We start from the raw sequence: 56,607 nt of genomic DNA, 5'->3' as shown, positions 1-56,607 counted from the left end.
CGCGTAATTTCAATTCCGACCGTTTCTTGATGTGGGCCTTCACCAGGAAACGCCCACTGGTGCCTGCCATTGGTCAGTAGTGATGGGCATTCCGGCTCTTTTCAGTGAGCCGGCTCGTTCGGCTCAGCTCACCAAAAAGAGCCAGAACGTCTAGCTCCCAAACGGCACTTTAAAAAAATATATATGTTTTGTATTTTTTCAAGTCAAACAGTTTGCGATAGTCAAACTATCATTGGCGTTAAAACAATTCTAATCAAATTATTAAATGAATCATACCCTACCTTAACCACAATGTATTTAAAAATGCATTGGTTTGTTATGAAAAATAATGCTAGTAAACATTTGCCTTTAAAGTATAACTTTTTTAATGTATATAAACAAAGTGCATATAAATCTAACCATTCAAAACGAATACAATCTGAACAGCATAATAATAGAATACTGCACCATATCGAAGAAAAATAAATAATGTGCAAAACTGCAGCATCCCACTTAAAACATTGAACTGGTCCCTTGTTTCTCTTTATTGCCACGTTAAAACCAGCAGCACACAGCAATGCTGACCATATTTTTCTTTCTTTTATAAGAGATTTGCATTCAGAAATGCAAGCTGCCTCACTTTCGAGGGGCTGATGCGGTCTCTTCTCTCAGTAATTATTTGTCCCGTTTTAGAGAAGACCCTCTCAGAGGGAACGGATGTGGCCACTATGCAGAGTCTCCCTGTCATGACTTTACAGATCTTTGGAGGGGCTCCTCCAAATAGGATCGGACCTCCATTATGGCATCTGCTGAGGGATTCCTTCGTGCTGCATCCCCAGTTGCTCTCTCGTCAAACAGCATCCAAACAGCAGACGTTTGTGGCTCTACTGCTGGTGCTTCCGCTCCATCTGATCCCTCTTCTTCCTGTTGCCCTGGTGCCTGAGCCAGCTGACTGCTGGGGCTGTCCCTCCGTGCTGCTGAGGTTATTCTTTGAAGAGCCTCATCAATTTTTGCACTTTGTTTTATACACACACACAATTAAAAAGTTATACTTTAAATGCAAATGTTTAATAGCATTCTTTTTCATAAACAAACCAATGCATTTTTAAATACATTGTGGTTAAGGTAGAGTATGATTTCATTTAATCATTTAATTATAATTGTTTTAACACCAGTCATAGTCAAACTATCGCAAACTGTTTGACTTGAAAAAAATACAAAACATATTTTTTTTAAAGAGCCGTTTGGGAGCCAAAAGTGCCAGCTCTTTTTGGTGAGCTGTGCTGAACGAGACGGCTCACTAAAAATAGCCGGAATGCCCATCACTAGACTGTGACTGTGAGTGAGTTGGCTCAGCCCTCCCTCACGCATCTTTGGTTCATTGGTTGACACTGCGTGTCTGATCTACAGGAACAACAGGTAAGGCTGTTAGTCTGAGCAGACAGTCAGCTTGAGCATTTAGGCCTATATTATTACATTTTTTTGGTTCTTTGAATTAGTTCATTCTATTCATATCTTATTTTTAAAATATTTTATAGTTTCGGCTCTTCTGTTATGCGAGCCGGCTCCCAATGTTCACCTACAAAACTGGCACTTAGAGCTGATTCGTTCACGAATGACCCATCATTAAAGGTCAGTTCCTGCACAGTCCCATGCAGTTGATATTGAGGAGACTACTTGATTTACGATGTTTAAAAAGCACTCGTTTTAAAGGAATGCTTTAGATATCATACTTTGCATGAATGTCTGTGGATGGGGGTTATTGATGCGCTCATACAGTGCTCTCTGAAAGTAATATAATTACTTAACTTAGAGTGCATTAGGAAAGCATTCAGATCGCCTCCACATTCTGTAATGGTACAACCACAGGATGTTGGCGGAACCTTAATTGGGGAGGATGGGTTCGTGGTAATGGCTGGACTGGAAATTGTGGAATGGCATCAAATACATCAAACAAATGGTTTCCATGTGTTTGAAGACATTCCATTTGCTCCGTTCCAGGAATTATTATGAGCCGTTCTCCCCTCAGCAGCCTCCACTGGTTGCAGCATTATTCTAAAATCGATTAAATCATTTGTTTTCATCAAAGAAAAAACAGGTTTTTATTTTTTGTAAATAACAATTTTGGCCATTAGATGGCATCAGTGTATGTGAAAAGTTTTAGACATTCCAATAAACCATTGCATTTCTGTTCAAAATGTTGAATCAAGACTGCCCAAATGTGCCTAATTTGTTTATTAATAACTTTATGTTCAAAACTGTGCACCCTTCTCAAACAATAGCATTCACTGTAATAGCTACTGTAAATTGGACAGTGCAGTTAGATTAACAATAATTTAAGCTTTCTGCCAATATCACATTTGTCTATGTCCTGGGATATTTTCTTGTTACTTACAACCTAATGCTAATCACATTAGCCTACACTAGCTCAACCATCCCATGGACGGGACTCCGATACCGAAGTAGTTTTAACTAGTCAGTGGCCACACCCCCGTGAGCCCAGACATCACATTAGGCGTCATGGACCGCCCTTTTCTCTTTAGTGTATAAAACCCACTCCTGACAAAATTCACATTAGACTAGAAAACATGCAGCTGACGCATCATGTGAAATGGTTTAAACTACAACTTTACCAAAGGACAAGTCAGAGAACGCCGGGACAGAGTCCCCATGTTGGAATGGCTACAATTCTATAAGCCACGGAGACCATACAGCTGTAGTTTTGGCTACACAGCTGGAAATGGTTAAACTCAGACTATCGAGCACTACAGCAGAAAGAGCAAATTCTAGACGACACAAATTACTAGTCTGCAGCGAGAAATTATGTAAACCTAGTACGAGAATACCTGACAACCACCGAAGCACCTATTCTATGAGAACATTTCCTAATGGTAGCCTAATGGTAGCCATTCTAACCACCTACGACCACGAAAGACATTGTGACTTCTGGGAAAGTTAAACAGAGACTGATGAACTCTACAGGATGATCAAGTGTTTAACAGAGAGACGACATACGGGCGTAAATATATACATTGCAATTATTCTCGAATGAGTGGCCGTTCATGTGCAGAGGATTAGCATTTCAATGATTAAAATTATCCACTGTGTGTAGTGAATTCATTTAGTCTTTCCCGCTCTCTCAGTCCCAACCACTTTCCTTTGTCTACCAAGCCGTCATATTGGCTTAGCCCATTAGGGACTTTTCTATCATTGTTAGTAGCCAATATCTACTGTTTGTTTATTATGTAATTCTGTGTGATTATTTAGTTAGTTAGTAAATAAATAATTAAGCCAATTTGTATATCGCTGATTTATGATTTTAACTAGGGTTTGTGCAGATATCCAAGGGTTTGCGACGTCAGCAATGAGAACTGATGAGGCAATGAATTATCATTAATGGAAGACCAATTGATAAGATATTAAAATATCTGATGAGTTATAGTCGGGAAATTATAACTAACATTTAAACATTTTCCCGTGGTGCCCCGACTTCCTAGTTAATTCATGTTTGCGTGATTAGTTTAATCACGTAATTATTAAACTTAGAGAAATTATTTGATATAAGTCTATATAAATATATATATAAGTCTATATAAATATATATATATAAATTTCATATTATTTGATATAACTCCATTTCCGGAGACCTTCTCCCCTACCTCACCTCGCTCATCAACTCATCCTTGACCGCTGGCTACGTCCCTTCCGTCTTCAAGAGAGCGAGAGTTGCACCCCTTCTGAAAAAACCTACACTCGATCCCTCCGATGTCAACAACTACAGACCAGTATCCCTTCTTTCTTTTCTCTCCAAAACTCTTGAACGTGCCGTCCTTGGCCAGCTCTCCTGCTATCTCTCTCAGAATGACCTTCTTGATCCTAATCAGTCAGGTTTCAAGACTGGGCATTCAACTGAGACTGCTCTTCTCTGTGTCACGGAGGCTCTCCGCACTGCTAAAGCTAACTCTCTCTCCTCTGCTCTCATCCTTCTAGACCTATCTGCTGCCTTTGATACTGTGAACCATCAGATCCTCCTCTCCACCCTCTCCGAGTTGGGCATCTCCGGCGCGGCCCACGCTTCGATTGCGTCGTACCTGACAGGTCGCTCCTACCAGGTGGCGTGGCGAGAATCTGTCTCCGCACCATGCGCTCTCACCACTGGTGTCCCCCAGGGCTCTGTTCTAGGCCCTCTCCTATTCTCGCTATACACCAAGTCACTTGGCTCTGTCATATCCTCACATGGTCTGTCCTATCATTGCTATGCAGACGACACACAATTAATCTTCTCCTTTCCCCCTTCTGATAACCAGGCGGCGAATCGCATCTCTGCATGTCTGTCAGACATATCAGTGTGGATGACGGATCACCACCTCAAGCTGAACCTCGGCAAGACGGAGCTGCTCTTCCTCCCCGGGAAGGACTGCCCGTTCCATGATCTCGCCATCACGGTTGACAACTCCCTTGTGTCCTCCTCCCAGAGTGCTAAGAACCTTGGTGTGATCCTGGACAACACCCTGTCGTTCTCCACTAACATCAAGGCGGTGACCCGATCCTGTAGGTTCATGCTCTACAACATTCGCAGAGTACGACCCTGCCTCACACAGGAAGCGGCGCAGGTCCTAATCCAGGCACTTGTCATCTCCCGTCTGGATTACTGCAACTCACTGTTGGCTGGGCTCCCTGCCTGTGCCATTAAACCCCTACAACTCATCCAGAACGCCGCAGCCCGTCTGGTGTTCAACCTTCCCAAGTTCTCTCACGTCACCCCGCTCCTCCGCTCTCTCCACTGGCTTCCAGTTGAAGCTCGCATCCGCTACAAGACCATGGTGATTGCCTACGGAGCTGTGAAGGGAACGGCACCTCCATACCTTCAGGCTCTGATCAGGCCCTACACCCAAACAAGGGCACTGCGTTCATCCACCTCTGGCCTGCTGGCCCCCCTACCTCTGAGGAAGCACAGTTCCCGCTCAGCCCAGTCAAAACTGTTCGCTGCTCTGGCACCCCAATGGTGGAACAAGCTCCCTCACGATGCCAGGACAGCGGAGTCAATCACCACCTTCCGAAGACACCTGAAACCCCACCTCTTTAAGGAATACCTAGGATAGGATAAAGTAATCCTTCTAACCCCCCCCCCCCCCTTAAAAGATTTAGATGCACTATTGTAGTGGTTGTTCCACTGGATATCATAAGGTGAATGCACCAATTTGTAAGTCGCTCTGGATAAGAGCGTCTGCTAAATGACTTAAATGTAAATGTAAGTCTTCACATGTAAGGATAGTCCAGACATGACAGACCCCAACATTAGAAAAAGTGAAACATCGCCTTTGTTCACATTTCCATGAAGGCTGTACACCACCAGGGTACAAAGATTGTCCTCCATTTACACACTAGCGCTTGTGAAAGCTGTTCAGGGGGATAAATCTTGTCCTGATCCACCGGAGGCTGCAGCTGGGGCAGGCAAGAGGAGGAGATGCCAATTCTGCCCCCCAAAGGACTGTAAATCAAATACTATGTGCTGCACATGTGAGAAATACATCTACAAAGTCCATGCACACACACTTGCATACTGTCCTGATTTATATACACCATCTTATTTTATTCTTATTTGTTTATACACCTTGTGGGTGGGGGCAATGGTAAAAATTTTTTAGAAGACTAGCATTTTATAGTTGAATTCCTCATTGTACAGTATATAAGAATATATCACTATGTTGCCAAAAAAAGTTCAAGACTTATTGTTTCCCTTCAATAAAATGCATTCAGAACTACATTCTGCACATTTTTGGTACTTTCTTAGGCTATACAAGTGCTATCTCTGGCAAAAAAAACTTCATGTGTACAACATCTAAAGACCTGCATCACGATACTGAGAGCGTTGACGTCTTTAAAAAAAATATATATGTTTTATCCTTTGTTAATGTTTTTGGACACCCTGGATCTCTAGAATGAGACTATTTAGGACCCTAAAGATTAGGGTCTTAAATAATGAAATTCTCCTTTAAGACAATTTAAGTAGGGTGTTTGGTCAGGGTGGATGGGTGGGCTTTTAACACAAATGTCTAGCAACCCAAAAGGTTGTGAGATCAAAAGTCATCATGGATAACATTAGCATTTGAGTAACTTTTTAACTACTCACTACTTTTTAGCTCCTTAGCATGTTAGCCAACACTTCCCCTAATCTTAACCCTTTAATAACCTAACTCATAAACTTAACCCTAACTCCTAGCTTAGCTAACGTTAGCCAGCTAGCTAAAGTTTGTAACATATCATACGTTTTTTTCAAATTCGTAACATTATGCATTTTGCAAATTCATAACACATCTGAATTGTAATTCGTAACATACGAAATGTGTGATTGACAGATTAATACATACCATACAAAACATATACCAGGAGTTTTGCAGATTTACGTAGAGAATAATATGAAATGCTCTGAGACCAGGTTGGATTATTTCAACTTAAAATAAAGAAATGGGTAGGTAAAGTGTCTTATTGAACATGTTGAAAAGTTAAATATTGCTTATGTGGAATTACCGACAGTGTCGAAATCTATTCTTAATTCTGACTACAGATTTCTAAGTTGATAAAAATACATGCACTTAAAAGAAACAGCCACTGATCAATGGCGAGCATCAATATGCATAACTTGACATCAAGAAACACCGATATCAGAAAATTCCCCGAATTGCGGTCTGCAATTACACCATTCTCTCCTTGGCATGTTCTAGACAATGTTGTGTAAAAGCATCGAGGAAGAGGCAAAGCAAGAGGTTTTACTTCGCCCCAAAATCTGTCCACGGAAATAAGGAATTTTTGGAGGTCAATGAGTGTCGAATTTCACCAACAAAACATTTCATTGCTAAATTTGCTACGTGAGGCTTATTTGATCGAATATACGTTTCTTAATGGATAGGTTGTTACGAATGCACTGATATAAGTAGACACTCCGTGGCAGGTTGGTGTCACAGGTGTCGTAGTGGAGAGAAGACCAAAATGCAGCGGGAATGTGGATACTCGTTCTTTTAATGAAAAAAAAAACGCAAAGCATCCACAGGAAAAACAAACAATACTCACGGCCAAACAGTGTGGCAGGCTAAACAAGCAGTGCTCAAACAATTACCCACAAACACACAGACAAACACACCCTACTAATATAGGACTCCCAATCAAAGGCAACACACCTGGCTTCAATTGGGAGTCCACCCCAATTAACTCTACATAGAACAACCCAACCTAGACAGAACATACAAAACACAACTCCCTCTGCCACGCCCTGACCAAAACTTATACACTTACTCCCTCTGCTGGTCAGGACGTGACAGTTGGCAACTTTGAAAAGAAAACAACTTTATATCAGAGTTGTGCCTGTAGTCATAAAGATAGAGGACTCATCATGGATATAACTAATTTTAGCATGGATATTGCCATTGTGGGCTTCCACCATTTTAACACAGTCTACTGGGTGGGGATTCCTATGAGTTGGATTCTGACTAGAGGAAGTACAGCTACAACTGGAAGTGACTTTTTCGTAGCAGGTTAGAATTTACGCAGCAGGTTAGGATAATTAACGTGGTAGGTTAGGAGACCTAGGTTAAGGTTAGGAAAAGGTTAGGGTTAGCTAAAATGCTCTTCTAACCTGCTACGAAGTCACTTATGGTCATAGTTGTACTCCCTCTATGAGTTGGTAGCAATCAGCCAATGAAGAAGAAAATGTACTATTTTAAAATGGAGATGGCCTCAAATGGCGCTGCCTATGCTGTCATAGACAATATAATGGCACAGATACAGAGTCCTCCATCTCTATGGCCTGTTGTTCACACGCGTATCATCTGCCCTCTCATTGGCCAGAATGGTCCCACCTGAACTCGCTTCCTCCCACCTGTCTTCCATCTTTGAGGACATGCATTTCCATTGTTAGAGCAGTCACTTGAATATTTTGTCAATATAATAGACAATCCTTGGTAAAAGTGACTCTGCAACATATCTTTGAGTATATACAGTATATAGACATACTGTAGCTATATAGACAAAACTGACAAAAACAATAACAAACCAATATGGTTATGAATGATTTACAATTTGTGATTCAGAGCCTGACACGGTACTAAATATCTCTCGTCAGCTTTGTTGAAAAAAAAAAACAATTGTCTCTGTTATAACATATCAACCCATGGTGAACAGGCAGACATTTTTTTCTGCTTGTAAATAAGTGTTTTTCACCACATAGAACTTATTGTCAGTTAGCCTACACACACAGAGCTGCATGATGCCATTGTTTTCCACCTCAATCCATGGAAACTGGGTCCTGCACTTTACTTGTCTTCAGTACTGACACAGCAGCCCTATGGGAAAGTATTGTTCAGGATGGTATTGGGTTACTGCAGACTTAGACAGTCTTGGGCTACAGTTCAAAGTTTTTACCCAGTTACAACCAGTCTGAAGAATTCACACAAGTGTTGTGTCTGGACTATCACGGACCAGTACGGAGAAAAAAAAAATGTATGAAATGTATGCATTCACTACTATAAGTCGCTCTGGATAAGAGCGTCTGCTAAATGACTAAAATGTAATTAAATGTGAAGACTATCTTATCAAATCAATTCTCTTTAGTTTAATCGCGTAATTAAATTACACAATCAAGTAACTTCAATTACCTAGGAAGTCAGGGCACCACGGGAATATGTTGTTTATAGAGTTTTAATTCCCGAATATAAAAAAACTCTTCAGATATTGTCTTAACTTAGAGTACAGTCTTGTATTAATGAATTTTATTACCTCATCAGTTCTCATTACTGAACATCGCAAACCCTTGGATATCTGCACGAACCCTAGCCTCCATAATGAATCAGCGATATACAAAATTGGCTTAATTATTTATTTACTAACTACACAAATCACAGAAATACATAAACAATATAGTTATTGGTTACTAACACAACGCATTGAAAAGTCCCTAGTGGGCTAAACCATTCTGTGAGGCTTGGTAGACAATGGAAAGGGGTGGGGACAGAAAGCGCGGGAAAGACAAAATGGATTTACTACCCAGTTGATAATTCTATTAATTGAAATGCTAATCCTACGCCCATGAATGGCCGCTCATTGGAAAATAATTGCAATGTATATATTTACGCCCGTATGTCGTTGTCGCCTTCTGTTGGAATCGCCGGTCCATCTGCTGGAGAGTCAGTTCATCAGAGAGTCTCTGGTTAACGTCCACAGAAGTCACAATGTCTTCCGCGGTTGTAGCCTTCTCAGCGGCTCTGGATAGTGTCTTTTGTAATGGATACGTCAGGCGTACAGATGGCCGTTGCATAGAATAGATGCTTCCGCGGTTGTCGTTATTCTCGTACTAGATTTACGTAATTTACAGCTGTAGACTAGTAATTCTACGTCTAGGATTTGCTCTTATTCTGTAGTGATTGATAGTCTCAGAGATTAACAATTTCCAGCCGTGTAGCCAACACTACACGCTGTCTGGTGTCCTGAGCCTATAGAGTTGTAGTTATTAACCATTTCAACATGTAGCGTCAGCTCCATGTTTTCTAGTCTAATGTAAATTTAGTCAGGAGTGGGTTTTATACACGTCTGAGAAAAGGGCGGTCCGTGACGCCGACGTAATGTCTACGCTCATTTGGGCGTGGCCACTGATTTGGTTAACTTTATATGAAAACCTTCTAAATGAGAAAATATGGGTTAACATCACATCTTTTCACAAATAGTTTCATGTTTAATCACAAACATTTCACAATATTTATATGTAAACTCCATAATTAAGAAGTGTACACAACCAAAGACACAGTAGAGGGTTTCCTGTTCTTCAGGAGATCACCAAATGAAACACACTCGTCATGACTGTCCCTTAAGTGTCCACGGACCACTCCCACATTCTCAAAAATAGAAATATTGTTTAATTATTCAAACTTTTGATGTCCAAGGGTCTCTGTGTTCCACAGTTTACATTCCAAAATCGAACACTACAGAGCATAGAGGCAGCGTATTTTATGACCGTTATAAAAACAGCCGACTTCCCGCTCTCCCCCTCTACGAGAGGGGGCACGCTGTAGAGCAGACCCACTGTAACCTGATCCTTCAGATCGTCACAGGAGAGTTATGACAAGTGTGGTTTTAAATCTGACTGCAATGCCAAGATCTTTATGTAGACCAGGCCACTGGTATTGTTTTGAACCACTGATTGTCACAGGTCCATTTGGCGGTTGGATGCGAAGAAGCCGTGAGGAAAGCCCACTCCAATCAAAGCTCAGACAGTCCCAGCTGTGTCTCTTTGGCCAACCAATCGCCATTGTAGGCATCCTTGCTCCATCCTTATTGACTTTGTGCTTGTCCTTTTAGGAGTAGTAGGAGACTGCTGTGTACTTCCTCGAGACAGAATGTCCTCCATTCTCGGATTTCCTCAGTAGCTACTCTCATGCCCCGTCAGGATGTACAAGTTGCTTAAGGCAGATGGATTGTCCGTGAGAGTACTCTGCAAGATAATGTCCCTGAAGAATAAAAGCATATGTTAATGCAAATTTTTTATTTTGCTTCAGTCATTTGACAAATGTTTTGCTATCAAACTCCCATAGTTAAGAGACATGCCTTGAGGTTCCCAAGACTTTGAATATTCGACTTTCATCCGTGATCTCTTGTGTAACCTATGAAAAATGTAAAACGTCTCAATGTTATTTTACTGTCAATAGGTGAGTTGACAATACAGTCTGACAATACAGAAAAGCTGGACTGGTGTTTTGTTCTGCATTACCTCATCACTATTCAAGCTTCTACCTTTAAGCCCATGCTTCCAGAAGGCCAGAACACTATCCTGCAAACATACTGCAAAGAACAATTTAGTCGCCTCCAATCCAAAGACACAAAGCTAAATGATTATAATGCAGCACTCATCCATTCCCTTACCAAGAGTCTCAATGGAAAAGTCAAAGGTCAACTTTGAGGTCCTCCCTTTGCTTGGATTTCCATTCAGATTCACAATTTTCACAGTGTCTGCAAAGGTCAAATGGGAAAATAGTCACAATTCAATCTTGCTTTTTTTTCTCTTCTTCATTCAAGGGTTCTTACCACTCTAAATAGAACACTAGCACATAGAATGTTCCTGATGAAATTATACTGAAAGCAGAGCATTGAAAGAAAGGAACTCACTCTCCAGAGTGATCAGTACTGTGTCTCTGTCCAGCTGAGTTACCTGCATCACCTTCAGAGATTGACTACCTGTGAAAACGTTACATAAACAATAACATCACAGCTTGCACACTGCTCGTCTGTTTGTCTAGATCAGTGGTCATCAACCTGTCGATCGCGATTCCTAGTCGATCACCAAACATTTTTGTAGAAAAGCCAACGATAAAGGCTTTTGCTGTTGTTGGGTGCACTTGGTTCAGAAGCCCTGTGCACCGGGTAAGCAAAATGGTCCCATTTTGAGCCATCTACAACATCTGAGCGTTCAAGACAACTGGGATCAGACTGGGACATAATTTCTTTTTAACCAGTCATCCAACTCAGAATTCCAATTCTGAACTGAAGATCACCGACGTCACGATTTGACCTCTTTTTTTTCACTCCAGAGTTCCCAATTGTCTTGAAAGCACCATGACCATGAGATGCAGGTACCATCAGTCCAGTAAAATAAAAATAAAAAGTTAATTTGCGAATTATTTCAATTTATGCTCAGCTGTGCCTCGCAAGTGCTACATCAACTGATCTATTTTGTTATCAAAGCTCAAGTTTTTTTTAAATACAATATTGTCTGAGAAGAATATTGGCAGGCCAGGTATATAGCCAATAAGCTGTGATAATGTATTAGGCCTACTACACAAAACTCATTCCTTCCAGTGGAGTTATCCTTTTTAGATAAAACTATACTAATTATATTCACATCACCAAATAATTGATTAAAACATTGTTTTATAATGAAGGTCTACAGTAGCCTCAGCAGAAGTCTGTAGGGTAGCACCATGGTGTAGCCGGAGGACTGCTAGCTTCTGTCCTCCTCTGGGTACATTGACATCAATACAAAACCTAGGAGGCTCATGGTTCTCACCCCCTTCTATAGACTTACACAGTTATTATGACAACTTCCGGAGGACGTCCCCCAACCCATCAGAGCTCTTGCAGCATGAACTGACATGTTGTCCACCTAATCAAAATATTAGATAATTAATCTAGTACTGAATGCAGAAGCTACAGCTAGCTAGCACTGCATACAACGTGGTGAGTAGTTGACTCAAAGAGAGAAATACAATAGTTGAACAGTTTTGAAAAAAGTTATTTCTTCCAAAATTAAGGCGAAGCGAGAGAGAGAGCTAGCTATAGTCGGTTGTATTTTTTTAAAACTTGCACTTTGCTAGAGAATACAGCTAACTAGTTTAGTCTACTCAAACACCCAGCTCAAACGGATAGGGATGCTATGTTAGCTAGAAGTCCACAAGCGAAGAAAAAAGGTAAGAGGAGGAGAAGGCATAGATATTAGCGAGAAGGAATTACATATACAACGAGCAAAGTGATCACGCTGTTTTCATGAGGCTGCTATGAAAGTGAACTGTGTTTGCGTGTGATCAGGAGTGGATTCTGTCCTTGAGCTGTTTGTCTATTAATGTTCTATATTATGTAATGTTTCATGTTGTGTGGACCCCAGGAAGAGTAGCTGCTGCTTCAAGATTGTTTTGGTCATGCGGACTAGGATATGTTCCGTGTAGCCTCTGAGAATAACATCGCCGAATACGGTGACTGAGTTCATCACGAAGTGTATAGGAGATGTTGTACCCACTGTGACTATTAAAACCATGGCAAGGTGACTGGGAATATAGCCTAATATAAAACAGTGTAGTTTTCCCTCCGTAAGGCAATCAAACAGGTAAAACGTCAGTATAGAGACAGTGGAGTCGCAATTCAACGGCTCAGACACGAGACGTATGGGGCAGGGTCTACAGACAATCACGGACTACAAAGGGAAAACCACACAGACGGCGTCCCTAGCCGCGTCCTCAGACCAGCTGGCTGGTGTGTTTACGGACATATTCAATCTCTCCCTAACCCAGTCTGCTGTCCCCACTTGCTTCAAGATGTCCACCATTGATTGTGTACCCAAGAAAGCAAAGGTAACTGAACTAAATGACTAACGCCCTGTAACACTCACCTTCTGTCATCATGAAGTGCTTTGACAGGCTAGTTAAGGATCATATCACCTCTACCTTACCTGACACCCTAGACCAACTTCAATTTGCTTACCGCTCCAATAGATCCACAGACGAAGCCATCGCACTGTACACTGCCCTATCCCATCTGGACAAGAGGAATACCTATGTAAGAATGCTGTTCATTGACTATAGCTTAGCATTCAACACCATAGTACCCTTCAAGCTCATCATTAAGCTCGGGGCCCTGGGTGTGAACTCCACTCTGTGCAACTGGGTCCGGGAATTCCTGACAGGCCGCCCCCAGGTGGTGAAGGTAGGAAACACCTCCACTTCGCTGATCCACAACACTGGGGCCCCACAAGGGTGCGTGCTCAGCCCCCGCCTGTACTCCCTGTTCACCCATGACTGCGTGGCCATGCACGCCTCCAACTCAATCATCAACTTTGCAGACGACAACAGTAGTAGGCCTGATTACCAATAATGACGAGACAGCCTACAGGGAGGAGGTGAGGGCCCTGGGAGTCTGGTGCCAGAAAAATAACCTCTCACTCAATGTCGACAAAACAAAGGAGCTGATTGTGGACTTCAGGAAACAGCAGAGGGAGCACGCCCCTATCCACATTGACGGGACCGCAGTGGAGCAGGTGGAAAGCTTCAAGTTCCTCAGCGTACACATCATTGACAATCTGAAATGGTCCACACAGACAGTGTGGCGAAGAAGGCGCAACAGTGCCTCTTCAACCTCAGGAGAAATTTGGCTTGGCACCTAAAACCCTCACAAACTTCTACAGATGTACAATTAAGAGCATCCTGTTGGGCTGTATCACCGCCTGGTACGGCAACTGCGCCGCAGGGCTCTCCAGAGGGTGGTGCAGTCTGCCCAACGCATTACCGGGGGCACACTGCCTGCCCTCCAGGACACCTACAGCACCAGATGTCACAGGAAGGTCAAAAAGATAATCAAGGACAACAACCACCAGGGCCACTGCCTGTTCACCCCATTATCATCCAGAAGGTGAGGTCAGTACAGGTGCAGCAAAGCTGGGACCAAGATACTGAAAAACAGATTATCTCAAGGCCATCAGACTGCTAAATAGCCATCACTAGGCGACTTCCACCCGGTTACGTAACCCTGCACCTTTGAGGCTTCTGCCCTATATACATAGACATGAAATCACTGGCCACTTTAATATTGGAACACTAGGTCACTTTAATGATGCTTACATATTTTTGCTTTACTCATACTGTATTCTATTCTACTGTATTTTAGTCTATGCCACTCCCACATTGCTCATCCTAATATTTATATACACACACACACACACACACACTCCTTAATTCCATTCTTTTACTTTTAGGTTTTTGTGCATTGTTAGAGACATTGTTGCACTGATGGAGCTAGAAACACAAGCATTTTGGTACACCCGCAATAACATCTGCATGTGACGAATAAAATGTGATTTGATTTCACAACAGCTTATAGGGATTCTAATAAAATACCAATACTATCCATTCCGCCGATTGTTGAAAGAGCGTTTCTTAAAATGGAAGCAAACGGAATGGTGATAAATATCTGAATTTGTCCAATAGAAATTCACATTTGCAACTGTTGCACTAATGATTACCTCCTAGATCAGCTACATGCAGGCAAGAGTGTGCAAGGCGGTATTGAATGTGTCACTGTCTGTCACCTTGATTACTCAAAATTCGCTACGTTGTAAACTTTCGTTCGTAGGCTAGGTTGTAGCAACCTCATGATGGGTACAGGGAAAATTAGACTATCATGTAATAGCCCAAACCTATCGATGTTACATTGAGCTGGGTGGATGGAATATGAATGACAGTCATCCAATATGCTGATAAAAAAAATAATTATCCCCCTCATCTTAAAACGGCACCAACAACCACTGATTCCTACATCATTTTCTTTTTTTTTTTACATTAACCTAATAAAAACATTTAAGTCATGTTTAATAAACTAATTCTGAGCGGTAGATCTCTGCTTGCTTTTGACTGTGAAAGTGATCTTGACTCAGAAAAGGTTGGTGACTACTGGTCTAGATTAAACTAGATAGAATATCGATGGAGGTACCTGTCTGGGCTCTGGGTGTGTCATTCAGGTGGATGATGTCAAAGTGGACCTGCTCACAGGTCTTGACAGGGGTCTGTAACCCGCTCACACCCACACACACCTGTGGCAACTCCTCTTTCTCCAGGACAAGCAGTTCAAAGATGGGGAGGTTTTCTGGGAGACTCACAGCGATATGCTGAGAGGGAGAGGAGAAAGCGGAACGAAAGAATGCTTTGTGATGCTTTTCTATTTAAAAAAAACACAATGCTAACATTGTATAGAGATGCATTGGGAATACACACCTTGAGTTGCATGAACTTCTGAAGGGGCTCGTACCACAGCAGTAGGACAAGGCCAGTTGGTACAGCAGCACACAAAAATGTGCTGTCAGTGTACGGGTTACGCACTGAGAAGAATAGATAAGGCAGAAGATAGAGATGTCATCTCAGTCATAAAGACAGTACACTCCATTTTTGACTAAAATAACATGTTCCTTACCAACGCTGCAGCGTCGACAGCCTTTGGTGTCTGGTATCTTTCCAGACACAGAAAACTTTCTACAAAGAGAACACATTAACATTACCTTTTTTATGTACAATTTCCAGGATGATTTCCCTTCCTCTTATGCTAATATCAGTGAAAAGCAACAATTCTTGGGTATTTTCACTACGGCCTCTCTCTGCCCAGGGGTGGGGTGTCCCTACCTTGAGTTGATCCTCTCTGTGAGGCGGTGGGTGTTGATGGACAGGTGGCCCTGCCTCTTCGGCAGGTGTCTGCGCTGATCAAACAGGGTGGTCAGCCTCTGGGAGCACAGCTGCGATGATTTCCCTGTGGAGCACAAAGACAGTAAACGCACGTCTAGATAGAACACACTGTATTAGGGTGTGTTGTCATTGCTGCTGGCGTGAGGGACACTGAGGGCCCTACCTGAGATAGACATTAGCACATTGTTCATGACATACAACCAGCTGCACCTCTGGGGTAATAACTGAAAAACACAGAAAAGCTTTTTAAAAAACAGACTGGTAGAAAAACTTTATTTTTTTACATTTGTTTTACATTTTTGTACAATTGGTGTTAACGTGATGGTACCTTCTCCATTGTGTCCTCATGGAGCTCGTTGAGGTTCAGGGTGTAGATGCCCTCCTCTGTCCCCAGGATGAGGTGTTGATCTGAGGGAGGATAGTCAGATATTCTCCCCAAGCTATGACTGGTTTGACAGAAGCTCTATTGACTGATTGTTATCCTTTATAGCCAGCGCTTACCTTTAGTCTTTGGCAGGACCCATGTGACAGCACAGTGGATATTTAATGGACAGCCATTAAACACCTTGGAAAAACAGGCCCCCATCTAGAAGAGATTGTGTGGTTCAATATGTATCATTTCAATGCGTTATTTTCTTATTGGTAGCTATATCTCCAGACAACTTCACTTACATGGACTTTGGGTGTGGGTGGAAGTCCATGGCAATCACCTCTCTGAAGAAAAACAAATTCCACAGAATTATCAGTCATCATTTTTGCACAAGCGATGTATTTAAGAGGTGTGTCAGTAACTTGTCTGATGGTGACTCACCGAATCCTCAGTTTTCCTCCTGAGGGTGCTCCATTCTGGAGACAGTGGGGGCTGCTGGGCCTTGGCGGCCGTCTTTCCCGGCCTCTGTCCAGACCCATCAGTGCAGTATAGTGTCTCAGGATGATGGATTTGAGCCTTTTCTAAATTGGTCATGCAGATTGACATAATTAGTAGTTGATGTCATTACCTTTACACAATGACTTCATAGATTGTTTTAGTTAGTGTTTCTGTGTGTACAGGATGTGTTGCGTGTGAGTGGATGCTTCACCTTCAGAGGGAGAGGAGCAGTTGAAGAGAGAAGGGTCAGCCAGGGTGGGGTCTGTGAATGGAGGTGTGACAGTGGGAGGGGTGGAGTCACAATTGCCAGTGCATTCTATGGGGCTAGTAGTGTCAGTGGACAGGGGGATGGTATGCCTTGGGGCAGGACTGAGGACCCCACTCCTCTTCACTGTGCCACATTTATCCATATCATCATCATCATCATCATCTTCAGGAGAGTGCTGCAACAGATGAACACAGACGCTGGTGCGGTTCCAAAGAAACAGTGGGGAGTGCCTGAGAGGATAAGATAATAGAGTCTGTAGTTCCCTCTCACCTCAGCAGAGGGCGCTGTCTTGACGGTTAACCTCCTGCAATGGATATCAAACAGACCATGTTATAGGAATTAAACATGTGTAGTGATTTGGATGTGTAGTATTGTTTTGAATTCCAGATGTGCAGAATTGTTTTGAATTCCTTTGCATTCAGCTTACTTGGTATGTTTGTTTGTTTGTTTGTGTGTAATGGGAATTATATTTTGTTCCCTTTTGCCTTTGGTGTGTTATTGGTAATGCAGGTAAGTGCTATAAAGAGATGTATATAGATGGTTTTATAGCCTCACCTTTCAAGCAATGCTTCCTCAACACACTCCAGTAGACTCCTGCACCTCAAATGTAGACGAAGTTATTACTGACTTCATTTGTAATTTATTACGGCCGATTTGTCATAGGAAGTAAAATAAACGATAGCTTACGAGGAGTTCTTTTCATCTCCTGTAACGCTCCATTCGTCATATGATCCCTGTTGGGGAAAATATATTTATGTACTGACAATTTGACAAATCAATGTATTGTTTTTCTATGTTGAACATGACGTTCATATAAAACAGAGGTTAGACACAGATGATAGGCTACTCACCAGGTCAGAAGAGGGGTCAGTCTCCTTCCTCATGGGAGGGCCAAATTTTAGCAGATCAACTGGGGGGGAAAAAAAAGAGTCACAATCCCCACATATACAGTACCAGTCAAAAATGTGGACACATCTACTCATTCAAGGGTTTCTCTTTATTTAAAAAAAACTATTTTCAACATTGTAGAATAATAGTGAAGACATCAACACTATGAAATAACACATATGGAACCATGTAGAAACCAAAAAAAAGCATTCAATAAATTCAAAATATATTTTATAGTTTGAGATTCTTCAAAGTAGCCACCCTTTTGCCTTGATGACAGCTTTGCACGCTCTTGGCATTCTCTCAACCAGCTCCATGAGGTAGTCACCTGGAATGCATTTCAATTAACAGGTGTGCCTTGTTACAAGTTAATATGTGGAATTTCTTTCCTTCTTAATGCGTTTAGCCAATCAGTTGTGTTGTGTCAAGGTAGGGGTGGTATACAGAAGATAGACCTATTTGGTAAGAACCAAGTCCACATTATGGCAAGAACAGCTCAAATAACCGGAGAGAAACGACAGTCCATCATTACTTGACGACATGAAGGTTAGTCAATGTGGAACATTTCAAGAACTTTGAAAGCTTCTTCAAGTGCAGTTGTAAAAACCATCAAGCGCTATGATGAAACTGGCTCTCATGAGGACCACCACAGGAAAGGAAGACCCAGAGTTACCTCTGCTGCAGAGGATAAGTTCACTTCAGTTACCAGCCTCAGATTGAAGTATTTATTTGGGCTGCAGAGGTCAAGCAGACAAACACATCTCAACATCAACTGTTCAGAGGAGACTGCATGAATCAGGCTTTCATGGTGAAACTTCTGCAAAGAAACCACTACTAAAGGTCACCAATAAGAGACTTGCTTGGGCCAAGAAACATGAGCAATGGGCATTAGGCCGGTGGAAATCTGTCCTTTGGTCTGAGGAGTCCAAATTTGAGATTTTTGGTTCCAACCACAGTATCTTTGTGTGACGCAGAGTAGGTGAACGGATGATCTCTGCATGTGTGGTTCCCACCGTGAAGCATGGAGGAGGTGGTGTGATGGTACTTATTTAGAATTCAAGGAACACACACAACCAGCATGGCTACCACAGCATTCTGCAGCGATACATCATTGTTTCTCAACAGGACAATGACCCAACACACCTCCAGGCTGTGAAAGGGCTATTTGACCAAGAAGGAGAGTGATGGAGTGCTGCATCAGATGACCTGGCCTCCACAATCACCCGACCTCAACCCAATTGAGATGGTTTGGGATGAGTCGGCTGCAGAGTGAAGGAAAAGCAGCCAACAAGTACTCAGCATATGTGGGAATTCCTTCAAGACTGTTGGAAAAGCGTTCCAAGTGAAGCTGGTTGAGAGAATACCGAGAGGGTGCAAAGAGGTCATCAAGGCAAAGGGTGGATACTTTGAATAATCTAAAATATATTTTGATTTGTTTAACACTTTTTTGGTTACTACATGATTCCGTATGTGTTATTTCATAGTGTTGAAATCTTCACTATTTTTTTACAATGTTGAAAATAGTAAAAATAAAGAAAAACCCTTGAATGAGTTGGTGTCCAAACTTTTTACTGGTACTGTACATATAATACAGAATAACACCTTTAAAATATTGAATACTGTACTAGAAAATCCTCCTCAATATCATCATCATTTTTTGTTATGAAAATTATATGAGATACCAGTAAACAAAAACACACTTGTTCTAAAACTACTCTCATTTTATTTGAGTGGATGCTCAGTCTCGGTGCCAGTGACAATCCCCTTGTGTCCTCCCGACCTTGGCTGCTTGCCCCTGCATGCGGTAATGCTACGTCGGCCATAACAATGACTCATCAGTAATTCCAGAGTCTTTGAGAAGCTGTGGATGCTAGGATCTGAGAGTTACTCACACTGCTCCTCAGACTGAGTCCTCTGGACCGACAGGGGTTTCCCTAAGGACTGGATCTTATCAGGGAATGCACTGCATGTCTGCAAACCCACACATACACAGTAGTATACAGGTCATTAGTGACGTATTTATCTTAGTAGTACTAATCCACATAGTACAGTGTTGTGCCCAAGCATACATCTTAGGACAGGAGAGGAGAGCTCACCTCAAGATCACTCTCATCCATTGTGTGTGAAGTTTGCAGAACAGGGTTATTGGCCATGTCCAGCAGTTCAATGGCCAGGGTCCTGGTCAGCCGCTGACTCACAAAGGGGTGCTGAGAAGAAAACGGGTCATGTGGGGAGTGTCGGTCACCTAAAGGACTATGTTTAGAAACTACGTATAGTTTCTGCACTAGGGACATACAGTGCCTTTGGAAAGTAATCAGACACCTTTACTTTCTCCACATTTTGTTACAGCCTTATTCTAAAATGCATTTTAATTCAGCTCTCTACACACAATACCCCATAATGACAAAGCAAAATGTTTTGCAAATGTACTAAAAATGCAACATTTACGTCAGTATTCAGACCCTTTGCTATGAGACTTTAAATTGAGCTCAGAAGCATCCTGTTTCCATTGATCATCCTTGAGATATTTCTACAACTTGATTGGAGTCCACCTGTCGTAAATTCAATTGACTGGACATGATTTGGAAAGGCACACACGTCTATATAAAAGGTTCCATAGTTGACAGTTCATGTCAGAGCAAAAACCAAGCCATGAGGTTGAAGGAATTGTCCGTAGAGCTCCAAGACAGGATTGTGTCGAGGCACAGACATGGGGAAGGGTACCAAAAAATGTCTATAGCATTGAAGGTCCCCAAGAACACAGTGGCCTCCATCATTCTTAAATGGAAACAGTTTGGAACCACCTAGACTCTTCCTAGAGCTGGCCGCCCAGCCAAACAGAACAATCGGGGGAGAAGGGTCTTGGTCAGGGAGGTGACCAAGAACCCGATGGTCACTCTGACAGAGCTCCTCTGTGGAGATGGTTGTCCTTATGGAAGTTTCTTCCATCTCTGCAGCACTCCACCAGTCAGGCCTTTATGGTAGTGACCAGACGGAAGCCACTCCTCAGTCAAAAGGCACATGACAGCCCACTTGGAGTTTGCCAAAAGGCACCTAAAGACTCTCAGACCATGAGAAACAAGATTCTCTGGTCTGAAGAAACCAAGATTGAACTCTTTGGCCTGAATGGCAAGCATGGTGGTGGCAGCATCATGAGGGAATATTTTTCAGTGGCAGGGACTGGGAGACTAGTCAGGATCGAGGCAAAGATTAACGGAGCAAAGTACAGAGAGATCCTTGATGAAAACCTGCTCCAGAGCACTCAGGACCTCAGACTGGCGCGAAGGTTCACTTTGAACAGGACAACGACCCTAAGCATACAGCCAAGACAACGCAGAAGTGGCTTCAGGACAAGTCTCTGAATTTCCTTGAGTGGCCCAGCCAGAGCCGGACTTGAACCCGATCTAACATCTCTGGAGAGACCTGAAAATAGCTGTGCAGCGACGCTCCCTATCCAACCTGACAGAGATTGAGAGGATCTGCAGAGAAGAATGGAAGAAACTCCCCAAATACAGGTGTGCCAAGCTTGTAGCGTCATACCCAAAAAGACTTGAGGCTGTAATCGCTGCCAAAGGTGCTTCAACAAAGTACTGACTAAAAGGTCTAAATACTTACGTAAATGTGACATTTCTGTTTTTTTTTTTTTTCATAAATTAGCAAAAATGTTTAAAAAAATATATATATGTTTTTGCTTCGTCATTATGGGGTATTTTGTGTAGATTGATGAGGGGGAAAAAAACTATTTAATCAATTTTAGAATAAGGCTGTAACCTAACAAAAATGTGGAAAAAGTCAAGGAGTCTGAATACTTTCCAAAGGCACTGTAAAGTCGACAGGTTTTTATTAACTTTGATGCCATCTTCTTGTTCTCCTCAAAAGGATGGAACTCTGAGGTAGTACCTGTAACAACTTCTCTGCAGTGGGCCTTTTGCGAGGGTTCTTGGTGAGGGATACTTTCACAAAGCTGTGAAAGTCAACGGACCTAAAACAGGAGAGAGACCACTGGTTATTACCACAGGGGCTAATGGGCTCCTAGACACACAGTGACATTTATATTATTCATTTGTATTTATTATCATTTTATTGGCCCTTCCCTTCAGAGGACAACATGTGCTTTGTTTTAGTATTTTGTTACATATACATTATTCCTACATTTGACATACCCTTATACACAGAATTACATGTCAGAAATACATTTTGATATACACATTAAATGGTACTCAGACATATCCAGTATACATGATATGGTGTTTTCGGATCTTGAGCATTTAAAACGCACCCCTCAGCAACTCGTTTTTTTTAGTATCAATCAGTATATTTGAGTTTAACTATAATATTTGTTGTTCTGGCTTTCAGGAGGATGATATTTAAATTGTAACCAGCTTTGTATGGCGTGTTTGAAAAACAAAAGGCGATACTTTGAACAAGGTTTCATTTTCAATTAACCGACAAGGAGAACTTGTAATCTGGATAAAGGCAAAAAGGCAATTTCTGAACAAAGGATGAGCCAGATAATCTACTGGAGAAGCAGTTTGGGTTTAACGCGTTATCATTTTAGCCTCTCATACTCGTTCATATTCATTACTAGTTATGTATCTTATATTACTTTTTAATTGTAAACTAACTTCTACCATTTGGACTTGTCCTTCAGTTTGGGAGGCTGGAAGCTGCCCTTTGACATCACCATCAAGGCCCTGGGGGGGAAAAATAAATAAATAAAACAAAATCTCATAACAATAATTTGTTGTGCAACATGCTGCAGTGATCATTATCCAAATCTGATCTGTTAATATGAGTGGATACAAGAACTAGATTTAACTTACAACATTGTTATGACAGAATCTGTATAATTATAATTATGAGAGGTGACATCCCAGCAAATGTGCCCTCACCTCATTGGGTGCAGGTCAAACATTGGAGGCTGAAGCTCTGCCAGCTCAATAGCGGTGATGCCCACTGCCCAGATGTCACATAGCTGGTTGTACCCGCCTTTCTTCTCCACTGCTGCCACCTCGGGTGCCATCCTAGAAGAGCAACGCTGCCCGTGGATAACTGTGGTAAACCATGATAATGGACCTTGTTTTGGTGCCATGGATGGACTTAGATCACTCACCAGTAAGGCGTGCCTATGAAGGACTTCCTCTTGGCAACTGAGGCATTGATCTCAGCTGCAACGCCAAAATCCGCTGGAGGGAAACGATGGTGTGAGAGGTGGAGACAAATATTTGAGTAAATCAAAAAATATATATAAAATCAGGTACTTGGTGTGTCCAAAGGCAGTGGTGTAAAGTAAAAATACTTTAAAGTACTAGTTAAGTAGTTCTTTGGGGTATCTGTACTTTACTATTTTTGACAATTTTTACTTTACTACATTCCTGAAGAAAATAATGTACTTTTTATGCCATATATTTTCCCTGACACCCAAAAGTACTCGTTACATTTTGAATGCTTAGCAGGACAGGAAGATGGTCCAATTCATACACTTATCAAGAGAACATCCCTGGTCATCCCTATTGCCTCTGATCTGACAGACTCACTAAACACAAATGCTGCATTTGTAAATTATGTCTGAGTGTAAGAGTGTGCCTGCCCCTGGCTATCCGTAAATACATTTTAAAAATTACAAGAAAATGGTGCCGCCTTGTTTGCTTAATATTAGGAGTTTTAGCAATTAGATTTACTTTTGATACTTAAGTATATTTAAAACCAAATACTTGTACTCAAGTTGTATTTTTCTGGATGATTTTTACTTGAGTCATTTTCTATTAAGGTATCTTTACTTTTACTCAAATATGACACATGAGTACTTTTTCCACAACTGTCCACAGGAGAGGCAGAGAGGATATGTGAAAGTGAGTGACAGTCTGAGGATGGAGGACAGTCACTGACCCAGTTTGACATCTCCTTGCGATGTTAGAAGAACATTGGCTCCCTGTGAAGGACCCACATTGACACAATGAGTGCACCATCTCACACTCTCCCATGAGGACAGTCTCAAGCTCCAAATACACAGAGACACATACATTTGCAAAACTACGTTTCTCTAAGTAGTTCCAAAGCGCCAGACCAAATGATTCAATTCAGATGAGTGGTAGAGCGAATTGTTTACATGTTTTATATCCAACAGGATTCTATACATTACCTTTATGTCTCTATGCATTTTCCCAGTCTCATGTAAGTGACGCAGTCCCTGCAAACACAGAAAATCCAACGACAGTGGCATCTCAGGGCAACAGTCAAACATGACGTTTACGAATTTACAATGTAAATAAATGTTACATCCAAACGGAAAGTTTCACAATAGAAAACTGTTAAACGCTTTATCCAATGAATAACGCTGCATATAATTTCATTCTTACCTGTAGTGTTTCCCTGCACACATATGCAATCTGCCTCTCATTCAGGGGGCCAGTAGCTATGGAAACGTAACAATTAAGTGTGTCATTCAAAAAAAAGAGAATATGAGGGACACAGTAACTGGTTGAATCTTTACTTGAAACACTGGATGATGCCATTCATATACATTATCTATCAGGGTGGGTGTTAGGGGGATGATGTTCCCCCAACTGTACCATGATAAATGTCCTGCAGGGAACCTCCTCCACAGTACTCCATGCAGATCCACAGCTTGTTATTTCTACCAAAAGGAAGAGGCGCACCGTTAAAGGAATAGCTCTGAGTTTCATATCACGTTTTAACGTTTGATCGCAGAACAAACCTGAAGTAGCTGCCGAAATAGGCCACGATGTTCTTGTGAGTGCATTCTTTAATCATGGTGATCTCCTGTTGGATAGATGAGATATCGTCACCTGAAAAGAGAGAGGGGCAAACTGATTTATATTCAGGAATACTGTGACAATGTGATGAAGATAAAAAAAAACACAACCGTACTTTGGGATAAATAGCCTACCAGGATCTAGTTTTACAACTTTGATTGCAGATACCACAGACGTCTTGATGTCTCGGGCCTATAGAGAAGAGAGAGTACAAGAAAGTTGAATGTTTTCCTGATCATTTGACATTGCGATTTCATTTTTTTTGCTGTGAATGTTATGGGTACTGGCATGACCGTTCAAGTCATGAGGGCCACGGACTCAGTTATACAATGGGAAAACGAATAATAGCCGACCACACATCAAGTTGAAAGTACTTCTAGATAGATTTAAACCAGGGTTTTAGTCACTTTGAACCAAACGGAAACAAACTGAACAAAACTGCGAGGGAACTAGCTGAATTTGTCAGATAGAAACTCTAATTTTCGTTGCGTTACGCAACTTTGTGGGATAATGATTACACCTCAGCCGATTAAGTATCCTATTTGAGGGCCTTGTGCTCACACTTTGTTTTCCACTGATAAAACATGGGTGATAAGGGGAAGTACACCCTTACTGCATGTCTACAGATCATACAGACCCAGTGATTATGTTACCAAGCAAAGCAGTGAAAGGACATGTGGGAACTGAGGCCCTTGTCAGCTACCCTTGAAAAAAACCCCAAAAAAACCACATCTGATATGGAGCGGTGCTCACTTCCTGTTTTTTACTACAGAAACAAAGACTTCCTGTGATGAAAGTCACGTAAAAGTAATGTATATTATGCAGCAGAACTTTTACATCCTCGACTAAATGAAACTATTATTGCTAATCTCAGCTCAAGATCACTCTCAAGACATGACTAAGGCAACTAATCCATCTATTATTTTATGATGATTTTTATATATTTTTTTTACAGAAATCTTTCCCATACTTTACAAGGGTTTCTTGGGTATGCCACAGTGAAAATGATAGACTATATTTGCTGGCCATGACAAATATCAGAGTTTAGGTCAGGGTTCTGGCCTGGGTGTGTACAGTAAGTTTCTCACGGTTTTGACATAACTTCCTTTCTCAACAAATTTTTGGTTTCCTGTTACCAACTGCTACTACCAAGGCGCCATCTCACATAGCCACAAACTCAATGCAGTATAGAACAGAAAAAAACTCATTAACTTTATTTGGTGTGCTGGAGCTTTAAAAATAATGTAAAAAAATAAAAAAAATAAACACACACGATCATATACAGTGCATTTGGAAAATATTCAGACCCCTTGACTTTTTCAGACCCCCCCCCCCCCCTTACACACAATACCCCATAATAAAAGAAAAACTGATTTATGGAATATATATATATATATATATAATATATATATATATATATATATATATATATATATATATATACATACATACATACATACACACACAGTTCAAAAGTTTGGGGTTACTTAGAAATGCCCTTGTTTTTGAAAGAAAAGCTATTTTTTTTGTCCATTAAAATAACATCAAATTAATCATAAATACAGTGTAGACATTGCTAATGTTGTAAATGAGTATTGTAGCTGGAAATTGCAGATTTTTTATGGAATATCTATAGTCTACAGAGGCCCATTATTAGCAACAATCAATCCTGTGTTCCAATGGCACGTTGTGTTAGCTAATCCAAGTTTATCATTTTAAAAAGGCTAATTGATCATTAGAAAACCCTTATGCAATTATGTTAGCACAGCTGAAAACTGTTGTCTGACTGAAGCAGCAATAAGTTTTTTTTAAATTTATTTATTTATTTATTTTTTTAAACTGTCCCTCTAGAGTATCTGGTGAATCAGTATTTGTGGGTTTGATTACAGGTTCAAAATGGCCCGCCATACACCAGTCTCAACGTCAACAGTGAAGAGGCGATTTAAAAGATTAAGATGGGCAAAAGAACAGACACTGGACAGAGGAATTCTTCCTAGAAGGCAAGCATTCTGGAGTCGCCTTTTCACTGTTGACGTTGAGACTGGTCTTTTGCAGGTACTATTTAATGAAGCTGCCAGTTGAGGACCAGTGAGGAGTCTGTTTCTCAAACTAGACACTCTAATGTACTTGTCCTCTTGCTCAGTTGTGCACCGGGGCCTCCCACTCCTCTTTCTATTCTGGCTGTTCTGTGAAGGGAGTAGTACACAGCGTTGTACAAGATCTTCAGTTTCTTGCCAATTTCTTGCATGGAATAGCCTTCATTTCTCAGAACAAGAATAGACTGACGAGTTTCAGAAGAAGGTTCTTTGTTTCTGGCCATTTTGAGCCTGTAATCAAACCCACAAATGCTGATGCCCCAGATACTCAACTAGTCTAAAGAAGGCCAGTTTTATTGCATCTTTAATCAGAACAACAGTTTTCATAATTGCAAAAGGGTTCTCTAATGATCAATTAGCCTTTTAAAATAAACTTGGATTAGCTAACACAACGTGCCATTGGAACAAAGGAATGACGGTTGCTGATAATGGGCCTCCGTATGCCTATGTAGATATTCCATAAAAAAAGTTGCTGTTTCCAGCTACAATAGTTATTTACAACATTAACAATGTCTACACTGTACTTCTGATCCAGTTGATGTTATTTTAAAATGGACAAAAAAAATCATTTTCAAGTGACCCCAAACTTTTGAACGGTAGTGTGTGCATGCATGTACACACACCTACTCATTCAAGGGTTTCTCTTAATTTTTTACATTGTAGAATAATATTGAAGACATCACAACTATGAAATAACACATATGGAACCATGTAGTAACCAAAAATATATATTTTAGATTCTTTAAAAGTAGCCACCCTTTGCCTTGATGACAGCTTTAAACACTCTTGGCATTCTTTCAACCAGCTTCATGAGGTAGTCACCTGGAATGTATTTCAATTAACAGGTGTGCCTTGTTAAAAGGTAATTTGAGCCAATCAGTTGTGTTGTGACAAGGTAGTGGTGGTATACAGATGGTCTTTTACCAAATAGGGCTAAGGCCATATTATGGCAAGAACAGCACAAATAAGCAAAGAGAAACAACAGTCCATCATTATTTGAAGGTCAGTCAATCTGGAACATTTCTAAAACGTTGAAATGTTCTTCCTGTGGCAGTCATGAGGACCGCCACAGGAAAGGAAGAACCAGAATTACCTCTGCTGCAGAGGATAAGTTCATTCGAGTTAACTGCACATAAGATAACAGCCCAAATAAATGATTCACGGAGTTCAAGTAACAGACACATCAACTGTTCAGAGGAGACTGCGTGAATCAGGCCTTCATGGTCGATTGCTGCAAAGAAACCACTACTAAAGGACACCAATAAGAAGAAGAGACTTGCTTGGGCCAAGCAACACAAGCAATGGACATTAGACAAGTGGAAATCTGTCCTTTGGTCTGATGAGTCCAAATTTGCGATTTTTGGTTCCAACCGCCGTGTCTTTGTGAGACGCAGAGTAGTTGAATGGATGATCTCCACATGTGTGGTTCCCACCGTGAAGCATAGAGGAGAAGGTGTTATAGTGTGGGGGTGCTTTGCTGGTGACACTGTTGGTGAATTATTTAGAATTCAAGGCACACTTAACCAGCATGGCTTCCACAGCATTCTGCAGCGATACGCCACGCCATCCCATCTGGTTTGCACTTAATGGGACTATCCATTTGTTTTTCAACAGGACAAAACACACCTCCAGGCTGTGTAAGGGCTATTTGACCAAGAAGGAGAATGATGGAGTGCTGCATCAGATGACCTGGCCTCCACAATCACCCAACCTCAACCCAATTGAGATGGTTTAGGATTCATTGGACCGCAGAGTGAAGGAAAAGCAGCCAACAAGTGCTCAGCATATGTGGAAACTCCTTTAAGACTGTTGGAAATGCATTCCAGGTGAAGCCGGTTGAGACAATGCCAAGAGTGTGCAAAGCTGTCATCGAGGCAAAAGGTGGCTACTTTGAATAATTGCTTGATTAGTTTAACAGTTTGTGGTTACTACATGATTCCGTATGTGTTATTTCATAGTTCTGATGTCTTCACTATTATTCTACAATGTAGAAAACAGTAAAAATAAAGAAAAACCCTTGAAGGAGTAGGTGTGTCCAAACTTTTGGCAGGTACTGTATACAGTTGAAGTCGGACGTTTACATACACTTAGGTTGGAGTCATTAAAACTCATTTTTCAACCACTCCACAAATTTCTTGTTAACAAACTATAGTTTTGGCAAGTCAGTTAAGACATCTACTTTGTGCATGACACACACACTTGAAGTCGGTAGTTTACATACAACTTAGCCAAATACATAAAAAAAAATAACACCACCCTACTTATATCTGTTTAGTCCTACCTCAGGCCAACATCCTGAAAAGATGAGACACCACCATTTAACACACCCTGTAACTCTGACATCAAGTCTCGCACACCCAAACACCTCTCTGCAGCTGCCACCACAACATCAATTGTCTGCGTCTTACGTTCCATCCCTTCAGTACAGTTGATAAACCATTACTATAAATGCCAAAAATCCAATCTTACTGAAACATATCACTTGTTTATTTATCCCTCTGTACTGGTACAGATCTACTACTCACACCACTCCTCTTAGGATCCCTCCCCACTGACCCATCTTCCTCTACTTTCTTCACTGCCTCAGCATACGACAACTTCTGCACTACTCTAACCCTGGGAACCTGAACCTGCCTCTCTCTCACACGGGACATTTCTGATCCCCAGCCCCATGGGCACCCCTACAATTAACACCACTACTTTCCCCAATGCTACACATTCCTTTGTTTCATGCCCTTCTGCACACCTAGGAACCTTCCCCCTACACACTGCTGCCACATGCCCATAAGCTTGACACCTGTAACAACGTAATATGTATTCGGCATAAAAGCTCATACAGGAAACTTATATATAACCTCACTTTGTCGGGCAAAGACAACACCAAAACTCAAAAGAACAGACAACTTCTGTTTCAACACTCAAGCCACCCTGTCTGCGTCGCAACAAACATCACAAACACCGGCAATCTTCCCCTTCAGCTGGTTAACTTTTACATTTATGGCTACCCCAGTAATCACTCCTTTCAGTGGCACCCTTTTCTTCCAGTGGGTCAGAAGTTCACATACACTCAAATAGTATTTAGTAGCATTGCCTTTAAATTGTTTAACATGGGTCAAACGTTTTGGGGAGCCTTTCACAAGCTTCCCACAATAAGTCGGGTGAATTTCGGCCCATTCCTCATGACAGAGCTGGTGTAACTGAGTCAGGTTTGTAGGCCTCCTTGCTCGCACACGCCTTTTCAGTTCTGCCCACACATTTTCTATAGGATTGAGGTCAGGGCTTTGTGAAGGCCACTCCAATACCTTGACTTTGTTGTCCTTAAGCCATTTTGCCACAACTTTGGAAGTATGCTTGGGGTCATTGTCCATTCGGAAGACCTATTTGCGACCAAGCTGTAACTTCCTGACTGATGTCTTGAGATGTTGCTTCAAAATATCCACATCATTTTCCGTCCTCATGATGCCATCTATTTTGTGAAGTGCACCAGTCCCTCCTGCAGCAAAGCAACCCCACAACATGATGCTGCCACACCCGTGCTTCACGATTGGGATGGTGTTCGACTTGCAAGCATCCCCCTTTTTCCTCCAAACATAACGATGGTCATTTTGGCCCAACAGTTCTATTTTTGTTTGTCAGACCAGAGGACATTTCTCCAAAAAGTACGATCTTTGTCCCCACGTGCAGTTGCAAACCGTAGTCTGGATTTTTATGGCGGTTTTGGAGCAGTGGCTTCTTCCTTGCTGAGCGGCCTTTCAGGTTATGTTGATTTAGGACTTGTTTTATTGTGGATATAAATACTTTTGTACCTGTTTCCTCCAGCATCTTCACAAGGTCCTTTGCTGTTGTTCTGGGATTGATTTGCACCTTTCGCACCAAAGTACGTTCATCTCTAGGAGACAGAACGCGTCTCCTTCCTGAGTGGTATGATGGCTGCGTGGTCCCATGGTGTTTATACTTGCGTACTATTGTTTGTACAGATGAACGTGGTACCTTCAAGCATTTGGAAATTACTCCCAAGGATGAACCAGACTTGTGGAGGTCTAAAAAAAAAATTTCTGAGGTCTTGGCTGATTTGTTTACATTTTCCCATGATGTCAAGCAAAGAGGCACTGAGTTTGAAGGTAGGCCTTGAAATACATCCACAGGTACACATCCAATTGACTCAAATGATGTCAATTAGCCTATCAGAATCTTATAAGCCATGACATCATTTTCTGGAATTTTCCAAGCTGTTTAAAGGCACAGTCAACTTAGTGTATGTAAACTTCTGACCCACTGGGAATGTGATGAAAGAAAGAAAAGTTGAAATAAGTAATTCTCTCTACTATTATTCTCACATTTCACATTCTTAAAACAAAAGTGGTGATCCTAACTGACCTCAGACAAGGACATTTTACTAGGATTAAATGTCAGGAATTGTGAAAAACAGTTTAAATGTATTTTGCTATGGTGTATGTAAACTTCTGACTTCAACTGTATATGAAATATCACATTACATAAGGATGCAGACCCTTTACTTAGTACTCTGTTGAAGCACCTTTGGCAGCGATTACAGCCTCAAATCTTCTTTGGTATGACGCTACAAGCTTGGCACACCTGTATTTGGGAAGTTTCTCTCATTCTTCTCTGCAGATCCTCTCAATCTCTGTCAGGTTGGATGGGGAGCGTCCCTGCACAGCTATTTTCAGGTCTCTCCAGAGATGTTAGATCAGGTTCAAGTCCGGGCGCTGGCTGGGCCCCTCAAGGACATTCAGAGACTTGTCCCGAAGTCACTCCTGCGTTGTCTTGGCTGTGTGCTAGGGTCGTTGTCCTGTTGGAAGGTAAACCGTCACCCCAGTCTGAGGTCCTGAGCGCACTGGAGCAGGTTTTCATCAAGGATCTCTCTATACTTTGCTCCGTTCATCTTTCCCTCGATCCCAGTCCCTGCTGCTGAAAAACATCCCCACAGCATGATGCTGCCACCACCATGCTTCATCGTTGGGATGGTGCCAGGTTTCTTCCAGACATGATGCCTGACATTCAGGCCAAACAGTTCAATCTTGGTTTCATCAGACCTGAGAATCTTGTTTCTCATGGTCAGAGTCCTTTAGGTGCCTTTGGCAAACTCCAAGCAGGCTGTCATGTGCCTTTTACTGAGGAGTGGCTTCCATCTGGCCACTCTACCATAAAGGCCTGATTGGTGGAGTACTGCAGAGATGGTTGTCCTTCTGGAAGGTTTTCCCATCTCCACAGAGGAACTCTGGAACTCTGTCAGAGTGACCATCGGGTTCTTGGTCACATCCCTGACCAAGGCCCTTCTCTACCTGATTGCTCAGTTTGCCAGCTCTAGAAAGAGTGATTCCAAACTTCTTCCACTTAAGAATGGAGGCCACTGTGTTCTTGGGGACTTTCAACGCTACCGACTTTTTTGTACCCTTCCCCAGATCTGTGCCGCGACACAATCCTGTCTCGGTGGTCTACGGACAATTCCTTCGACATCATGGCTTGGTTTTTGCTCGGACATCCTCTGTCAACTGTGGGACCTTATATAGACATGTGTGTGCCTTTCCAAATCATGTCCAATCAATTGAATTTACCACAAGTGGACTCCAAGTTGTAGAAATATCTCAAGGATTATCAATGGAAATAGGATGCACCTGAGATCAATTTCGAGTCTCATAGCAAAGGGTTTGAATACTTATGTAAAGGTATTAGTTAAAATTTCTAAAAGCCTATTTTGCTTTGTCATTATGGGGCTGTGTGTGTAGATTGAGGATTTTTTAAATACATACATTTTAGAATAAGGCTGTAAACGTTACAACATGTGAAAAACGTGAATGGGTCAGAATTAATACTTTCTGAATGCACTGTATACTTAAAGTAAAAGCTTAATCAGCATTTCCCTGAGCCTTGTTAGTCTCGTAAACCCGATCCTAGGCAAAAATCCAGTGGGAGGCAACAAGTCTGCCTAGCCCTAGGGAGACTAGAGCCATTCTGATGTTTAGCTCTGTGTTCATGACAACCCAACATCCATTACAGTTATGGAGAGAGACCATGTAGCATGCCTCCATGCACACATTGATGATACTAAGGATGGCGAAATATCACTTTTCTGGCAACATTATATCAGAAAAAAAAGAAAGGGTTTTAATCACAAAACAATTTCTAGCATTTTTTTTAAGAAAACCATCACATTCTGTTTAACGTTGACGCAGTCAACATACAACTAATGCTATAAATTACCATCTATTCAAACAGGTATGTGTCTGCTCAGGTAATACAGTCATATGCAAAACAATCACAATTCAGGGGGATTGATGCATATCCAGAAGCCTACGAAGGAGACCTAAGTTTCACTAAAGTAAGAAAGAATAGAGCGTGGCGAATTTAAAATACCTTAAATACATCTCCGTATGTACCACTCCCGATTCGGTGAATCAACTCGTAGTCCTCCAACGGGTTCGAGTAGGAGACACCAATTGCCTCCATCTCAGCAACGTCTGCCTCGACTCGCGCTGTCTTTCGACTAATGTTGATTCCTGTCCAAATGTCTGCACTTCCTCAGCAACAAACCATCAGAGGCAAAAACCGAAATACAAATGGCAGCTATTGCCTACAGCCTTGTTATGCTCAGTGAACGGCAGCCTAGCAGTGCCATGGCATTTATGTAAATAATAAGGTATTGTTGTTGCTCCTGAATGAAGAAAATAATCCGCATTTGGTGTTTTTCACTGAAACAAAGCCCTGTCAAAAAAATGTCATTGTCCACCAGTTCGGTTATTGTTGTGTTTAAAGTTTTTTTTCTTTCAATTTCATAAAAACATATCGCACGCACGGACACTTGCACGCACATGCCCAACGGGGTAGTAAACCCTCGCACGCACATGCCCAACGGGGTAGTAAACCCTCGCACGCACATGCCCAACGGGGTAGTAAACCCTGGGGAGAGTTTACACTTGGGAGAACCCTTGTGGTGATTGATACGTTAATTGATTGATTTGTTGATTGACTGGGTGATTATTAAGGTTATTAAATAGATGTAGCAAAACTACGTGCATGGAAAATATATATTATGATTTATGAAAGAGAATCCACGGTGTACATGTGGTATAAGGCAACGATAATGGCTTCATTTGGAAACTATGACCATATGGCTGGCAGGCAGCCTGGCGGTTAAACAGTTGGGCCAGTAACTGAATGGTTGCTGGTTCAAATCCCCGCGCCGACAGGGTGAAAAAATCGGTCGATGTGCCATCTGTCGATGTTAACCTTCATTGCTCTGGATAAGAGCGTCTGCTTAATGACAAAAATGTAAATTGAGAGACGTCAGCTTTATAGCAGTGATGAAGATACGCCCCTCGTTGTGCTCTGAAATACATCATCGTTCTCCGAGCAGCAGGATATTAATGGCAGCAAGATCTTGGATTTCATTTTTCAAAATCAGAGTCGGTTGGCAAAGAAATGCTAAACTGGGAATATCGGGGGAAATGCACTCTAGGGCAATACAACTTTTTCACAGCATTACAACCACCTTTGATAGTTTGATGTATTTGTTTGTAATATTGTATTATTTATACCATTTATTTTGAAAGTTTACATAAATGCTCGTACGTTGAAAGTCATGGTGTAGGCTATATTCAAAGAAACACACTTTTAATAAAATACAACTACATGTTATTGGTTGACTCAATCTGCAAAATGTTAAATGGTCCCTTGTGCTGGGCAACTGGTTTAATACAGAGTGCTGGTGACTCCTTAATCCACCCACTCATTCACTGCAATGCAATACACTGTACAGTCGTGGCCAAAAGTTTTGAGAATGACACAAATATCAATTTTCACAAAGTTTGCTGTTTCAGTGTCTTTAGATATTTTTGTCAGATGTTACTATGGAATACTGAAGTATAATTACAAGCATTTCATAAGTGTCAAAGGCTTTTATTGACAATTACATGAAGTTGATGCAAAGAGTCAATATTTGCAGTGTTGACCCTTCTTTTTCAAGACCTCTGCAATCCACCCTGGCATGGTATCAATTAAGTTCTGGACCACATCCTGACTGATCGCAGCCCATTCTTGCATAATCAATGCTTGGAGTTTGTCAGAATTTCTGGGTTTTTGTTTGGCCACCCGCCTCTTGAGGATTGACCACAAGTTCTCAATGGGATTAAGGTCTGGGGAGTTTCCTGGCCATGGACCCAAAATATTGATGTTTTGTTCCCCGAGCCACTTAGTTATCACTTTTGCCTTATGGCAAGGTGCTCCATCATGCTGGAAAAGGCATTGTTCGTCACCAAACTGTTCCTGGATGGTTGGGAGAAGTTTCTCTCGGCGGATGTGTTGGTACCATTCTTTAGTCATGGCTGTGTTCTTAGGCAAAATTGTGAGTGAGCCCACTCCCTTGGCTAATAAGCAACCCCACACATGAATGGTCTCAGGATGCTGTACTGTTGGCATGACACAGGACTGATGGTAGCGCTCACCTTGTCTTCTCCGGACAAGCTTTTTTCCGGATGCCCCAAACAATCGGAAAGGGGATTCATCAGAGAAAATTACTTTACCCCAGTCCTCAGCAGTCCAATCTCTGTATCTTTTGCAGAATATCAGTCTGTCCCTGATGTTTTTCCTGGAGAGAAGTGGCTTCTTTGCTGCCCTTCTTGACACCAGGCCATCCTCCAAAACTCTTCACCTCACTGTGCGTGCAGATGCACTCACACCTGCCTGCTGCCATTTCTGAGCAAGCTCTGTACTGGCGGTGCCCGATCCCGCAGCTGAATCAACTTTAGGAGACAGTCCTGGCGCTTGCTGGACTTTCTTGGGCGCCCTGAAGCCTTCTTCACAACAATTGAACCGCTCTCCTTGAAGTTCTTGATGATCCGATAAATGGTTGATTTAGGTGCAATCTTACTGGCAGCAATATGCTTGCCTGTGAAGCCCTTTTTGTGCAAAGCAATGATGACGGCACGTGGTTCCTTGCAGGTAACCATGATTGACAGAGGAAGAACAATGATTCCAAGCACCACCCTCCTTTTGAAGCTTCCAGTCTGTAATTCGAAATCAATCAGCATGACTGTGTGATCTCCAGCCTTGTCCTTGTCAACACTCACACCTGTGTTAACGAGAGAATCACTGACATGATGTCAGCTGGTCCTTTTGTGGCAGGGCATTTCAGCCCTGCCACAAAGGAAACTCCCCAGACCTTAATCCCATTGAGAACTTGTGGTCAATCCTCAAGAGGCGGGTGGACAAACAAAAACCCACACATTCTGATAAACTCCAAGCATTGTTTATGCAAGAATGGTCTGCCATCAGTCAGGATGTGGCCCAGAAGTTAATTGACAGCATGCCAGGGCGGATTGCAGAGGTCTTGAAAAGGAAGGGTCAACACTGCAAATATTGACTCTTTGCATCAACTTCATGTAATTGTCAATAAAAGCCTTTGACACTTATGAAATGCTTGTATATACTTCAGTATTCCATAGTAACATCTAACAAAAAATATCTAAAGACACTGAAGCAGCAAACTTTGTGAAAATTAATATTTGTGTCATTCTCAAAACTTTTGGCCACGACTGTACACTGCAACTTTTTTGGCCAATATGTATCCATGTACAGTCTATTACAGTGTATTGCATTGGGAGCTATGGGGGGGGGGATAATGAAGTGCTGCTGGATATGTACGACTGAGTAATTCCCATACCACTTTAGCTAAGACAGGTAGAAAAGTTTTCTCTTTACAAGCCAATATGTATCCATGTACAGTCTATTACAGCGCATTGCATTGGGGTATAGGGGAGGCGGAGTGAAAATCCAGCATGCGGCCATGCAACATAGTCCTCCTCCAAAACTAACAATTTTTGGTTAGTAAAGATGCTACTGAGTATTTCCCATTCCACTTTAGCTGAGACAGGTAGAAAAGCAGGGGTGCAATTTTCAATGGTGACATGTACCCCCCGCCACACATTCTGAAATTGCATTTTTGTCCCCCCCCAGTTTTAGAATTGCACTGTGATACACAACGTCTGTCCTCGGGTTTCAAAACTCACTACCGAGTTCCAAACTACCTCTGGAAGCAACGTCAACACAAGAGCTGTTAGTCGGGAGCTTCATGAAATGGGTTTCCATGGCTGAGCAGCCATACACAAGGCTAAGATCACCATAAGCAATGCTTATGCGTCGGCTGGAGTGGTGTAAAGCTCGCTGCCATTGGACTCTGGAGTAGTGGAAACGTGTTCTCTGGAGTGATGAATCACGCTTCACCATCTGGCAGTCTAACGGACGAATCTGGGTTTGGTGGATGCTAGGAGAATGCTACCTGCCCGAATGCATAGTGCCAACTGTAAAGTTTGGTGGAGGAGAAATAGTGATCTGGGGCTGTTTTCATGGTTAGTTCCAGTGAAGGGAAATATTAATGCTACAGCATACATTCTAGACGATTCTGTGCTTCCAACTTTGTGGCAAAAGTTTGGGGAAGACCCTTTCCTGTTTCAGCATGACAATGCCCCCATGCAAAAAGCGAGGTCGATACAGAAATGGTTTGTCGAGATCGGTGTGAAAGAACTTGACTGGCCTGTACAGAGCCCTGACCTCAACCCCATCGAACACCTTTGGGATGAATTGGAATGCCCACTGCAAGCCAGGCCTAAACGCCCAACATCTGTGCCCGACCTCACTAATGCTTTTGTGGCTAAATGGAAGTCCCTGCAGCAATGTTCCAACATTTAGTGGAAAGCCTTCCCAGAAGAGTGGAGACTGTTATAGCAGCAAAGGGGACCAACTCCATATTAATGCCCCGGATTTTGGAATGAGATGTTCGATGAGCAGGTGTCCACATACTTTTGGTCAAGTAGTGTATGTTAGAATGCCTTGTCATGTTCATATAATCTCAGACATAAATTACTGCAGTTTAAGACCATCACTGGAACGTACTATATACCAGTTAAACTGAATATCATGCACTCAGAAATGTAATTCCTCTGCTGAAGATGTAAAACACAAATGTTATGGTCTTGTGAAAGCTGGCTGAAATCTGGCATAGATTATGTCCTTTTGTCTCAGCATGTCTACAGATTCTCCCTGTTTTTGATTGCTTGGAAATGTTGATAATGGAGACAGAAGAGACTGTGTAATCTAGCATTTATAGTGGCTAAGAAATGCATTGCCATTAATTGGAAGGTTTGTTATCCTCCTACAATGTCACAATGGATGGCAGAAATGTCAAGTTATGTATCACTAGATTTGATTTATTTCAAGATTAAGGGTATACTATGCAACTTTCATAAGGTCTGGATTCCTTATATAGAATACTGTACGACAAAAGGAGTCTGTATTGAAAACATGTCCACGTCAGAGAAGATACCTATTTAGGAAATCCCTAGCTGCTGGACTGCTCAGTCCTGGCCCTGGGGGACTGCCGTACTCTTGGTTGTCACTCTGGCCTTGGCCTAACACACATGAAACCAATAATGAGTGTTTCACTAAGATCCTAAAGCTGAGTGGGGTGTGTTGGGTTGGGGAGCCGCACGGCCATGGACCGCTAGGGGCAGGACGGGGTGACCCATCTATATTGTGTGTAAGTAAAAATAGCTCTACAGTAGTATTAGGCCTATGATATGAATTATATGGAGGATGTACTGTTTCTGTGTGTTAATGTGTAGGAGGTGTATGTGTTTTTACTCAACTTTTGATTTCCAAACCTTTCCCTCGAAACATAAAAAAAAAGTTGGGAAGGAAGTTGTGTTGGGGAGAGAGTTGAGTCATTGACTAGACTGGTGGGGGTCGGGCGTGCAAGTGGCTCTGGCTGGCTGGGCGGTCTGTATGAAATTTGATATAGAGAATGTCTTAATAAAGACAATCAAAAGTTAAGTAATGGTCTCTTACCTAGCTTGATGACAGTGGGCATTTTTGGTAACTTTTTGTTGTTCTAAATAGAAATGGCTGGAAGGGCTATGGGTCATATTTGATTGTGTAGAAATTCAGGAAATTAGCTTTAGATTCCCCTAAAATGGGAGGACCCTCAGACTCCCTGCAAAGTTATGTCCCCCTCACTTCTGAAACCAAAGTTGCACTGTAGAAAAGTGTTCTCTTTACAGCCAAATGTTCTCAACATACCAGTGTCAAAATTTTATTTTTCCATTATTGGTAAAAAAAAAAAAAAATTAAACCATATTTTTACATTTTTTTTTTCAAAAAGTACTTATTGACTTTTCTTTTTGTCACAATAAAATTGGCCATTGCTTAAATTACATTTTTCAATCCACATTGCAGTTTAGAAATTTCGGGTTTTTATTTTGAAAGTTTTGTCATTACCATATGAACGTGACGTCATTATTTGTGCTCGTGCCAGAATACGAAACAGAAAAAACATTTTCAAAACGACCAACGGGCGTGGAGAGTCAACTGAGCATCCATCTGTCATCCATTAAAAAAAAAAAGAGAGAGAATTTGGAGGACTTTGACTAGAACATACGTAGCTACGCAAATCGAATTTATTACGTTTATTTTGGTTGTCTCGTTAGAAATCATCACAAAAATGGCAGATCCGACGACACAGTCTGCCCAGATTTCGTCCGCTATGAACGCTTCATCGACGAAAGAATCCACATATTACGGTAGGACATTATTTTTTTAAAGCGTTTTTGTGTTGAATGCAAACATTTTGACTTAGTTCGAGCTCAAGTTCAACCACCCTTGTCTTGTATACATCGATGCAAGTTCGAACAATTGACGTGCGGGAAGATTTACTCGTTTGAGCAACGATGCGTCTGACAGCAAGCTGGCTGACCTAACAGCTAGCTAACGTTAGCAATTTCACAACAGGACACACATGTTGGCTAGCTAAGTAGAATAAAAGACACCAATAACTAGCTAGCTATAGATAACGCCCTCTATATTTCGTTTAGCAGTGCTGCGAAATGTCCATACCATAAATAATTGGACCGTTTAAGACCAAAGAAAGCCTTTTGTATATTCGAGTAGCTGACGTTAACTCACAATAGGTCGTTTGTTCACTCAGCTGATCTCTGACCAGTGTTATTAGCAATGTAAGGTAACTATTGTATTTCCAATGTGTTGCAAGCTAACTAATACACTACCTACTTACTGAGGCTAAAGCAGCAAGCTTATTCAAATAAAATATTACTATAACATTAGCTAAAAGACTACTGACTGTAACGTTTTACTGCCACATTCATGAGTCAGACTCCTATGGATACATGAGAGATGCCTAACTAGATTGGGAAGAGCACACGCCCCTATTCGAATGTTTCTAATAGTCACCCTGCCTAAAAAGCATGGTTACCAGCCTTTTGCTTTCAATAATGAAAACCAACCTTGTCAGGTCAGTTAATTCCTCTTGGAAATAAGGATGCATTGCCATGTTCTGGTTTTTAGACCACCTTTTGTTATACCAGTCATCTTTAGTTGTGTACAAGATCATCACTTATTACGTGTAAGTGACCATTGTAATTGATGTAGCCTAGTCCTTTCTGAACTGGCATCATATTCACAGGTGAGGGGCCTTAAAAAAAAAAAAAAAAAAAAGGTTCTCACCTTTATTTAACCAGGTAGGCCAGTTGAGAACAAGTTATCATTTACAACTGCGACCTGGCCAAGATAAAGCAAAGCAGTGCGACAAAAACAACAGAGTTACACATGGGATAAACAAGCGTACAGTCATTAACGCAATAGAAAAATATACCTACAGTATGTGCAAATGTAGTAAGATTAGGGAGGTAAGGCAATAAATAGGCCATAGAGGTGAAATAATTACAATTTAGCATTAACACTGGAGTGATAGATGTGCAGATGATGATGTGCAAGTAGAGATACTGGGGTGCAAGAGAGCAAAATACATAACAATATGGGGGTGCGGTAGTTGGGTGGGCTATTTACAGATGGGCTATGTACAGGTGCAGTGATCGGTAAGCTGCTCTGACAGCTGATGCTTAAAGTTAGTGAGGCAGATATGTCTCCAGCTTCAGTGATTTATTATATTTTTTTTAAATAAAAAAATAAAATGCAATTCGTTCCAGTTATTGGCAGCAGCGAACTGGAAGGAAAGGCGGCCAAAGGAGGAGTTGGCTTTGGGTATGACCAGTGAAATATTCCTGCTGGAGCACGTGCTACGGGTGGGTGCTGCTATGGTGACCAGTGAGCTGAGATAAGGCAGGGCTTTACCTAACAAAGACTTATAGATGACCTGCAGCCAGTGGGTTTGGTGATGAATATGAAGCAAGGGCCAGCCAACGAGAGCATACAGGTCGCAGTGGTGGGTAGTATATGGGGCTTTGGTGACAAAACGGATGGCACTGTGATAGACTGCATTCAATTTGCTGAATAGAGTGTTGGAGGCTATTTTGTAAATGACATCACCAAAGTCAAAGATCGGTAGGATGGCCAGTTTTACGAGGGTATGTTTGGCAGCATGAGTGAAGGTTGCTTTGTTGCGAAATAGGAAGCCGATTCTAGATTTAATTTTGGATTGGAGATGCTTAATGGGAGTCTGGAAGGAGACTTTACAGTCTAACTATACACCTAGGTATTTGTAGTTGTCCACATATTCTAAGTCAGAACCTTCCAGAGTAGTGATGCTGGATGGGTGGGCAGGTGTGGGCAGCGATCGGTTGAAGAGCATGCATTTAAGAGCAGTTGGAGGCCACAGAAGGAGAGTTGTATGGAATTGAAGCTCATCTGGAGGTTAGTTAACCTCTATGGGACCGGCGGGACGAATTCGTCCCACCTACGTAACAGCCAGTTGAATCCTGTGGCGCGATTTTCAAAACCTTTGAAATGCTATTACTTCAATTTCTCAAACATATTACTATTTTACAGCTATTTAAAGACAAGACTCTCCTTTATCTAACCACACTGTCCGATTTCAAAAAGGCTTTACAGCGAAAGCAAAACATTAGATTATGTCAGCAGAGTACACAGCCAGAAATAATCAGACACCCATTTTTCAAGCTAGCATATAATATCACAAAAACCCAGAAGACAGCTAAATGCAGCACTAACCTTTGATGATCTTCATCAGATGACACACCTAGGACATTATGTTATACAAAACATGCATTTTTTGTTCAATCAAGTTCATATTTATATCAAAAACCAGCTTTTTACATTAGCATGTGACGTTCAGAAAACTTCCGTGGAATTCACTAACAATTTACTAAATTACTCACGATAAACGTTCACAAAATGCATAACAATTATTTTAAGAATTATAGATACATTACTCCTCTATGCACTCTATGTCCGATTTTAAAATAGCTTTTCGGATGAAGCACATTTTGCAATATTCTGAGTAGATAGCCCGGCATCACAGGGCTAGCTATTTAGACACCCGGCAAGTTTAGCCTTCACCAAAATTCCATTTACTATAACAAAAATGGTCTTACCTTTCCTGTTTTTCGTCAGAATGCACTCCCAGGACTGCTACTTCAATAACAAATGTTGGTTTGGTCCAAAATAATCCATCGTTATATCCGAATAGCGGCGTTTTGTTCGTGCGTCCCAGACACTATCCGAAATGGTAAATAACGGTCGTGCGCATGGCGCATTTCGTGACAAAAAAATTCTAAATATTCCATTACCGTACTTCGAAGCATGTCAACCGCTGTTTAAAATCAATTTTTATGCCATTATTCTCGTAAAAAAGCGATAATATTCCGACCGGGAATCTGCAATTAGCTAAACAGCCGAAGGAAAATACTGCACGGGGTCGAATCGGGCACGCGCCTAATTCCATTGTCCTCTGATGGGCCACTTGGAAAAGGCGATAATGTGTTTCAGCCTGAGGCTGCCTCGTCATCGTTCAGGTTTTTCCCGGGCTCTGAGAGCCTATTGGAGCCCTAGGAAATGTCACGTTACAGCTAAGATCCTGACTCTTCAATACACAGAAGCAAGAACAACACCTTGTCAGACAGGCCACCTTCTCAGATTTTTGCCTGCCATAGGAGTTCTGTTATACACAGACACCATTCAAACAGTTTTAGAAACTTTAGGGTGTTTTCTATCCAAAGCCAATAATTATATGCATATTCTAGTTACTGGGCAGGAGTCGTAACCAGATTAAATCGGGTACGTTTTTTATCCGGATGTGAAAATACTGCCCCCTAGCCCAAAGAAGTTAAGTGTCCAAAGAAGGGCCAGAAATATAGAGAATGGTGTTGTTTTTCTGCGTAGAGGTGGATCAGTCACCAGCAGCAAGAGCGACATCATTGATGTATACAGAGAAGAGTCGGCCCGAGAATTGAACCCTGTGGCACCCCCATAGACTGCCAGAGGTCCGGACAACAGGCCCTCCGATTTGACACACTGAACTCTGAGAAGTAGTTGGTGAACCAGGCGAGGCAGTCATTTGAGAAACCAAGGCTGTTGAGTCTGCCGATAAGAATGTGGTGATTGACAGAGTCGAAAGCCTTGGCCAGGTCGTTGAATACAGCTGCACAGTATTGTCTCTTATCGATGGCGGTTATGATATCGTTTAGGACCTTGAGCGTGGCTGAGATGCACCCATGACCAGCTCGGAAACCAGATTGCATAGCGGAGAAGGTATGGTGGGATTCGAAATGGTCGGTGATCGGTTTGTTAACTTGGTTTTCAAAGATTTTAGAAAGGCAGGGTAGGATAGATATAGGTCTGTATCAGTTTGGGTCTAGAGGGTCTCCCCCTTTGAAGAGGGGGATGACTGCGGCAGCTTTCCAATCTTTGGGGATCTCAGACAATACGAGAGGTTGAACAGGCTAGTAATAGGGGTTGCAACAATTTCGGCGGATCATTTTAGAAAGAGAGGGTCCAGATTGTCTAGACCGGCTGGGTTGTAGGGGTCCAGATTTTGCAGCACTTTCAGAACTTCAGCTATTTGGGTGAAGGAGAAATGGGGGAGGCTTGGGCAAGTTGCTGTGCGGGGTGCAGGGCTGTTGGTAGGGGTAGCCAGGTGGAAAGCATGGCCAGCCGTAGAAAAATGCTTATTGAAATGATCAATTATCGTGGATTTATCAGTGGTGTCCTAGAACTTTTTGGAGTTTGTGCTACAGGATGCACATTTTTGTTTGAAAAACTAGCCTTTGCTTTCCTAACTGCCTGTGTATATTAGTTCCTAACTTCCCTGAAAAGTTGCATATCGCAGGGGCTATTCGATGCTAATGCAGTACGCCACAGGATGTTTTTGTGCTGGTCAAGGGCAGTCAGGTCTGAAGTGAACCAAGGGCTATATCTGTTCCTGGTTCTAAATTTTTTGAATGGGGCATGCTTATTTAAGATGGTGAGGAAAGCACTTTTAAAGAGTAACCAGGCATCCTCTACTGACGGAGTGAGGTCAGGATACCCAGGCCAGGTTGATGAAGTGTTTTAGGGAGGGTTTGACAGTGATGAGTGGTGGTCGTTTGACCGCAGACCCATAGCGGATGCAGGCAATGAGGCAGTGATCGCTGAGATCCTGGTTGAAGACAGCAGAGGTGTATTTAGAGGGCAGGTTGGTTAGGATGATATCTATGAGGTTGCCCGTGTTTAAGGATTTGGGTTTGTACTTGGTAGGTTCATAGATAATTTGTGTGAGATTTAGAGCATCAAGTTTAGATTGTAGGATGGCCGGGGTGTTAAGCATGTCCCAGTTTAGGTCACCTAACAGCACAAGCTCTGAAGATGGATGGGGGGGCAATCAATTCACATATGGTGTCCAGGGCACAGCTGGTGGCAGAAGGTGGTCTATAGGAAGCGGCAATGATGAGAGTTGTTTCTGGAAAGGTGGATTTAGAAGTAAAAGCTCATTGTTTGGGCACAGACCTGGACAGTAAGACAGAACTCTGCAAGCCATCTCTGCAGTACATTGCAACTCCGCCCCCTTTGGCTGTTCTATCTTGTCGGAAAATGTTATAGTTAGAGATGAAAATGTCTGGGTTTTTGGTGGTCTTCCTAAGCCAGGATTCAGACACGGCTAGGACATCCAGGTTGGCAGTGTGTGCTAAAGCAGTGAATAAAACAAACTTAGGGAGGAGGCTTCTAATGTTAACGTTCATGAAACCAAGGCTTTTACGGTTACAGTCAACAAATGATAGCGCCTGGGGAGTGGGAGTGGAGCTAGGCACTGCAGGTCCTGGATTAACCTCTACATCACCAGAGGAACAGAGGAGGAGTGGGATTAGGGTACAGCTAAAGGCTTTAAGAACTGGTCGTCTATTACTTTCGGAACAAAGTAAAAGCAGCAGGTTGCTGGGCACGGTAGAATAGATTCAATGCATAATGTACAGACAAAGGTATGGTAGGATGTGAATACAGTGGAGGTAAACCTAGGCATTGAGTGACGAGAGAGATATTGTCTCTAGAAACATCATTTAAACCAGGTGAGGTCACCGCATGTGTGGGAGGTGGAACTAAAGGATGAGAGGAGGAGTAGATGCACTGCAGTACTTAATGCAGCTGGTGGCCACACCAGATACTGACTTACTTTTGATTTTGACCCCCCCCCCCCTCCCCCCCCCCCCACACACACACACACACACTTTTGTTCAGGGACACATTATTCCATTTCTGTTAGTCACATGTCTGTGGAACTTGTTCAGTTTATGTCTGTTGAATCTTGTTATACTCATACAAATATTTACTCTTGTTAAGTTTGATGAAAATTAACACAGTTGACAGTGAGAGGATGTTTCTTTTTTGCTGAGTTTATATATATATATATCTTTTAATTTGACATGCTCCTATGAACTTCACATGTTGGTGCTTAGGATCCTTTTTAATGGAAATGCCCATTTCATAAATGTGATCGTCCAACCGTCAGGTTTGGCTTGATAATTAATCCTGCTCCCTCCTGTTTGTCCCTCGTCCTTCCTCAAGTGATGGAGCTGGTGTACTGGCGGGACCCAAAGAAGTCTGCGGTGGCCTTTGGCATGTCCCTGCTGGTCCTTCTGTCCCTGGCTACCTTCAGCGTCATCAGTGTGGTCTCCTACCTGCTGCTGGCACTGCTCTGTGTCACAATCACCTTCCGTGTCTACAAGTCTGTCATTCAGGCAGTGCAGAAGTCTGAAGAGGGCCACCCCTTCAAGTACGACAGCTCAGTTTGGGATATGATGGGAGAACAAGGATATATTCTTAGTGTACTTAGTAGTACAGAAGGCACATTGAACTTTACCCCTTGGAGTCATTGTCTGATTTGAGTCGTTGTAGTTTAAGCTTAGTTTTGTTTGTTAGGTGATGATGGTAAATCTTTGTCTCCCTCAGGGCTCTGATGGAGAAGGACCTGACCGTTCAGCCTGAGATTTTCCGTAAATATGTGGATGTGTGTCTGACCTATGTGAATCGTGCCATCAAACAGGCCAGGCACCTGCTGCTGGTGGAGGACCTGGTGGACTCACTTAAGGTACTTGCTTAAGAACTCACTCTTGAAAATGATCTGGCCTTAATGGCCACATGTACTGTTAAATCTCTACCCGGTACAGCCAGAAGAGGACTAGGCACTAGAAGTCGACCGATTTTATGATTTTTCAACGTCGATACCAATTTATTGGAGGATAAAAAAAAAAGACGATACCGATTAATCGGACGATTTGTGTGTGTAACAATATTTTTAAAATGTATTTATATATTTGTAATAATGACAATTACAACAGTACTGAATGAACAAAGAACACTTTTATTTTAACTTAATAAAATCTATTTAGTCTCAAATAAATAATGGCATGTTCAATTTGGTTTAAATAATGCAAAAACAGTGTTGGAGAACAAAGTAAAAGTGCAATATGTGCCATGTAAAAAAGCTAACGTTTAAGTTCCTTGCTCAGAACATGAGAACATATGAAAGCTGGTGGTTCAATATTCCCAGTTAAGAAGTTTTAGGTTATAGTTATTATAGGAATTATGACGCGTCGACTATTTCTCTCTATACCATTTGTATTTCTTATACCTTTGACTGTTGATGTTCTTATTGGCACTTTAGTATTGCCAGCCTAATCTCATGAGTTGATAGGCTTGAAGTCATAAACAGCGCTGTGCTTCAAGCATTGCTAAGAGCTGCTGGCAAACGCAGTAAAGTGCTGTTTGAAGGCAGCAGCAGGCTTGCAAGCATTCATATCACCGCTCAGACTGCGCTATCAAATCAGAGACTTAATTATAATATAATAAACACAGAAATACGAGCCGTTGGTCATTAATATGGTCAAATCCGGAAACTATCATTTTGAAAACAAAATGTTTATTCTTTCAGTGAAATACGGAACCGTTCCATATTTTATAGAACAGGTGGCAACCCTAAGTCAAAATATTGCTGTTACATTGCACAACCTTCAATGTTATGTCATAATTATGTCAAATTCTGGCAAATTAGTTCGCAACGAGCCAGGCGTCCCAAACTTTTGCATATACCCTGACTCTGCTTGCACTGAATGCAAGAAGTGAAACAATTTCCCTACTTAGTATTACCTTCTAACATGCATTTCTTTTAACTAAATATGCAGGCTTAAAAAAATATACTTCTGTGTATTGATTTTAAGAAAGGTGTTTATGGTTAGGTACATTTGTGCAAAGATTGTGCTTTTGTTAAATCATCACCCGTTTGGCGAAGTTGAAGTTGTCTGTGATTCAATGATAAATTAACAGGCCCGCATTGATTATATACAACACAGGACAAGCTAGTAAACCTAGTAATATCATCAACCATGTGTAGCCACAAGGTCCTTTTGACGCTGCACTCGCGTAACAGGTGGTCAGCTTGCCACGCCGTTTCCTCATGGATTGCAATGTAAAAGACCGATTTCGTTATAAACTTGAAATCGGCCCTATTAATCGGTCGACCTCTACTAGGCACCCCTTGGAGCCTGATTCCTCTCTAGGTTTCTTCCTAGGTTTCTGTTTTTTTCTAGCCATGCTTCTGCCTCTGTATTGCTTGCTCTTTGAGGTTTTTAGGCTTGGTTTCTGTAAAGCAGACTGCTGATGTAAAAAGGGCTTTAAAGGGGGAGTTCTAAGATTACATATGGAATTGTTTTAAGATTGTCATACTATCGATTATTTAGCGATTTGATTTTAAATTGTAGGACCCCTTTAGGTATCACTTGTGGGGGTCGTAGAGTAAAACCGAAACCACCGTCATGTTCGTGAGAGTCTCCCCTTTCCATAGTGGTCATAATATATCAACCTGTTTTGGTGAGAAGACCGATTTTCGGGATGTCTCTATGGTCTGACAAACACCGCTCTAGCTCTGCCACTTTTTACCACAGATGCGGAAGTGTGACATCGGCAGATGTGGTGGATTGAGACGCGTCCAATGCAAAAAAAACATATCTCTTGTTTAAACTGATGGATTTTGATGGGGATTTTTGAATGTTACTTAGATTGCGACTCTAGGGGGTTAAAATACATTTGATTGGTTGAGGGTGTGTTCATCGGCTATATACTACTGCGTTCTAGGATATTTCCAATGCTATGGCCTTTAAAGATGCACTATGCAGAAATCGCTCAGCCATTTCCTGGTTGCTAAAATTCTAATATTTCAGTTTGTGACAAAACAAGCAGTCATTGTGTAGAGTCATTGTACCATCTAATCTGCTGTGAAACTTATTTTCCTTAACCAAAAATATTGTATTTTCAGCTGTTTGAAGCTGGTGTACAAAACCGAAAGTAAAAGACGCAAAAACGAAGCATAGAAATATTGTACATGGAACAGATCTACCACTTCTTACACTAGCTTTCAATGAGAATGAAATATCTATAACCCACATTTCTATGTGAATTTGGTCAGGTCGCCTGAAGTTACATGTTGTAGCTTTAATTGGATTTAAACGATTATTTCTAGCAGTTCTTGATAGACTATTCTGTCATGCATGTATAGCAAGGGGAGTAGTTTTGTGACTTGTGAGTCTGTCAGTCTAGCTTTGTCTACTGGACTGAATGGCAATACTCTTTCTTTCTTAGGATTTATTTTGACTGTAGAAAAAATTGGTTGTAAATGGGACTCATAATTGTTAAAAAAAAAAAAATGCATGCCTTAAGAGTCTTGGTCCATACAGTGAGGGGGGGGGGGAAAGTATTTGATCCCCTGCTGATTTTGTATGTTTGCCCACTGACAAAGAAATGATCAGTCTATCATTTTAATGGTAGGTTTATTTAAACAGGGAGAGACAGAATAACAATAAAAATATACAGAAAAATGCATGTCAAAAATGTTATAAATTGATTTGCATTTTAATGAGGGAAATAAGTATTTGACCCCCTCTCAATCAAAAAGATTTCTGGCTCCCAGGTGTCTTTTATACAGGTAATGAGCTGAGATTAGGAGCACACTCTTAAAGGGAGTGCTCCTAATCTGTTTGTTACCTGTATAAAAGACACCTGTCCACAGAAGCAATCAATCAGATTCCAAACTCTCCACCATGGCCAAGACCAAAGAGCTCTCCAAGGATGTCAGGGACACGATTGTAGACCTACACAAGGCTGGAATGGGCTACAAGACCATCGCCAAGCAGCTTGGTGAGAAGGTGACAACAGTTGGTGCGATTATTCGCAAATGGAAGAAACACAAAAGAACTGTCAATCTCCCTCAGCCTGGGGCTCCATGCAAGATCTCACCTCGTGGAGTTGCAATGGTCATGAGAACGGTGAGAAATCAGCCCAGAACTACACAGGAGGATCTTGTCAATGATCTCAAGGCAGCTGGGACCATAGTCACCAAGAAAACAATTGGTAACACACTACGCCGTGAAGGACTGAAATCCTGCAGCGCCCGCAAGGTCCCCCTGCTCGAGAAAGCACATATACATGCCCATCTGAAGTTTGCCAATGAACATCTGAATGATTCAGAGGACAACTGGGTGAAAGTGTTGTGGTCAGGTGAGTCCAAAATGGAGCTCTTTGGCATCAACTCAACTCGCCGTGTTTGGAGGAGGAGGAATGCTGCTTATGACCCCAAGAACACTGTCAAACATGGAGGTGGAAACATTATGCTTTGGGGGTGTTTTTCTGCTAAGGGGACAGGACAACTTCACCGCATCAAAGGGGCGATGGACGGGGCCATGTACCGTCAAATCTTGGGTGAGAACCTCCTTCCCTCAGCCAGGGCATTGAAAATGGGTCGTGGATGGGTATTCCAGCATAACAATGACCCAAAACACACGGCCAAGGCAACAAAGAAGTGGCTCAAGAAGAAGCACATTAAGGTCCTGGAGTGGCCTAGCCAGTCTCCAGACCTTAATCCCATAGAAAATCTGTTTAGGGAGTTGAAGGTTCGAATTGTCAAACTTCAGTCTCGAAACCTTAATGCCTTGGAGAAGATCTGCAAAGAGGAGTGGGACAAAATCCCTCCTGAGATGTGTGCAAACCTGGTGGCCAACTACAAGAAATGTCTGACCTCTGTGATTGCCAACAAGGGTTTTGCCACCAAGTACTAAGTCATGTTTTGCAGAGGGGCCAAATACTTATTTCCCTCATTAAAATGCAAATCAATTTAACATTTGACGTGTTTTTCTGGATTTGTTTGTTATTCTGTCTCACTGTTCAAATAAACCTACCATTAAAATTATAGACTGATCATTTCTTTGTCAGTGGGCAAACGTACAAAATCAGTAGGGGATCAAATACTTTTTTCCCTCACTGTATATACTGTGGTCACCTTCTGTGCTGTTGGCGATATGTTTTCACAACACTGAAGTCCACACTATTATGCATTGAAACGGCTGGCTAAGAAAGCCAGAAAAGCCGTCATGTGATGAGGACTGGCAGAGAGAGAAATACCTGGCCGATGTTCAAATTAGGGATTAAAAGTTTATCAGATGAAGAAAGGAGTGGATTACACAGCTGAAGGCAGCCAGTGTATGTGGGATCCTAACAATATGTTTTTGTAAAGGCTTCATATTATAGGATGCTCATTATATTTTCCTTTTTTTCAAACGCACACAATGTTAGAATTTCGATGATAATTACATTGATCTATAGTGCCCAAGGAAAATGCAGCCCTTATGCTTGTCATGGTATTTAGCGATTATAGTGTGGTTGTGGTCTGAAATGTGCTGGTCATTCTCTGTTGCAGCTGGCTGGTTTCATGTGGCTGCTGACTTATGTGGGCGCTGTCTTCAATGGCATCACAATCCTGATACTGAGTAAGACACTCCAGTCTTTGATTTATCTCTGTCACAAAACAGTGTGGTGCACCCAGTCACTTAGACACTTGATGTTCATGATAGTCTGTTTTTAGTATTCTCTAGGAACCTAGACATATCATGCTGTTTCATTCAACTCTTGGTGTCGTGTTGTTCTTACGTATCTGCTGTCCTGCCTAAAATGTTGTCCCTTATGGGATTTTGAATTGAAACAATTAGACTTGTGTTCACGCTAAAGAGTGGAGGGGGGGGGGGGGGTGTCTGAATGGTGTATAGTAGGCATGGTTTAAGTTGCCTCGTGAGATCCTGTGCAGTACTGCTGTAATAAATTGCTCTTTTAAACGGTTTGAAAGTATTCAATGAATAGCTTTGTGTTAAACTATCATGTTAGAGGTGTCCAATACTACACTACATGGCCAAAAGTATGTGGAAGTGTGGATACCATTTTCAGATTAGTAGATTCGGCTATTTCAGCCACACCCGTTGCTGACAGGTGTATACAATTGAACACACAGCCATGCAATCTCCAGTGATAAACATTGGCAGTAGAATGGCCTGTTCTGATGAGCTCAGTGACTTTCAATGTGGCACCGTCATCGGATGCCACCTTTCTAGCAAGTCAGATCCTCAAATTTCTGCCCTGATAGAGCTGCCCTGGTCAACTGTAAGTGCTGTTATTGTGAAATGGAATAGTCTAGCAGCAGCAACAACGACTCAGCCGCGAAATGTTAGGCCACACAAGCTGTACAGTCCTGACCAAAAGTTTTGAGAATGACACAAATATTAATTTTCACAAAGTCTGCTGCCTCAGTTTGTATGATGGCAATTTGCATATACTCCAGAATGTTATGAAGAGTGATCAGATGAATTGCAATTAATTGCAAAGTCCCTCTTTGCCATGCAAATGATCTAAATTCCCCCAAAAACATTTCCACTGCATTTCAGCCCTGCCACAAAAGGACCAGCTGACATGTCAGTGATTCTCTCGTTAACACAGGTGTGAGTGTTGACGAGGACAGGGCTGGAGATCACTCTGTCATGCTGATTGAGTTCGAATAACCGACTGGAAGCTTCAAAAGGAGGGTGGTGCTTGGAATCGTTGTTCTTCCTCTGTCAACCATGGTTACCTGCAAGGAAAGACGTGCCGTCATCATTGCTTTGCACAAAGAGGGCTTCACAGGCAAGGATATTGCTAAATCAACCATTTATCGGATCATCAAGGACTTCAAGGAGAGGGGTTCAATTGTTGTGAAGAAGGCTTCAGGGCGCCCAAGAAAGTCCAGCAAGCGCCAGGACCGTCTCCTAAAGTTGATTCAGCTGCGGGATCGGGGCACCACCAGTACAGAGCTTGCTCAGGAATGGCAGCAGGCAGGTGTGAGTGCATCTGCACGCACATTGAGGCGAAGACTTTTGGAGGATGGCCTGGTGTCATGAAGGGCAGCAAAGAAGCCACTTCTCTCCAGAAAAAACATCAGGGACAGACTGATATTCTGCAAAAGGTACAGGGATTGGACTGCTGAGGACTGGGGTAAAGTCATTTTCTCTGAATCCCCTTTCCGATTGTTTGGGGCATCCGGAAAAAAGCTTGTCCGGAGAAGACAAGGTGAGCGCTACCATCAGGCCTGTGTCATGCCAACAGTAAAGCATCTTGAGACCATTCATGTGTGGGTTTGCTTCTTAGCCAAGGGAGTGGGTTCACTCACAATTTTGCGTAAGAATACAGCCATGACTCAAAAATGGTACCAAGACATCTTCCGAGAGCAACCTCTCTCAACCATCCAGGAACAGTTTGGTGACGAACAATGCCTTTTCCAGCATGATGGAGCACCTTGCCATAAGGCAAAAGTGATAACTAAGTGGCTCGGGGAACAAAACATAGATATTTTGGGTCCATGGCCAGGAAACTCCCCAGACCTTAATCCCATTGAACTTGTGGTCAATCCTCAAGAGGCGGGTGGACAAACAAAAACCCACAAATTCTGACAAACTCCAGGCATTGATTATGCAAGAATAGGCTGCCATCAGTCAGGATGTGGGCCAGAACTTAATTGACAGCATGCCAGAGTGGATTGCAGAGGTCTTGAAAAAGAAGGGTCAACACTGCAAATATTGACTCTTTGCATCAACTTCATGTAGTTGTCAATAAAAGCCTTTGACACTTATTGAAGGCTTGTAATTATACTTCAGTATTCCATAGTAACATCTGACAAAAATATCTAAAGACACTGAAGCAGCAAACTTTGTGAAAATTAATATTTGTGTCATTCTCAACTTTTGGCCATGACTGTAGACGATTCTGTGCTTCCAACTGTGGCAATAGTTCGGGGAACACCCTTTCCTGTTTCAGTATGACAATGCCTCTGTGCACAAAGCGAGGCCCATACAGAAATGGTTTGTCGAGATGGGTGTGGAAGAACTTGACTGGCCTGTACAGAGCCCTGAACTCAACCCTATCAAACACCTTTGGGATGAGTTGGAACGCCAACTGCGAGCCAGGCCTAATCGCCCAACATCAGTTCCCGACCTCACTAATGCTCTTGTGGCTGAATGGCAGCAAGTCGCTGCCGCAATGTTCCAATATATAGTGGAAAGCGTTCCCAGAATAGTGGAGACTAATAGCAGCAAAGGGGGGACCAACTCCATATTAATGCCCATGATTTTGGAATGAGATGTTTGATGAGCAGGTATCCACATACTTTTGGCCATGTAGTGTATCTGGAAACCTCCTTAGAAACGTCATACTTGACCGGCGTCCACTCTTTCTCATTGACAGCTGATATTATCTTCTTCAGCACGCCCCTGGTTTATGAGAGAAATAAAGTAAGTGTGAATGGAAGCAGTTGTTTTTATTTGGCATACAATTACTAATGTTTTATCAACCTGTGTGCTTGTTGGTTAACAATTGTTCTCTTTCAGATTCAGATCGATAAATACATTGAACTGATTCGCACCAGAGTTGAAGTCACACTTGCAAAGTAAGGGCATTCTTTTTCTAATCATCAATGTGTAGATAAGGTGAAATCACAGAACACACAATTTTCAGTTTTTCGGCAGTATAAGTGGACATTTTACCTTTGAAGTCATGGCATGAAGGAACACAGCATCAGTACCTTCATGATCAACTGTCTTGGTGGCACCATTAAAATTATTTGTCTTTGTCCAGATACAATATGACATCTAGTGTGTATATAAAGGTGAAAGGCCAGCCACACCAACCTTGTTCTAGTATAGTATTATTCATTTCCTTTTCAGGCTTCAAGACAAACTCCCCGGGGCAGTAAAGCGCACCAAAGCAGAGTGACGGTCCATGAACCCTATTCAACAACTAATCTCTCTCACTTCTACTGCAACTCCAGTCCTACACAGCGTCGAACTAGTGGCAAAAGTCATCGCTCAATATTCTATGTACCGTAACTAACTTGCATAGGGTGCAATGCTTGTATTTTTTTTGTTGGAGCCATCCACATTCTGTACATTGTCTCTTGATCCTCAAAGACCATGTACTCCTTAACATATGATTCCTGTTTGAACCGGGGGAGGGGGGAAGGAGGGGGAGAGAATCAGTGATTCACTTTTAATTATTTCAAGGATACAGAATGGTGTGTAGCATCTCTAAAAAGTTTGTACTCTAATCTGTTTTGAGGAGAAAATTCTTTGTTGTAGTTTTGTACATTTTCACAAAATAAATCATTTTTAATTTATGAAAGAAAATAACTTAAGCACTTGGTGTGTGTTTCTGAATTGTTGATGTTTCTGGGGCACTCCACCTTTTCAGCATCATCTCAGTTCATCCTGAAGACACTTGGTATCTGCACTGCATGGAGTATTTTGTAAGTAATTCATCAAACTTGAAATAAAAATGAAGGAAACTTAAAAGCTCTCATCAGTCATGATTGATCCTGTTTTGTGTGTATGAGCTGGGGAAACAGAGTTCGAGTATCAAAGGCAAACGCAGATGTTCCAAACTTTAATATGGCTGCATTAGCATTTGCCAATGTATTTGCAAAAGAGCAGCCTAAGGGTTAGACAAGCAAACATTGATTGCGTAAGTAGGCTACATATGCCACTTCAATTCTTGAATTAAAAATCTTCCCAAAAACAGTTTTCAATGACACTCTGGCACATTAACCGGAAGACTGGTTTAAGAAGTACAGTATGGTGATGGCACCACATAGCCCTCCACTGAGTAGGCTATAGCGGAGGATATAGTACCATCTGGCTTACACCTACTCTATCAACATCTTTCAGTTGAGTGCACATTGAAGTAGGAGCTAGTAGGGAATGTACCAGGCTTTTGGGTACATGACCACCTAATGCCACGTTAACGTAATGTCAATGTTTGTGTCACAATGAACGTGTGGCTCATCTATTTTGTGCCACACATTAAGACGAGAAACACGCACACTATTCTGGCTAGTATCACTGCTCTTGCTGGTATCACTGCTCTTGCTGGTATCACTGCTCTGGCTGGTATCACTGCTCTGGCTGGTGTCACTGCTCTGGCTGGCGTCACTGCTCTGGCTGGCGTCACTGCTCTGGCTGGCGTCACTGCTCTGGCTGGCGTCACTGCTCTTTAATAAGCTTTACATATTGGCCTCAAGGCCTTTGTCATAAGTCATCTGCTGGAACTGTGATGTTGAATGCTCTCATCCCATTTTACTTCCATCCCTGACAATTTGAATGTTGGGGGAAAAGAGATGGCAAATATGAAATGTTTGAGTGATGTAGGTAGGCTACAGTTCTTTATTCTGAGCAGTAGATGGCAGCAATGACGTGAAATAAGCAACAATTTGGTTTAAACATTGAGTGAATGACTGAAATTCCTAGAGCAAGATCACATCAGATGTGGTTGGTACTTCAAATGTAGAAGTCATCCCACAAGAGTTATTAGTTTGATGGTGGTAGTGATTATGATGACCGTGCCGGACTAACCAAACCTGGGGCCCTGGGCAGAAACATTTTAGAGGCCCCCATCTTGATGGCGGAGAGAAGATTTTGATGTTTTAATTTCTAGCAATTGTACTCATTTTGCCTTGGGACTGAGGGAAACATTTTGTTTTAAAGCTAATTTCCTGCAGTTCTACACATTTTGCCATGGTTTATGCTGTGTTCTTATGCGATCTGGGTGAATCAAACAGAACAAAATCAATGGGGGCCCCCTGGAGGTTGGGCCCCTGGGCATGTGCCCTAGATGATGATGATGATGAGGCGGTCAATCGGTGATGAAGAGGACAAGGTGGATAAGATATAACTGTCCTTATACTGGCCAATAGATGTTATAAGAGAAGGATCCAGACATAGGCCGCAGAGCAAAGAGTCTGCTGCTGTTGTCAATTATTCCTCAGCCCAGTTAGCCTTAAACAGTCACAGGACCCCTGTTGTCAATCTCTGATTGGCCAGGTAATGCAAAAAAATGGCTTTATTGTCCCTGTTTACACTCAGGGGCCACTTTATGGCCATCTAAGTACACAAGCAGTGGGGTCTATGCAATGCGTCGGACCCCTTGTATATCTCAAGGGAAGTAAGATACAGTCAGGTCCAAAATTATTTGCACCCTTGATACAGATGAGCAAAGAATGTATAAAATAAATTATACAAAACTGAGGTATATTGGGGGAAATTATATTATTGTATACTGATAGAATTGCTCAGATGGAGATTTTGTTTAACAAGTAATAAAAACA

The 56,607-nt window shown here is 41.9% G+C and overlaps 2 protein-coding genes across 2 annotated transcripts; one reads left to right on the top strand and one right to left on the bottom strand.

Moving 5' to 3' along the window:
• Window positions 1-8,837: 8,837 nt before the first annotated feature.
• LOC106602940 (mitogen-activated protein kinase kinase kinase kinase 2) lies at window positions 8,838-33,507 on the bottom strand. Its single transcript, XM_014195965.3, has 32 exons — window positions 33,231-33,507; window positions 24,894-24,951; window positions 24,702-24,792; window positions 24,556-24,620; window positions 24,343-24,398; window positions 24,126-24,173; window positions 23,873-23,915; window positions 23,097-23,169; window positions 22,876-23,007; window positions 22,615-22,677; window positions 21,884-21,965; window positions 20,080-20,190; window positions 19,876-19,954; window positions 17,947-18,005; window positions 17,783-17,829; window positions 17,651-17,689; window positions 17,366-17,399; window positions 17,039-17,270; window positions 16,771-16,910; window positions 16,632-16,673; window positions 16,461-16,545; window positions 16,288-16,367; window positions 16,123-16,183; window positions 15,900-16,023; window positions 15,694-15,752; window positions 15,498-15,601; window positions 15,217-15,391; window positions 11,131-11,199; window positions 10,888-10,974; window positions 10,736-10,806; window positions 10,573-10,628; window positions 8,838-10,475 (listed from the first exon to the last, which is right to left on the bottom strand). Exons 1-32 carry the CDS (start codon window positions 33,321-33,323, stop codon window positions 10,388-10,390), a joined length of 2,646 nt encoding a protein of 881 aa, XP_014051440.2. The 5' UTR covers window positions 33,324-33,507; the 3' UTR covers window positions 8,838-10,387.
• Window positions 33,508-39,187: 5,680 nt separating this feature from the next.
• rtn7 (reticulon 7) lies at window positions 39,188-54,799 on the top strand. The gene is made up of 7 exons (XM_014195964.3): window positions 39,188-39,445; window positions 45,675-45,882; window positions 46,059-46,197; window positions 50,854-50,923; window positions 53,697-53,743; window positions 53,840-53,898; window positions 54,176-54,799. Exons 1-7 carry the CDS (start codon window positions 39,367-39,369, stop codon window positions 54,222-54,224), a joined length of 651 nt encoding a protein of 216 aa, XP_014051439.1. The 5' UTR covers window positions 39,188-39,366; the 3' UTR covers window positions 54,225-54,799.
• The last annotated feature ends 1,808 nt before the right edge of the window (window positions 54,800-56,607 follow it).

This window comes from Salmo salar, chromosome 04, assembly GCF_965601325.2.
Source record: "Salmo salar chromosome 04, fSalSal1, whole genome shotgun sequence".
Lineage (NCBI taxonomy): Eukaryota > Metazoa > Chordata > Actinopteri > Salmoniformes > Salmonidae > Salmo > Salmo salar.
This window is presented reverse-complemented; position numbering and strand designations above follow the sequence as displayed.

Excerpts from the sequence above, each read along its gene's own strand:
- LOC106602940 (XM_014195965.3), bottom strand. The coding sequence starts at position 33,323 with ATGGAGGCAATTGGTGTCTCCTACTCGAACCCGTTGGAGGACTACGAG. Across the intron at positions 19,955-20,079 it reads TGGATGAGAGTGATCTTGAG|ACATGCAGTGCATTCCCTGA; the intron begins GTGAGCTCTCCT and ends GTGGGTTTGCAG. Across the intron at positions 17,400-17,650 it reads GAGGAAGCATTGCTTGAAAG|GAGGTTAACCGTCAAGACAG; the intron begins GTGAGGCTATAA and ends TATCCATTGCAG.
- rtn7 (XM_014195964.3), top strand. The coding sequence starts at position 39,367 with ATGGCAGATCCGACGACACAGTCTGCCCAGATTTCGTCCGCTATGAAC. Across the intron at positions 46,198-50,853 it reads ACCTGGTGGACTCACTTAAG|CTGGCTGGTTTCATGTGGCT; the intron begins GTACTTGCTTAA and ends TCTCTGTTGCAG. Across the intron at positions 53,744-53,839 it reads TGGTTTATGAGAGAAATAAA|ATTCAGATCGATAAATACAT; the intron begins GTAAGTGTGAAT and ends GTTCTCTTTCAG.